General features: G+C 31.4%; 1 protein-coding gene across 1 annotated transcript; it reads right to left on the bottom strand.

Moving 5' to 3' along the window:
• Positions 1–6031: 6031 nt before the first annotated feature.
• Positions 6032–52924, bottom strand: LOC108903371 (larval cuticle protein A2B-like). Its single transcript, XM_018705522.1, has 4 exons — positions 52743–52924; positions 23771–23830; positions 16308–16497; positions 6032–6261 (listed from the first exon to the last, which is right to left on the bottom strand). The coding sequence occupies exons 1-4, from the start codon at positions 52803–52805 to the stop codon at positions 6134–6136; spliced, it is 441 nt and encodes a 146-aa protein (XP_018561038.1). The 5' UTR covers positions 52806–52924; the 3' UTR covers positions 6032–6133.
• Between the last annotated feature and the right edge of the window lie 6498 nt (positions 52925–59422).

The raw sequence follows: 59422 nt of genomic DNA, 5'->3' as shown, positions 1-59422 counted from the left end.
ATCTAAGGCAACGATGTTGATAATGCTCTTAATCTTGTTACTTGAACTGGTTTCCTTAGTCCACAGTATTCGTAAGGAGGATACGAAGCGTTTTATCGAGTTAGGTAGGAATGCTTTGACTACTACAGTAAGGAGTGTGCATTAGTTGTCACTGTTGCTGCTGCTGTTGGTGTTGTTGTTACTGTTGTTGATGTTGTAGCTATTGCTGTTGTTACCAGTAGAATCAATATCAACGACTGCAACTTTTTTTCTAACTCTTGCCCCTTTCGAGTTATCTTCAAAAACTCCTTTGTTTTATCTTTTTTCACCCTTGGCCGGGGGTTGAACAAACAATTACTGTCTCTTATTGTTACAATATACCTCAAATTAACTCATATCAAAAATTTAGGCAAGTTGACCAAAATTTCGATTTAAAGGCTTATTTAATTGGACTAATAAATCTCATTTGTTACAGTTTCATTATCCGGTGAGTTTTTTTATTACTATTTTAAGTATTTTTTTCGGGTTAATTCACCGCCACTTAGGGTCCCCCTTGAAAGCAAAATCGACCTGTTTCGGGGTTTTCCGGAAAAATCTGTTGCATTGAAAATATTTCAGGTAGACTGTTTTAATTGGGCCACCATGGTATTGGTATGTAAAAATCTCAGACATACTAGCATACACATGATTTATCAAATTATAGAAAAGTTATGTTTGTAGTCCAAGTTATTTTTTANTTTTCCGGAAAAATCTGTTGCATTGAAAATATTTCAGGTAGACTGTTTTAATTGGGCCACCATGGTATTGGTATGTAAAAATCTCAGACATACTAGCATACACACGATTTATCAAATTATAGAAAAGTTATGTTTGTAGTCCAAGTTATTTTTTAAGATAATTCCAATCTAAGTAGAAAATGCTTTTGCCTGTTCTAGTTTCTCTTCAGTCTGGCGAAGTGCTAGCCTGTATATTTTCTAATAATCTCTTTCCTAGAAAATACTGAACTATTTAATTTCACTCTTAAGCATTGTGCAACATTTCATTAAGATGCAGAAAAACAAGTTGTCATTCGCTTTTTTTCATCTAATCGTATTTGTATTCGCGAGGTTATTTGTCTAAATGTATTGTGACCACAAAAAAGAAACAACTTTGCAAACAAATATATTCAAATTTAAGCATATTACGTGATGAAATGGCTGCGACTAACGACTTATCATTATTTTTTTTAGAACAAGGAGTGCACAAAGCAGCTTTAGCCGCCCAATTTTTTAAATCGTCCCTAATAAGATAAAAAACATATTCTGCAAATGGTGCAACATGCATCTTGTTGCATAAGTCGCTTTTGGAAACAGGATATATTGCTAAATAAAATTTAATGTAATTTATAATCTACATCTAAGTAAAAAGTTGATGTGATACAGATTTCAGTTAAATAATGTTTGTATAACTGTTAGATTTCTACAAACTGATAAATTACCGAAAAGTTAAGTAATTTATATACAGGGTGTCCCACAAGGAAGGGCGCAAGCTTTAGACGGATAAATCTCAGGTACAAATAAGGAAAAAATTTGTACATAAATCTTATGTTAGAAATACACCGTTTTCTAAATAAGTATGTTTTCAAATTAAAAAGAAACCATTTTTTAATATTTCAAGAATGTATAATGGCAATTAACAAATTCAGTACTTATAAAACTATGGCTAGTACGAGTGCCTTTGATATAGGTGGAGTCTCCATTCATGAAGAGTAACTTTTACGCCTATTACTTTTTAAATATTTGTACCTACTTGTTTTCAGCATTATGTATTAATAAAACTACTTCTGTTAATTTTTCGTATTTTTTTAGAAGTCGGAGTTGCATAATTAGGATTGAACTTTCTAATAAGTCGATTAGGGAAAACACAATCCTGTATTCACTAATTTTGAAGTATAATAGGGTTACCTACAATACCGATTTCTGTGCCCACCTAGCAATACAGAGAACAGCTTTCAAACGGTAGTACATCGAAAGTGGACGTTATCGGATTGCAAACTTACCTGCATTCTTTTTCTTAGAAAAACAACAATTCTTCTTTGAAAATTATGATTTCCAGTTTAATTTGTATCTTCATTAAACATGAGTGTTGTATGTTTACACATTTTATATGGAAAACGGTCTTCCGGTGAAATTTGCTAAAAATTTGGGAAATTGTTCGTTTTGTACCCCTGATCAAAAGTGTCAAAATGCCCATCTTTAGGCTCTACGGCAATTTTTAGTGGCCAAAAACGGCAAAAATTCATTTTTTTAAATATTATGTTTAATGCTTGTACAGTCCCTTAAGTTTTCATTAAATTGTATGCGTGTGAGTATTTTATGTAGGAATATGTCCATGTCTAATTATTTGTGTGTACCTATATGTATTTGTGTGAGAGGGTTTTTGAATGCACAATTATACAAGATTTAATACACACCGTCTCAATATTATTTTGTGGTTTTAATAACCTTCAATGAACTCGGAACTCTCATGCAAATTTTCAAAGAGTTCCCAAGAGTTGCCAAAGAGTTGCCAAAGATTTTCCAAGAGTTGACAGTTCATAACTGAAGCGGATTTTTAGAGAAAGAATGTAAATAAAGCGAAAGAGAAGACACGCTGAATAAATTTTTGCCGTTTTTGGCCACTAAAAATTGCCGTAGAGCCTAAAGATGGGCATTTTGAACTTCGACCCCATTGACACTTTTGATCAGGGGTACAAAACGAACAATTTTCCAAATTTTTAGCAAATTTCATCGGAAGACCGTTTTCCATATAAAATGTGCGGGGTCCTTTTGTTTATTTGCTACTATTTTTGTATATCGACCGGGCTTAGCTTTTCTATTTACTCTTAGCTTTTTCTATTAACATTCATTTGAAAACATAATTCTTCCCGCAAAATAATCAAAAAGTTCAATCAGCATTACGCAATTTACTTCAAAATCTATGAAAATAATATATGAATATTTTACAATAATATTTTTTTCGGTATTTTTATTTTTTTTTTTCACCAAATAAAGAGTCATATGAGTAGAAGATACGTTTTACGAAAGGGCTTGACCCTCCATATCTGCGGTACTGACAATTGAATTGACAGTTACTAGCATTATTTTGTATCATTATGCGTCTTAAAAATAAAAAAAAAATTTTTTTTGTTCAAAAAATTTGAAGGCTCATATCTCGAAAACGATACTTTCTGGGCCAAGATTTATATAAACTTACTGTTACCTCTCAAAGTTTGTGCATTTCTTCGTGGAATACCCTGCATATACAGGGTGAGTCATTAATAATAGTATACAGCTTGATGACAGATTGTTAACGTCAAAATATAGGGATTGAGCCAAATATGCCTTAATCAATTGATGCTCCTTTTCGTTCTACAGGGTGTTAATGTTGAAAAAATATTTTCAATTTTTTGCTGTATTTTAAGTATGTATGGACCAATTGTTTTGAAAATTTGTAATTTTACGTTTTTTGTGGTGGCAAAACGAATATGCAAACAGTGTTGGGGTCTCGTATAGGGGGCGCTAGTTATACTGTCCTATCAATGTAAAAATATGTCTAACTTTTTGTATTTTACAATTAGGAATTTTTTAGCTAGAAATTATTGACCTACGTTCAATTATAAATGAAAAAGGTATACTTGTTACAAATCGATAAACTCATCCGTTTTCGAGATACAGACATTTTAAGTTTTTGAGATTCGACAGGAATTAAATTAAAAAATTATTTTTTCCAAAGTAGTAGGCATTGACATAATAAATTGGCAGCACATTATACCCGAGAAGTAAGAAAACATCTTAATAGAAATTTCCCGCACCGTTGTATCAGACGCGGTAGTAATGTACTTTGGCATGCACATAGCCCTGATTTAAATCCGCTGGATTTTTCTTTTGAGGCTAACTTAAATTTCTCGTTTACAAGGACATTATTAATAGTCAAGAATCAGTTCATATTATCAAACAACATAGATCTTTATTTAACATCAGACAAAATTTAAATAAGTGCATTGAAGTCGTGATGGTTACTTTGAGAATTTTTTATGATTAATAATATGTTACGATATGCATAATAAAATTTTCATTTGCTGTAATTTTTGTCTTAATTCTTAATTCAGGCTTGATATCTTACCTGCTAAGTATCTAATTTAATTCCTGCCGAACCTCAAAAACTTGAAATGTCCGTATCTCGAAAACGATTGAGTTTATCGATTTGTAACAAGTGTACCTTTTCCATTTATAATTGAACGTATTTCAATAATTTCTAATTAAAAAATTCAAAATGGTAAAATACAGAAGCGGCCCCCTAGACATGACCCAACACTGTTTGCATATTCGTATTTGCCACCTCAAAAAACCACAAATTTTCAAAGCAATCGGTTCATACATACTTAAAATATAGCAAAAAATCGAAAATATTTTTTCAACTTTAACACCCTGTAGAACGAAAAGAAGCAACAATTGACTAAGGCATGTTTGGCTCAATCGCTATATTTTGACGTTAACAGTCTGCCATTAAGCTGTGTACCATTATTAATTACCCACCCTGTATATTATTCAAAAAATGTTTACTGTTTAAGACAGAAACCGGATGTAAAACAATAATTTTCCAATGTTTAAATTTTGCAGAGCAATGCAATAAATCGCATTGTAAATACATTTTCCATATTTCAGCTTCAATATCGTAGAAGAGTGCCTTTATTAAAGGAAAAGATTGATGCACCAAAACTATTTTTCAAAATCTCCGTTCATTTTGGAATAAAAGTATGTTTTAAATATATATTTCAAATTTTAAAATAAGAAAAAAACTTATGCAAACATTAGTATTGTCAATTATGTCATACTGTAGTATAGTTTTTTATCCATGTTTAAGTAAATTTTCAAAAAATCGTCATCAGGTTATTCAGAACTGTCGTTGTAGATTCGTTTATAGACTAAAAATATACGACCACGTATGAGATAAAATAAATGAATTGGTCTGGTTTAGAATTGATAACCTATTTAAATATAATTTGGCAGTTTTTGTCGTCACCACCCTACTTTAGGGAGAAACCTTCTTTTTGATAAGATTTTCATTCTGTTGATATTATATTTTCTGAAATATTAGCTCTTCCTCGTTATCATTCAGCATTGTTTCCTTTTCGTATAACGCTGTACTTATCTACAATGCATTGTGTAGCCATTGTAAGCAGCAATTTACAGCTAACTTTCGTAAAAGTTTTAAAAAACATTTTCTATCTCTGGAAATATAAAATTTTTGTATAATTATATACAACATGCTCTTTTTATTAATTGTTAATACTAAATTTTATGAATCAGTAGTAAGATTTTAAATACAATTAATACAAAAACACCTGTTAGGTTGAAATTATTAAATAACTAATTATTAAGTAATTAGGTATGCAAAGTACCTACCTTATGTTGTTCTTTCATCACCCTTAACAAAGATAAGGGTAAAAAACAGATACTACAGAGAGAGAGAGTATTTGCGTAACTATAGATTTTTGGAATTAAATCAATGATTTAATTTGATAAGATTTTTCAGAAAAAAAAATGAGTTTATTTGAATTCGCTTAGTACCTACCTGTAAAATAAAGGAAAGAAACTTGAACACCTCTTGAATATGGTTTAAATTAAGAACTACCAGTATTTATTGAGTAATAAAAACTGAACCACTCTGTATAAGGAAATACTTTCTTTGCAAGTTAGAACTTTAAATTCGTAACTAACATGTTACTCCGGATATCTCTCTTTTAAAATATATGTACCAATTCTGATGTAATTGTTCTAAAATTTATTTTTATTTTTATTATTTTTATTTGATTAGAATTCCTGTAATATTGTCAAAGAAAAAGAAGCAAATAAACAAAATAGTCTGCGAACGTTTTCAATTAGGTGTCAATTCAAGGGCAAACCGATATTGGCAATAATCCTAGAGAGGATTGTTTTAATCAGGATTAGTACAAATGCCGGAACAGAAAAGTTGTTCCAAGAGCGAGCTCGTACAAGGCAAAAATAATTATGGCACCACGTAGGAACGATATACTTTATTCAAATGTTATTTACAGATAAATTTTGCTCCACCCATTCTGTTTAATTATGCAAATAAATATCAGTCTTTTCCTCTTGCACTTTTCCTTTGACTAGTGTGGAAAATTCGGATATTTGTCTTCAGCGTTAAATAGGTCGCTAGATATTAAACTAACTGGCACTGCTAAAACGACAGGATGAGAGAAGTCCTTTGGGAATCTTAAATGACCTTCAAGCCTGCCTGAAAATAAAAACATGATGCTCTCAGTTAATTCATAATGGCATAACGAAAAACTTATAAACAGTGAAATTCTATTATTTTTAAATAATACCGTAGATTTTAATAAATAAATGTTTTCTTCATATTTTCAGATCTATTTTTTACTCTTTCATTCATGCTATAACCCTAATAGTCCAGTTGGCAGAGGTTCGGCGTGTGTCAAACCTTGATAACCCGGAAATAACTACACAGGTCTACTTTAAATGATGAGTACAATAACAGGCTAATTTGCTGACAAAGTATTTTATCAGGAAAAAAAGTTATTAACAATTTAATCGTGAAAAAAATTTTTATAGTAGTTTTCTTTAAATAACTCAGCGGGATGACTTTGTACGAGAAAATGCTTAGGACATGATTTTGTTCGTAATAAAAATAGCTACAAAATGGCGGTGGTCCGATTACGAAATTTGCAATAACAAAGCCGTGAGATTGAAAAAACGGTATAAAACGTCAATTTTTTAAAGTTGCTGTAAAAATGTCAATTATAAACAAAAAGTGATAAAACTTTCAAAAACTATAATTCAATATATATTGTTGCGTTTGTGCACTGTATGAAAAAATTAAAGAAAAATAATTGCGAATGTGAAGCTGAACACTTACCCCTTATTTGCAGCAAGCATCCAACGACACCAGAATGACCAAGAAGGCACAAAATAAAAATCAAAAGCGTAAGCGAGCGGCGAATCGATCGTCTTGTGTGTACTTTTTCGAATGGAATACTTCACTCGCGGACAGGGTCTTCGGTCCATCCTCACACCTTTTTGCCGCGAGTTTTAATATTTAAAATAAAAGTGTTGCTAATTGTAAATATTATGTATAACTTAAAAACTAATTAATTGGCAGGACGCACCAACAATAATGACGCTAGATCCGAAAATCAGGAGAGCTAAACTCTTTGTTCTATAAGGTTTTATACATCCAATGTAAACAACAGTTTATTTTCTATACCAATAAAATATAAGTACTATTCATTCCCTTTATTTTATTCCGTTTGCATTTCTACTAATTGCAAGTTTTATATTTATACAAAATTATTCTAGATTCTAATATATCTCTACATTTATTCTATTTATGCTCACACTATGGTTTTTCTATTTATTAAGTCTTCAAATTTTGTATTTTTATTTATTTTTAAAATCAAATTAGTTCGTAATTTAATTTTTGCATCCTCGATAAATAAAATATAAAATACATAGATAGGTAGGTACAGAGGACGAAACTTTTATTGTATTTCAAAGGAAAAAAAATATTTTCCATTTTATTTGAAAAACGAACCATTTTCAAGTTAATATTTTTAAATAAAAAATAAGCTTCTTACGTACATTTGTGTAAATCGGGTAAAACTAGTGTTACGAATTTCGCAGAAAAGATATAACAATTTTTTTGTTGTAAATAAGGCTTTAAATACAATATCGTCATAAATCATTAAAAAACAATATTGGGGTAGAAATTTAAATCTTATAGAAGCAGTACCTACACCTAGGATAATTAAAAAAATCAACGCAACAGTTTTTTGGACTTTTGATATATTAATAAAAAATGCCTACTTATAACTTTTTTACGGTTGTTATAGGTTTATTCCACTTAAGGCTTATTTTACAATTTTGCCCGGAATAACTATACCCGACGAGTAAAATTATTATCGAACTCAAACAATTCAATTTTTTATTTTGTATGTTGCTTAAAGTAAAATCTTATTGAGAAGTTATGGAATTTGATGATTTGTCGCATAAAACATAAATGGACAACGGTTTTAAAAATAATATTTGGAAAGATAAAGGAAAAGAGATTAATGTTGTGGTAAGTAATTTTCTTTTTAAATTGCAAATTAGTGTTAATATATNCTTAGGCCGGTGTCCCATGCATCCGAAATCCGATGTACGATATCCGAAAATATTTTAATTCGTACGAATGATAATATTATAATTCACATGCATCCGAAATTAATCTCATAGAAATCAAGTATAGAACCATGGAATTTATTACAAGATGAAGATGAAACATTTTCAAATGACAACCATAAGTATATATTATAGAAAATATACGTTATATTATATTTTCTACATTCGACATTATAATATAACATTTATTTGACCGTAAATATATCAAACAACAATCATAGTATGTTAAAAACTTAAAAAGTGAGGATAAAAACATGCGATTTCGGAAAAAAGTTAAAATTATTTCTACTTTTTCCGACGTCGTATGAATTTTAAAATTTTCGGATGAAAATGAGCGGTAAAAATTTGAATGTATATTAACCAATAGAAACACTTTCACACCTTCGTATTGTCGGAATTCGGATGCATGGGACACCGGCCTTAAACAATTGTTATAATGGAATCAATAAGTTAGTAGCATTAATAAAATAAAGATATTGAATGTAAGTATTAAAATTTTGCATTTATAAATAGGTACATGTTTTTGTTAAAAACTTGTTTGCATTTATTTTTCTGGTCAATTTCTAAAATTTCGAGAGTAGCCATTACTGGGATATAAACTAAATACCGAGAACGATATAAAATGTAAGGGTATGTGACATTATTTTTTTGGCTTCAACTTACTTTCACTTTACTTTTAATACAGAATTTGAAAATCCCGAATTAGAAAACGAGAGGCACGTTACAAGATTGGCTGCGGTGTTATCTATTTCTGGTCATTAAACAAGTGACCTTTTAGATTGAGATGTTATTAGGCAATTTCATTCTGGGGCGTCTATTGATTTATATGAGAATTAGGCTACTATAGTGCAAATATTTGTTTCTGAACTAAAATTGGAAATAATAATTATTCTATACAGACATAATATATTGTAGACACTAAACCAAACAATTAAAGGGTCAAAAGAATTTCCGAAATTTTTCCGTGATTTTTGACAGACTGTATTTAAGTGAAAAATGATCGTATCGAGAATTAAAAATAGAAAATTTGAAGCTCTAAGATTCTAGTTTTTAGATCTTTCGGTCGAAAATTTTTAGGAGCTACGGTTATTATGCAATTCTAAGAAATAGCGCGACAAACAAATTTTGCAATTTTTTTATTTTTTTTCCGAGTTCACGGACTTGGAAAATTTTTTTTTTACCTAAGCCATTGCATGGACCAGATAGGTTGTCTATTCAGCTTTAATTTCCTTTTTTTTTTAATTTCGATACGACCATTATTCATCGAAATATCGGACTTTTAATGGAAAAGGATCCTTTTGTCTTCAATCATCGATATCTCGGCGACAAATAGTCGTACAGAGAATTGAAGGTCAGTTTCGAAAACTGGAATAAATTTCCTATAACATGCTGCCGCAACTTTTCGGAATTTTCTTTTTCGTCTTTTACACGAATTTAAAAAAACAGGAAAAGGGGGCAATTTATGTTTTTTTTTAGAAAATTGACGGCTGAATTAGAAATATTCACGAAACGACTAATGTTAAGCATGACTTTTACAGTTCGATATACCCAGGAGAACCCTGTGAAGTTTCATCTCGATCTAGCGAACCGTTTCTTTGTTTCAAACAGTCAAACTTTTCAAAAAAATTAAAGGGTCACGTTTTTTGAGATTAACAACAAATTTTTTTTGAGGTTTTCTCACATTTTTACCGCAAATAACTTTTAAATTGATTAAAAAAGTATATTATTTTTCGAAAAATTTTCAAAAAATTTTCGATTTTTTTTTTTGGAAAACCTTCCGGACATTGAAGAAAACAAAATCCAATTGTTTCCAGCATGATTCGGCTTTTCTGTGTTATGCTTCTGTTCATCAGCTTTTAATTAAATTAAGATTAAAGTTGATGCCCCAAACCAGATTTCGATCCCAATTCATACCGCATTTTGAGACTTTGTAATTAATTTTTGTGCAGCCTATAATCACTTAAAAAACAGTTTTTTTCAAAACTACCTTTTTTCTTCTGAAAATTGGGAAAATTTTTCGAAAAAAAATTTTTTTTCATCAATTTAAATGTTATGGTAAAAATATGAGAAACTCAAAAAATTTTTGTTTCCATTTTAATCATGATTATGAAGTGTTTAAGCTCAAAAATCGTGACCGTTGAATTTTCTTCAAAAGTTTGACTGAAACAAAGAGACGGTTCGTTAGATCGAGATGAAATTTCACAGGGTTCTCTGGGTATATCGAACTGTAAAAGTAATGTTTAACATTGGTCATTTCGTGAATATTAATTTAGCCGTCAATTTTCTAAAAAAACATAAATTATCCTTTTTTCCTGTTTTTTTTTACATTTGTGTAAAAGAAGAAAAAAAATTTCCGAAAAGTTGCGACAGCATGTTATAGGACATTTATTACAGTTTTCGAAACTGCTCTTCAATTCTCTGTACGACCATTTGTCGCCGAGATATCGATGATTGAAGACAAAAGGATCCTTTTCCATTAAAAGTCCGATATTTCGATGAATAATGGTCGTATCAAAATTTAAAAAAAGGGAAATTAAAGCTGAATAAACAACCTATCTAGTCCATGCAACGGCTTAGCTGAAAAAAATTTTCCAAGTCCGTGAACTCGAAAAAAATATAAAAATTTGTAAATATTTTTTGTCGCGCTATTAGAATTGCATGAGCTCCTAAAAATTTTCGACCGAAAGATCTAAAAACTAGAATCTTAGAGCTTCAAAATGCTTTTTTTTAATTCTCGATACCATCATTTTTCAATTAAATACAGTCTGCCAAAAATCACGGAAAAATTTCGGAAATTCTTTGCACCCTTTAATTGTTTGGTTTAGTGTATTCACCTAAAAAATTCAGGGTGTCCGGAAACTACCAGGATAATTTAATGGATAATTTCACTCATAAAGATAGTGTTACTAAGTAATTGTTGTGATACCTTTGTGAATTTTCAATATTAGTTGAATTATAAAACCACAGTTATTTTTATTATTTATTAAGATTTTGAGATGACTGTTCTCTAATTAACTGAATATTTTTCAAATTATTATTGGTTTATTAGAAATTGCGCTTACCAAAATAAATTATAAAAATATTAATACCCAAAAGGCTCAAATAGCCTTAATAGAATTAGACATATTTTTTTTTATTTGCAATTTTAAAAAAATAGTTTACCGACGACTTATTACTGGAATGATCTGCATAAAACTAAATAGGGAAATATAACCAATTTAAGACTTGGAAGATATTTTAACATAAATAGATCCCATATAATCTGAAAGTTAACAATTTAAGTTTTAGCGACTTTAAAGAAGATATGTCAACGAACGTAGTCGCATGATACTTCTGCCATATTTCTGCATTAACTATGAAAAGGCATATTTTTTATTATTGGAAAACAGTATATAGTTGTTTAACCAATTTTATGTCACTATCTTTTTTTGATTTTATACTGTAGCTTATAGGTCTTTTACAAAAAATCTAAAGTGTAAAAATATATTTCTTTAAACTAAAAAGTATTTGGGACACCTTAAAATTTTGAAGGGTTATTATTGTAAATATTTACATTATTTAACATTTATTGCTTATGCGGTTTTAGAAAGGTAACCTACAACGCATGAACTGAGATGTATGATTTGGTTCATACTACGTGTAGACGACCACAATCAAAGGTAATACGTCTAAATTACCTTTTAAAGGCAATATGTTGCATAACCAACAGATCATTATTAAAACTTTAATACATTTAGGTTTAGTTATTACTAAAAATGAAACCAAATAATGATAAAAAGTACGTAACTCTAACATAAGGGAGAGACAAAATGTTTTTTTCGTTTTGAGTAGAGTTCTACCAGGCTTGCTAAGGAAAAATAGTGAACGATATAAATCTTAGAATAGGTTAAAGAGGCCATACTGATACAAAGCAATTTGTGTATGTACTTCGTTATCTGTATTTTCCCAAACTGTATGTTTTTTATTTCTATTAGGTAAGTAATTGTATCTAGTTAATTAGATAGTCGTTTTAGTAGTGAGCGACTTTTGGTTCATGGTGAAGAACTCTCAAGCAATCAATGGATTGCTAGGAAAAATTCGTGAAAAATTCCGAAGGACTTTTCGCGAACTAAAAATCGTTCACAAATCAAACATATTTTAGATTCAGAGCAGCATGCTTAGTCATTGAGCAATTTGTTATTAACGTTTTTATTTACTTATTTAATTAGATACCACCACCCAAAAAAAAACAGTCGCAGAACGAGAAAAATACAGATTACAAAGTATATACAGGAACATTTTCTGTCAATGTGGTCTCTTTGATTTACTTTAAACTGCTTGAAAAATTATTTTGTCGATGACTGTCCACAATTCCGCTACCAAACCTGACCATACCTTTAGGATGAAAGATTTTCTTCTACTTATTCTGTTTTCATTAAAGAAATTTTAAAAATTATTTCAAAAAACGGAAAAATGTATCTCTATACAGAGTTGCCATTTTAAAAACATCTTCAAAAAGTCGGAATAATGTTACTAAGTAAAAGTTAAAAGCATCTTTAGCACCAAAAAAACGAGAGAATAATAATTTTTATAAAGAGAATATTTACAATTTAAAAATAGAGAAGATTTCATTTTAAATTAAATCATCATCATCATTAACACCCTGACACTTAAATAATTTTATATAATCATTACTTGACATTACATATTATCGTACACTCGGTATGTCTATTTAATTTAGATCAACATTTTAATGAGTGGGCTTTAGTGATAAATTAAGTTAAACGACTTGTGACTTCCTTCATTGTAAAGTTAACGTCAAGTTCTACTCTACTTATTTCAATCTGATGTTGCTTTCATCACCACTAAACGATGAACCTAACACATCCAACCACACATAAAAAGTCCAACAGTTAATTTGCATAAAGTTCTTATATAACCTCATCCGGAGCAATATCACAAATTAAAGCTTCTCACAAATTTGCATTTTTATTACATCAGATAGACAATTTTTGTAATTACTACCTTTACAATATCCTTGATGGAAATTAAGATTGTTTTATCTGGGCCGTTTTACAAAGTAGTTACATAACCGAATTATTTCGCGTGAAACCAGAAATTACTCATAAATATTAACACATATGTTTTATTTAAATAATCCGTGTCTTGTATCTTCATAGAGTGTTTAAAAACAATTTTTTTTAACTTGTAAAACATTTTATTGTACTTTCCTCAACCCAAAACAAGGTCATAGCTGGATTATTGAAAAAAGTTGTGAACAAAATTGTTTATAATTATGAACACATTTGTTTCTATTAAGGGACAACTCGAGAAAATATCTAAATTAATTATTACAGCATAGAAGTTTGCATTCCAAGAGAAACTTCTACGGTAACTGATTGTGGAAAATTAAAGAAGATGTTACAAACATAAACTGGTAGCCAAAGCTTGTTACATTCATTTACATTATGTAAATCTAGATATTATTATTAATAAACATGATCTTGATAAACAAAAAACTAAATAAACCAAACACGTAAAAAACTATAGGTATAAGCATATTACAGGTGAGTCAAGTTCAAAAAAATTATTATTTAGTAGTGAATTCCACACATCAAATACACCAACACATATCGAGAGAAAACACTGTACTGAACCGGTGAGAAAATGTACCTTTTTTATTTGAAATGAGCTCGTAGTCTGAATTTTAAAATGAGAAATGCAGATTTTATTATGGAGGACACTGCATCTTATTATAAGATCTTCACACATGCTCCCATCCTAATCAGGCTGCAGAATAAGAAGTGCTTAAGAATCATTTGCACAATTGTTAGTTAAATTTTAGGTTGCGCTTAAACTTCAAAGTAATTGCATAAGTGTACTAGAAAAGGTTTTCTTAAACTGCAAAAAAAGTATTTAAGACATCTGTAAAACACCTACTAAATTAATTTACTACTTAATCACGGCTTAAAAGAAGGGTGCCAAAGTCTTATGGGTCTTTAGACCCACAACGTCCAAGTTTGAAAAGTGTACGAAGTTGTAGTACTTGGTCTAGCAAAGAAAAATGCTAATAGCCATAACCCTCAAAATTGAGAGGTTTCTAAGATACTGGTTTTCAAAGCTGTTCGAGTTCAAAAGTTACACTGACCCACAAATGAAAAAAGCCGTGCGCAACGGACTAAACCATGGTATTTCCATGTATTTTGGTTCGCAAAACCTCTGACCTCAGTTTATTATGAATTTTTCAAATATTTCAAAAAGTATTTTTGCCATAAATGGTTACCACTCACGGTTAGTCTTGGGGTAGTCTTATAGTTTCTGTCATAACGAGCGCACATCATCCTAACGTTCTAAGTTCGTTATTACATTGGCAACATTAGCCACGAGTGGCTTCTGCACCTACCTTGTTTAAGTCTATAAGAATACCTATACAGAAAATATCATTCCTTCTGCAGGAGTCGCTCTTCCCCTATAATGCACACATTAAGTTTTTCCTCTCTATTTCTGATACGACTTATTTTACAGTAAAACGGAGATCACATTTGTAATTAGCATACCAAAAAACGTACGACAGTACACTTTTCTAAGACGGACGTATTGGGCCCAAACTTGGCACCCATCTTTAAGTAGTGTTAGTATAATCAGCCCCGAGACATAAATCTGATGGATATATTAGCAGCACATCTTTGGACATCTTCAGATTTCGCAAGGTCTTCCTTTAAAACTACTAAGATAGGATTCGATCCATCATAATAGCCTACTGCGTACTGCTATATATTCCAGCAACAGTTTATTTACCAAAGACAGACGAAACGTCCAAATAAATTATATCCACGGGTTCATCTGCATACGTAAAGTATGATGTCTATTCAATTAAATTCTGAAACAAATACCATGCAACATATCTAACAATTGAGAAACCATATTGAGTAGGTGATATAATGTTGTTCAATAAAAAAATGATTAAATTATTACGAATACATCGTACCATTAAGTTCCAAGCAACAAATTTTAGATTAAAATGTCTATAATTGTGGCTATAAGGTTTCCTACCCAATACAATCAGCTGTTTTGAATACCAGATCATGAAAACGACAAATGGAATAGAAAAGCATATAAGCCTATTAGAAAATCATGATCTGATGGACGGAAGTTAAGCCTTATAAATAAATAGTGACCCGAAATCAGAATAAGCTCCTTAGGGACAACTATTCCCTTATAGAGAAAAAGCAAATGATAAAAAGATTGCGGTAGGGAAAACAATATGTCTTGATTGGACACTGTAAGCGAATCTTTATGTTTGACATTTTTGTTCATTGATAAACATATTGAGACAGAAGGAAAACGTCGCTGAGCAGACAGACTACTGAACTTCATACAAAAAGCATTCATAACTTAAAAAAAATTAAAAATGTAGCTAGAAGATGTATAACAATTGAATACAATTTATATTATTAATATTAAAATTATTACTTATTTGCAGTGTTATACCCTTCTAAATTCATCACACAATCTTTATTTATTGTCTTACCTAAAAAATATACTAGTATACTATCTATCCTTCGGTGTAAATTTGTTATATTATTAAAAGCGTATAGTGTTATTTCTAATATATTTATAACACTAAGGCCCGGTATTTTGAGTCTCGGTTAAAGCTTGATTGATTCAGTGATTAGACTATACATATTTGATTTATTTTATAACTATAATCACAGTCTAATCGCCTGATTAGTTAATTAAGCCTTAACCGAGACTCAAAGTACCGGGCCTTAAAGTACATAATATAATCAGTAGTTATCATATATTCAATTGAAAATGACAAAGACATGTCAGCTTGCATTACGTTTCGTCTCCTTAGACGCATTCTAGAAATTACAATAAAAGTAAGGATTTAGCAATGCCTAATCATTTGCAGTAATGACCGTATTTCTAACAGATCAAATATTATGTAAATATGTAAATCAAATATATAAATCAAAAATATACGTAAGGACTGGCTTGTATCTACTTTATAAGATTTTTCTTTTATTAGATAGACAAGTACTTTAAAAGTATTGGATCAGAAAAATTCAATGAAAGTAGGTATATGCAGAATTAGATTACACTAAAGTTGTGGATATTACTTACTTGATATTTTTCGGTACTTAACAAAAGCTTTGAAGCCATTATCGGTGTCCACCTGGTACTCCACCACTCGTACTTGTCCATCTGGCTGCAAAAAGCTGTAGGAACCTCTGGTTACGTCGAAATGACGGTGTTCATTGTGTTGACTGATAATACCCTCAACATTTATTACGTAATTGAACGAATACGACTCCTAAACATAAAAGCAGATAACCTAAGTTCAAACACGAAAATTGTGTTGATAGTAAGAAAAACATTAAACGCACTTTTCTTAAAGGCAGCAATCAGAGCTGCTCTATGGGATTCGTTATGTATAATTATAAATTGAATTTGGTATGGTAATTTTTTAGATATATCTTGCAGTTTGGTAACAAGTGACATCTGCAGTTAATAATAGCTAACATTACCTTTGAATTAAGTTTGAGCAAATATATTTTCAAGGTTGAGTCGTTAAACTTATTTGAATATCAGTTATTACTCTCAGTTGCATATGTGCGTTCCAAAGTAATCAGGACTTTTTAAAAACAAGTATTTCTAGTGAAGCCATCCATTGACAATTACATACGCCGGAAAGGTAGATCCCTCTCTGAGGTACTTTCAAAATTTCATGACATTTGAATGAATAGAAACGGAGTTATTGCGTCTGAACTGACGGTATGTTTTTGGCATCGGTACAATAATGAGCATCGAACAAAGAGTATTAAGTTTTGTTTTAAACTTGGTAAAACTTTTACCGAAAAGTTTCTTTTAATGAACCAAGTTTATGGTGATGATTGTTTATTCCGTGGCATGAATGGTGTACGTGATTTAAAAATGGTAGTGAGGACATAAATGATGAGCAACCGAAATCCGTGATCACCCCAGATTCCATTAAAACTTTGCGTAAATTCAAGTATCAGCCAAATCTTCATTGAAATTCATAAAATTGGAATTAAGCATATCAAAAACAACAATTTATTGCAATTTGGCCGAATATTTGGGCTCCAGCAAATCAGAAACAAAACAGTTTTTTTTATGTACTTTAATGAGATTAATAAAATCTTAACAATGAATTTTATTCATAATCTCTTAAACAGTACAGTATAGTAAGTTACAGTACCACTAAAATTTTAAGTAATAGTAAAAACAAGGTAGGGCTACTGAAAAGTGTTTGCAGGGTTTATACGACCAAAAAATGTTTAAAATTCAACATTCGAAAGACATTATTAAGGATGCCAAAAGAGGACAAAAACTTCCATTACAACATTGTGACTAGTGATGAAACGTGGTGTTTTCAACATGATCGAGAAACCAAGCGCCAAAGTGCCGAGTAAACTGCCCAGACCAAAAAATCTCGTTTGCAGAAGTCAAAAGTGAGGACAATGTTGATTTGCTTTTACGATTCCAAGGGCATTGTCCTCAAAGAGTTCATTTCACCATGTCAAACCATTAATGCGTTTTGAAGTGTTTGGTGCATCGTTTTCGTCATAATCGGACAATACGTCGCGCAGAAGGAAGTTGGCGTTTGTTGCACGATAATGCGCCTCTCATCGATCGACACTTGTGACCGATTTTTTTTACTAAAAATTGCATTTTGACTGTCACCACTCCACGTATTCACCTGATGTGGCATCGTCCGTCTTTTACCTTTTCGAAAAAAAAATATTTGCGATGAAAGGAAAGCCTTTTGTGGACGTAAAAGTCATCCAAAAGGTTTGTACCTACATCCTGAAGAACATCCTGGCTGACGATCTAAAGCACTCATTCGAGATGCTTTTAGACCGTACATATCGCTGTCGGTAGAGGACTATTTGGATAAAATAAATCTTTTTGTTTTTCTTATTTTTAAAAGATCTTGTTCATTTTGGAACTTTGTATATTATTGATGAAAGTACTTTTAAGTTGTTCTTTATGATTACTATATCCTTGTAGGGTCATACTTCATACATCCTTCACAATCCTCATCGTCGACTGACAGTTATTCCACCATTATTTTTGTATTATGTTTTCAATTAAAATAAATGACAAATAAAAATACTGTATTAAGTGTTCATGTTATGTGTCCCTTAAGAATCATTCACTATCTTCACTTTTACATTTTCCAGGCTCCAATAAAGTTTTATCTTGAGTAGTTGTACTCAAAACTAACCTAACGTAAAACTATTCTTTTATTGGGATAAGAGAACTACATAAGGAATTTGTTGATGAAATAACCAGTGTCTAGTGATATTTCGTAAAAACTTAATTAGAGATAGTAGCTAAAAGTGATAACTTGCACTATTATCCAACACTTTTAAGTTGAATGACTTCAGAACTTTATGAACAATCCTGAACATCTGGATTACAGAAACAGACAATTAATTTATTATGTAGTAACTCAAACTAGTACTTATAAAATAATAATCATAATTACAGCTTCCGCTAAATAAGGTTTGCATAGTTAATGAAACGTATTCTTACTATTGAAATGCTAAATCTAAGAGTTTATAGTCACTGGATTTAAGTTGAACTAATTGTTATTATAATTCTTCTTCAAAAATTGAACTAAACGTACCTATGTTTTGAATTTTCATTTATAATTAAGTGTCTATACACAGAGTATCCAGAAAATGCGTGTACACTAAGTAACTTAACATTTTATTGAAGGAAATGGAGAGAAAAGAAAAATGAATATTGCACATTTTAAATTCAAATATTAAAAATTAACATTACACACAAAAAGGAACAAAAAGTAATTATAATAATAATGTAAACATTTAAAAATTATTAGAAAGTATTAGGTCCAATAAAACTTCTAAATGCAGTTACTCGGAAGAATATATACAGTGCGTCCCAGAAGTAACGCAAAAAATTCATATTTCATTTTGTGTTGAGTTTTCACAAAAACGCTAAAACACGTCAATTAGTAAATTAGAATTGTCGTTTTGTCACGTTGCTTAAACCTTTTTTGCGCTATGTTTCATAAACCTATGACGTCATCGACATTTTTTTTAAATAGCACCACCTAATTTTTTAAGCATAAATGGATAGTCCTTTTGAAGGGAAATACGTCGATATAGGGTTTGGCCTACTTTACTTTGACAGGAGCGAAAAAAAAGCCAATGACTGGAATGGACATGGTTTAAAATAACAACAAAAGTAGGTATCATAAACTGATGCGAGAACAGTGCCACAGTATAAAATGGAAATTTGGGGATGTTTTGTGTTTTGGTTGATTGTAGGTACGTTTTTATGTACTGATATGTTGGCGTTTGCGGCGATACGACGAATGGCAATGTGTGGATTTTCAGTGACAGCTAAACATAACATTTTGCCTATCATTTTCTGTCACTGTCGTTGGCCTTCTAGATCTAGACACATTTCTAACATGGCCAGCGTCTTCAAATTTGGGTACTAATCTGCATACTGTACACGGAGGTATTGGTTGTTCTGGATACTTGGCATTGAATAATTGACATATTTCATCATAACTACGGATCCTATATCTCCGTATTCAACCATAATTAGGATTTCAGTTCTTTGTTTCTCATTTAAACACAACACCATCGTAATGTAAAGTTATGGTATTTGTAACTGTGACAATGATATGAGGCACTATTGCATTCGCTAACTGTCGTCTTCAGAACAATGCCTACATAGCCACTGTGATCGGGTGTACCTACCCAATCTACATAAAAACATGTGCCAACAATCAACCAAAACAGATTTTTTGCTATAGCACTGTTCGCGCATAAGTTTGTGATACCTATTTTTGTTATTAATTCAAACCATGTTCATTCCAATCGTTGGCTTTTTTTTCGCTCCTGTCAAACTAAAGTAGGCCAAACCCTATATCGACGCATTTCCCTTCAAAAGGGCTATCCATTTATGCTTAAAAAATTAGGTGGTGCTATTTAAAAAAAATGTCGATGACGTCATAGGTTTATGAAACATAGCGCAAAAAAGGTTTAAGCAACGTGACAAAACGACAATTCTAATTTACTAATTGACGTGTTTTAGCGTTTTTGTGAAAACTCAACACGAAATAAAATATGAATTTTTTGCGTTACTACTGGGACGTACATATTATATTTCAAATAGTTTTAAGTTTTGAAAATCATTTATTAGGTCTTGTATTTTTATGTTATTTCAAAGCTATTTCAAATTAATTCAAAATATTTTCCTCAAAATCTTATCGAATGAAGGCAAGCAATGTTTTTTGATAGCAAATATCTAGATATCCAAAAAAATGTCTAACCTCACAGACAAAATTCTTAACATCATTTGATATTAGGAAAATTTTTTGAATTTATATAGACTAGCTTAGTATCTTTAAAATAGAGTAAAATTACAATATTTAATAGTAAAATACATAATTAAAAAAAGAAAGAAAGTTGTCCAATACTTTCTAGGTACTAAAGAAACAATTCACATCAATACGAGGTCTATTCAAAAATTAACCGAACTTTATCTTTTAAAATTTATACATTATTGTTCCCTTTCTTCTTCAAAGTACTCCCCTATCCATTGTCATGGTGCAACTACCATGTCTAGCCACAACTCTGATCTCTTTTTGTAAATTTTTTCACGTAACTGTTGTAAAACGCCTTGGTAGTACACACAGTTCACTATTTCACATTGAGGCAAGAATTCAAAATGTATAATTTCATTAAAGTCGAAAAAAATAGTGTGCTCAAAAAGTTGGATTATTTTCTGAGGAGACCTCGTATAGTCAAATTGTCAACAATTTTAACCTTGTCTTTTCAAATGTATTTTTTTTTTAAGGTTTTGTTCTATTAATATGTATTAATTCCATTTGCAATAAGGTTCTCGAATAAAAAATCCTCAAAATGCAGAAGTGGTTAAGATATTATCTGTCGTGGCTATTTTTGTGTGTTAGTCGTTGTCAAAGGAGATGTTGCTACAACAGGAATTTTTACAATGTATTTCTCTAATGATTTTGTGTAATGATGTCGGGTATGCATTTTTCAATGAATAATATTTAAATATACAGATTAGCCCATCGAAAACGTACCGCAAGGCATTACAGGGTAGTAAAGAACTTTTCGGCAAAATCCAAAAACAGGTCAAATTTGTTTCTGAGGGGGACAACTTTTGGCGCAAAATGCATAGCAAAATCTTCAACCCTCTAAGTGGGGGTGCCATCCCCCAAATTTTTTTTAATGGGAATTGGGGTCAAGTGGGGGGTCATTAGAAAGGGCTTTTAATTCTCTATACATCGATTCTTACTTTTTGAAAATCGATCCATTATTTTAGAAAATATGCAGCTTTGAAAATACGAACAATATTTTTGACGAGAAATGCGAAAATCGATTTAATTTTACTTCAAAACTTACGGTATTAGCTTGGTAAATTCCTTCAAAAGAATTCGCTTTTTTTTTTTCTGATTTGCGAATTCTTTAGCCTGATTTTGGTGAGCAAAAAATTGTCCGCTTTTTGTTTCGTATTTAGATAGGCCACAAGAAGTTGCTAGATAACTGTCTTGTGACTTGTAGTTGAAGAGTACCAATACTGCCGAGTCTTTTAAATTGATTAATTATGGTGTACTCAATTCCAGAAAGAGTAGAAATTATTGAGCTTTTTTTCAAAAACAATGAATGCGGAAATCGGGTCGCCGAACTGTTCAACCAACGGCATCCTGAGAAACATGCGTCTGGAAAAATTGTTCGCGAATTGGTGGCCAAATTTCGCGAAACTGGCTCCGTTCATAACAAAAAGAGGCAGGTTGAAAATCCGGTACTAAATGAACCTACGGAAATAGCGGTATTGGGGCAAGTGGCAATGGATAGTACGCTGAGTACAATGCAATTGGCTACTGCGACAGGAGTGAGTCGTACAAGTGTCCAACGAATATTAAAAAAATACAAATTCCATCCTTATAAGATTCGGCTAGTGCAAGAGCTAAATGAAGACGATTTTGATCGTCGTTTGCAATTTTGCGAAATAATGACTGAACGAGCGATAAACGATAATTTCCTCTTTAATGTGTGTTTTTCGGACGAGTGTACGTTCTTCTTGAATGGTTTAGTGAATCGCCATAATTGTCGTTACTGGGCTGATACCAATCCAAGGATTTTCCATGAGACACACTCCCAACACCCCCAGAAGTTGAATGTATGGGCAGGTATTTTTGGAAATTCCATTGTAGGTCCTTTTTTCCTTCCTGGAAATTTGACAGGCGATATGTACTTGGATTTACTACAAAATGTCATCGACCCAGCTCTAACAAATATCATAGAGGACGACCCTGCTTACAATGAACACGAACTGATTTTCCAGCAAGACGGAGCTCCTCCACATTACTCGCTCAATGTGCGCAATTACCTAAATGAGACGTTTCCAGGACGCTGGATAGGACGAAGAGGTGCAATTGAGTGGCCCCCTCGGTCACCCGACTTAAATCCTTTAGATTTCTTTCTCTGGGGGCACATTAAAAGCAAAGTTTACAGCACTCCACCTGATACCTTGGAAGATCTGCGAGGACGAATCATTAATGTATGTCGCGAAGTAACACCGCAAGTGCTCCAGAATGTTCGACAACGGTTTGAAGACAACCTGTATCATTGTATGCAAGTTGGCGGACAACATTTTCAGCATTTACTTGACTAATACCGTAAGTTTTGAAGTAAAATTAAATCGATTTTCGCATTTCTCGTCAAAAATATTGTTCGTATTTTCAAAGCTGCATATTTTCTAAAATAATGAATCGATTTTCAAAAAGTAAGAATCGATGTATAGAGAATTAAAAGCCCTTTCTAATGACCCTCCAATTGACCCATATTCCCATTTGAAAAAATTTAGGGGCTAGCACCCCCACTTAGGGAGTTGAAGATTTTGGTATGCTTTTTAAGCCAAAAGTTGTCCCCCTCAGAAACAAATTTGACCTGTTTTTGGATTTTGCTGAAAAGTTCTTTACTACCCTGTAATGCCTTGCGGTACGTTTTCGATGGGCTACCCTATATAATTTTTAAGTTTTACTTTAGATAATTATTAATTACTAGTTATTGCTGGTATAATCCAATGCTACTGGGGCATATATCCTAAAGTAGTTGTTTCCTGCAATATCATTAATTAAGCATCTTGCTTAAGAGGCTAGAAAACTTTTATATACCTAGATTTTTGATATCAAACAATATTGCTTGATTTCATTTGACATAATTTTTAGGAAAATTTTATTCAAATTAGTATATCACCTTTAAAATAGAGTAAAAACCAGTTGACTATCCCAAAAGTGGTCAAAACCAATTTAGAATTTAGTAAATTGACACAAACTGATTTATTTTAAGGTAAGAACTTTATAGCTTTACATTGCACACTTACTTTCTGGACACGCTGTATATGAACAAAGGAATTTCTAAAGTAATTTGTGGCAAGTACGTTCAGGGAATTTAAATGATTCTCCATACAGCTAAAGCAGACGTATCTAGAGATATGCTGAAGTACTTACGTACATAAATTGTTTCTAGTAATTGAGATTAGTCACTCACCTCGTTAACCGCATTACACCATCTTTGTTCCACTGATATGACTGCTGATAAAACAATTGCCTAGAAATCAAACAAAACTAATGAATGCCCATAAGCTACAGAATACTTAAGCAACCTAACATTAAGAAATCAAGCTGCTTTTCAAACATGTAATTCAATTGTCTTAAATTTCAGTTTGTATACTCGGTTCCCGTAATGATGGTAATTTAAGAGAAAAATAAATTGGAATTAACAATTCAGCAAGAATTTATAAGTACAAGTTATACACGATTTTGATAAAGTTAGGGATAAATTAGATACTTTTGAAACAGGTCGATTTATCTTCTTCGATGACTTTTTTAAACAGAACTCGTAATTGTTTACATGTTATCAGAAAGCCCTGTTGATTATACAGGTTCGGAAAGTCTCCATGGTACATCGGCCGTTACGTGAGAGCGATAAAGTAAGTCATAGAACTTCGTGCGATAGACAAGGATGGTTACATTGAGGACGTTTCATAATCTGAATAGTCAGTCCTACTTCTAACCCGAAACGGGCTGTGACTATTCAGATTATGAAACGTCTTCACTAAAGCCATCCTTGTCTATCGCACGGATTTCTTTACTTTACTTTGTCGCTCTCATGTAAGGGCAGATGGACCATGTGGATTTTCCAGCCCTGTATATTCAACAATCATATTTTTAACATATGAGGTGCTATTATTAGTCCTCTTCCGACAATCTACCGATTTGTATCATTTAAATATTCCCTAATATTAATGCATATTTGTCTATAGTGCCGTCAGAAAATTTACAAGAGGGGAAAGATAATATGCCCTATTTTACTGTTTTTATAAAAAAACGAACAAAGTCTGGTATATAAAGGAAAAGCAAAAATAAAGATAAAGCAATCATTTATAAAACAAAATTAATAAAAGGAATAAAAAACTTCAATCTTTTGTCTTGAGTAAAAGTACTTCTTCAATAAATTGATCAGGGTCACATTTGTTCATTCAGTAAGCATATTCCGAATAAACGCTCTCAAATTATTGAGAACTTCTTCAGATAAATCCGTTAGACCAAACTATTGAAAACGACAGTGTATATGGAATCGCAAAGCTTGGGTTTATTAGAAACTCAAACTTCAAAAGTTTCTTCACGTGTAATACTTAAACCGTCCTGAAACTAATAATATATGTAGAATTGTAGATATAAAATACGCAATGACACGTAAATATGTTATTTTTCTATTTCAAAAATTATAAAAATCCCAGGTCTGTGCTAAAAATATCCAAACTACATGAATTTGCTTTGATGTCATCAATAGTCTGAAATCGACGCCCTTTCAGCGCTAATTTTAATTTCGGAGATAAAAAAATCACAAGGAACCAGTATGGCGAGTAAGGAGGGTGGAGGAGAACAGTAATCTGTTTTTGGCACAAAACTGACAAAATGACAAAGCTAAGTGTGCGGGCGCGTTGTCGTAGTGCATTTTTGCGGATTATTTCACGTAATCCTTGAAAAATGGCTTGATGGTACACACGGTTCACTGTTTCACCTTGAGGCAAGAATTCGAAAAGCACAATCAGATTAAAGTAGAAAAAACATTGGGCATCACTTTGACTTTGGACCGAAACTGACATGCTTTCTTGGGGGCATGGATATCCATTGCCAATCCAATTTGGTGATTGAACTTTTGTCTCAATATCGTATCTGTAAACCCAACATTCGTCTCCCGTAATGATCCGTAAAACAAATGTTTCATCGTCATTGAATTGTTCAAGGAGTTACAGACAAACGTCCTCACGATTTTCTTTCTATTGTTTGGTCGTCAAGCGAGGAACAAATTTCGCTGCATGTTCAATTTTTCAGTAAACATTGCTTGGCACCACCCAATTGAGATGCTAACCTCTTCTGCAATTTCTCTGACAGTTACTAGGCGATTTGCACGCACCAGATCTTTGATTTTTTGAACATGGCGGTCATCACTTGAAGCCGACGGCCTTCCTGGTCGAGGATCATTTCCAATTGAATGATGATCCAGAGCATCGTTGTTTCCAGTAAATCGCATATTTCAAAAATTGTCACCAACACTTAAACACCGTGCACTTATATAACAATATCTCGAAAATTAAATGAGATATCAACAATCCAACAACATCTGGTTACGAAGGAGATTATACTCAACGTAATGCTACCAACCTCATAACACTAAATGTTACACAGTTATTTTCTGAACAGACCTCTCACACCCCCATTATGTTAACCCACGATAATAAAACTCAGACAAAAATATTGAATAGAAAAATTTGTTACTTAAAGGGATAAAGCCAAGTGGGATACTGATCTGGAAGTGGTTTCCAACCCTTTGCAAGATTAGTTATATTATATTTTCTGGTATATTGTCTATCATACTGCATATATTCAGGGTGTGGCGTGTATAATCTATAAAAATTGAACTATAGCTTCCTGATGTTATCTATAATATAAAACTCTTACACGAAAAAGTTCTATCTTCGCGCTTTTTTTTGTAAATTAAAGTTCATTTATTCAACGAAAATGAAGGCCGACCCTGTATTATTTATTAAAAACTTTGGAAATGATTTTATGCGACCAGAGATGCAACTTTATATTTTAAGTCGGTATAATCTAATACTAGTAATACTAAGAAAAGGTTAGGTTACATTGTCAAAAAATATGTGCAGTCAACTGATTTTCTGTTTGTATTGAATTCATTATTCACTTAATTATTAAATATTAAGCATCGTCCATCGACCCATCAGTGTTAAAAGTGAAAGATTCCAGACAAAAGCTTTTATTTTGTAATTCCACGATGGTGACGTGTAATTTTTTAGTTTGTGCACAAACTGGTTTTACAATGAACCGAGAAAACAATGCATTTACTATTTCCGAATGTGTCGATATGGTGTTAGTGTATAGTGCAGCCGAAAAAAATGCGCTCATGGCGACTAGGTTGTACCAGGAACGATGGCCACAACGTCACCCCCCCATGTGCAAATACAATCCTACAGTGCGTTCAGCGGCTGCGAGATACGGGAAATGTTATTTCTCAAAGAGAAGGACGTGGTCAGCAAGTAAACCTTAATGTTGAAGATGCAGTGTTGGAAAATCTTGACGAAGACCCCACAATTAGTACTCAACGACTCGCACAGCCAGTAGGAACCTCATCTCGTACCGTACATCGCATCTTAAGGCGCCAGCTGCTGCACCCGGATCATCTGTGATCAGTTGAACAGCTTTTACTACCGGATTGTGATTTTGCAGATGGTTCTTACGGCAATGTGCCAATCAAGTAGACTTTCCTGCTTATGTTTGTGTAACAGATGAGGTGATATTAACCCGCGATGAGGTGAATTTCCATAACATGCACATATGGGCCGATGAAAATCCTCACACGATCGATTTAGGTAAATGTTTGGGATGGCATAATAGGCGATGTACTCGTGGGTCCCTATTTCTTTGAAGGACTAACATATGCTGATCTTTTGGAGAACCGGTTCTGAATTATTGGACGATGTGGCATTACAAGTTTGGGCACGCATGTTTTATTTTCAAGATGGGGCTCCTCTACACAGTACTCGAGAAGTAACGACAGTTTTAAATTAAATGTTTCCTCAGCGATGGATTGGACGCTTTGGTCCTGTGCCGTGGCCACCTCGGTGACCCGATCTAACTCCAATGGACTTTTATCTTTGGAGTCACTTGAAGTCATTGGTTTACAATATTGCTACGGTGGAAGAATTGCGAAACTGTATACTTGAAGCTGCTAGCACAATTAGGAGAATACCTGGAATTTGGGAAAATATTTTCCAAAATTGGGTGCGTCGGTGCTATGCCTGTATCCGCGCTAATGGGGATCAATTTCAACATTTTCTCTAGAAATGGTAAGTTTTATTTCATTTTGTTTCATATTTTAATAGAGTTTGTTTAGCGCACGCAGTTGGCAACTACAGATGCTTACGGATGTGGTTTTGTTTGCGAACTCTTGCAGTAACAACAATGCATTTAAGATAGTAATTACTATTAATTATTATAATAAGAAAATATCAGTATTTTTTAACATCTGGTTTTCTTAGTTTGTACTTTTTGTACTACAAAAATTGAGAAGTATCTTTCTATCTTTCAACGACGAGTTGCTGGTATACAGCACGTAACTCATCGTACAGCACACAGACAAGACCGTTCCAGAGAAAATATTTTGATCCATAATTGAACTTTAATTTACGAAAAAAAAAACGCAAAAATAGAACTTTTTCGTATAAGGCTTTTCTATTACAAATATCGTTATAAAGGTGCAGTTTAATTTTTATAGATTATACACGCCACACCCTGTATATTTGATGATATAAAATACAAGGCTAATGTTTTTTACATTCGTTTTTTTTTATATTAGGGATGGAATTAATTCCCTCATGGATGTAAATTTAATTTGCATATATTTCTTTGTATTTCTCAAAATATTATTTGAAAATGTTTTCTCAAAGTATTTACAAATTGTTGCATTTCATTACAAAGCTCTACCTTATCCTCACTATTTCACTCTAGTTTAGCAAATGTTTTAGCTGATGACCTGTTCATCTTTTTGGGCCGCCGATTCGCATACAACATCAAAAAATTCACAAAACCTATGTACTCATATCTCTGATACAGAACTTTTTTTGTGGGGCTATGTTATTAATTTCAAAAAATAGTTATTCCCAAATAAAATGTAGGTAACTAAATATTGAAATAAAATTTTAAAACGATGAAACTACTCACATTTATAGAATTTCGATAATTGTTAATATTTTTATATAATCTGTGTCATCCCTTCACCACTTTTTTTTTAATTTTTAATACGAAATTCTCTCTAGATCATTCAAAGAACAGCAAGAGAATTTAAAAAATTGTATTTACACTGCATTCGTATTTTGCCAAATATATTCGATTAAAACTTTATCGTATTCCATCCATATCTACTTATATGCCCTTCGAATGAGCATTGACTAACAAGCTAATCAATGAATGATTTCACAGCTACTTATTGATACATAAAATGATAATATCGTGTTCGGAATTTTTACGTGGGATGTTACAGTTTTACTTTATAAGGCAGCCGAGGTTAACTTGTAATAGCAAATTCAATTCTTGATTTTCACCGTCTTTGTCATGCCATCGATTACATCGTTGGTCCAATTTCGTGACTATAGGTTGCAAAACCCAAATTGGTTCACTGTTCTCGGGGGCTATTAGAAACTGAAACACAGTGAACGTGCCGAAATCGGAAAAAAAACTATCGATGAAAAAGCTAGGTCATACTGTTCAAATACAATATGTTCAACACATTTTTTTTATCATAAATATTTAGTTGTTCATTCCACTTTTGGATGAAGAAGTACGGTAAATTAAACTCAGTCAGTGGTAAGTGACAAAAGTGCCTAACAGTTTTCTCCCACAATGTAATTTGGAACATCTAACTATTATTTCAAAATTCATAATACTTAAGAAACAAATGTTATGATAGAGATTTGTACAAAAATATTTTACTTAATCAAAATGATCAAATGGAAAAATAACCACGAGAGAAAACTCGTTTCTAAATTCAGTCTGTTTTTATATGACATTTTATGTCTTTTAATTTACTACTATTAATAAGATTAGAGAAAAATATTTTTGTCTGAAAGTTACTCTATACTCTATCGCACAATGGTTGTATATGCAACTAATGCAAAAATTAAGTTTTTTCTTGGCAGGCAACACGTAAGTACCAACAAAAGTGTTTTGCGAGTTTTGTGAATTATACAGGGTGTCCCAGAAATGATGGGCAATCTCTCGGATATGGATAGATAATGAGAAAATAATGTCACAAGATCATATAAAATTTTTTCCTCCGGGCTCACCCTGTAGAGTAATTAGCTCTTGAAGTTGAGAATTAAAAATGTTTTTTTTGCTGTAACTTTTGTATTTTTCAATAAATTTTGAAAATTTTTTGGCTGGATCTATATTTTTTTAAGCTGCTTTGGATGATAATATGAAATCCTCGGGCCCCCTTATGGGGGCCCGGGGGCAAAGCAACCCCACCAAAATTTCTAGAAAAAAAATTTTTGTTCCACTATACCTACCCCAAATTTTCCATCATTTTATGAAAATTTATGGTATTTTTCGTAAAAAAGGTATACTTGTTGAATATCCATAAAATATTATTTTGTATAATTTTTAACGTGTACGGACAGTTTCTAAAGTGTGATTTTATAACAGAGGTAAATCACATGACTTACTTTTAACAATAGTGCTAAAAATAATTCACTTTTAACACTAGTATCATAAAATGAAATTGACTGACAGCATGCGTTAAAATTATACCTTAATGACGTTTGTAGAAAAACAAGTTTAGAGACAACAGTACTGTTTAATTAGAGACATTTTATTTAACAGAAACACAGGTTTAATCGTAGTTGGCTTTTACATATCAGAATAAAGGACAAATAATTTGCAGCAATAGCAGTGTTCCAAATTATGAGAATTTGGACTTAACTAAACCAACTAAACGAAAAGTACATGACAATCAAAATTTTGTAACTAATATAATTCATAATAAATTCTCAATATTAGTTCCACCTTCTCTTATACAAATACGAGCTCGTTTAACAGAAGACTGTTGCACTCTCCAAAACATTTCAGGATTTTGTCGTATTTCATTTGCACAATAAAAAAACTTTCTTCTAATTCTTCTCTAGTGGTTACAGGTGTGGAATAAACAAGATTTTTCAAGTGCCCCCAAAAGAAAAAGTCAAGTGGGTTCATATCTGGAGTTCGGGCAGGCCAATCTAAAGGTCCACAGCGACCTATCCAGCGATTAGGATATACCTCGTTTAAATGGTCCCTTATTGCAGCACTAAAGTGAAGCGGCGCCCCATCGTGCATGAATATCAGTGCATTTCTGGTTTCAAGATCAACATCTTCTAACAGTTGTGGTAATTGATGCACAAGGAAATCTAGGTAACGTTGACCATTCAGTCTAGGGGGTAACACAAATGGACCCAATAAGTAAGGACCAATAATTCCACTCCAAACATTAACATAAAATTGTCTTTGGTGCCTAGTTTCAATAATAGCGTGTGGGTTCTCATCAGACCAATAATGTAAATTATGGGAGTTAATAACTCCATTCCTCCCAAAACTTGCTTCGTCAGTATACAGAATTAATCTCGTAAACATAGGATTTTGCTCATGTCTCTGAAGAAACCATTGAGAAAACTGTACTCTTGCACGAAAATCATCAGGATTAAGAGCATGCACTTTTTGGATATGGTAAGGGTGAAGAAGCTGTTCTCTAAGGATTCTTGCAACAGTGGTCTTTGGAACATTGGTAAAAGAAGATAATGACCTAATGCTAACTGTTGGATGAGCAGCAACTTCGTCCAGTATATTTTCCTCTACTTCAACTGTACGTGCTGTTCGCGGGGCACCCCTGTTTGCAGTAACAGGAGCAAACTGACCTAAAGACATTAAAATTTATTTAATATCCATTTTGTTTAATAATAGTAATCGTATTTTACCAGTTTCTCTTAATCTTTGATCAATACGTTCGAAAGTTTTGCGATCCGGAATCCTTCTATTAGGATAAGAATGCTGATAAAATCTTCTTGCTGCCGAAGCATTACAAAGAGCCCGCCCGTACATTAAATGCATATCAGCATATTCTTCATTGGAATACTCCATATTTTATAACAAATTATGAGTTATGAGATGAGTCTTAGATTTAAAACTACGTATTTGACAAGTTTGACAATTTAATTGCCTTTGGCATACTCTGACATGTCAAAGCCAACCACGATTAAATCTGTGTTTCAATTAAATAAAATGTCTCAAATTAAATGGTACCTTCCTCTTTAAACGGGTTTATCTCAAAAAATATCTATTTTATGGATATTCAACAAGTATACCTTTTTTACGTTAAATACCATAAATTTTTATAAAATGATGGAAAATTTGGGGTATAGTGGAACACAATTTTTTTTCTAGATATTTTGGTGGGGGGTGCTTTGCCCCCGGGCCCACATAATTATTATCGAGGATTTCATATTATCATCCAAAGCAGCTTCAAAAATTATAGATCCAGCCAAAAAATTTCAAAATATATTGAAAATACAAAAGTTACAGCAAAAAAACATTATTAATTCTCAACTTCAAGAGCTAATAACTCTACAGGGTGAGCCCGGAGGAAAAGATTTTATATGAACTTGTGACATTATTTTCTCATTATCTATCCATATCCGAGAGATTGCCCACCATTTCCGGGACACCCTGTATAATTCACAAAACTCACAAAACTGTATACATATACATACATACATATACCTCACTATCAAGTCCGTTGTTATACATACAGGGTGGCTCAAGAGTGTGTCAAAGTTCAATATCTCCCTTATTATAAAGATTTGAAAAGAAATATTTTATGGGAGTGATGTACTTAAAAAAGATCACATTTTAAAAATATTTTGAATTGTGCAGGGTGATGCATTAGGGCGGAGCATCTTTAAGGTGGCTTTTCCTAAATGAAACACTGTATATTTTTACAAATTTATATTTTACAGAAAATTCTCTTTCCAGCGATGTCTTTGTTTTTTGTATTCGTTAATTGAAAAATTAAAATATGATATTTTTCGCTGGGACAGGGTTCTACAAATCTATCCACTGTGCAGGTACTACCAGTAATAAAAAAATATATTTTGTAGGCATGCGGACCAAAGATGTGGACAAGCAACAAAATAGTAAAATCTTTATAATTTAGTACAGGGTGTAGCGGTATATTATTGTTCCTACTAGTGATAATAGATTTTTTAAATAAAGCTGTTTCAAAAATCTAGCAAATTTTGTATAAAATATTTTTTATTCTACTCGGTTATGAAGTTAGAGATCATCCATAGATTGCATGATGTATGTACAGCATAAAATTTACATTTGTTTATTTTTTTAAGCAACTTTCATAAAATATTTATATACCTAGTATACATTTGTATGTAAAGGCAACAATCCGTATAAAATATTCTCTCTGAGAAGTTATGTTGCAGCTTATGAATTAAGAAAAAATTTAATATCTTGATGGAGGATTTGATAAAAAATTTGCACTACATCTACCGATACACATCTTGAATATGTACTTTTATGGGTAGCTGCTTTCGTGAACCGTTAAGTAGAAACTAAAAAGAGATAAGTCTAGTGTAATCTAGTTGCAAATATCGAGAGTAATATGTATCTGCTGTCATTTATAATGGCGGAGGCCTTGTCTCAGTTTGTAAATCGTAATTAGGGAACTTTATATTCGGTTTCATCAAAGAAACAAAAAACTCTTGCGTTCTGCTCGAAGTTACACATACGGATGACGACATAATTTACATTCTTTCGACCTACAATCTCTCGATAAAGTTTGTTGCGAAATGAGTTTAAACATCAGGTTTTGGTTTATTCGTCGTATCGTCAGAGATAAGAGTGCAATAATAATTGTTGCAAAAATGTTAAAATATAACAAAGCTTCAACTCTGCTGTATTATTAAAATTAAAAATTAAGGAGAATAGGTATAGGTAACAAACTTAGCAGTAGAATAGTTTTCAGACAACTAATACTTTACGGACTACGTTGTCAAGCACGCCCCCCAATAAACATTATGTTGGAGAGACCTCTCGATCTGTAAAAATTAGAATAAATGAACACAAACACTACATTGAAAAAACAGAATTTGTGAAATAAAAAATTTGCTTTGTCAAAACAGCCAAAACTTTAGAACTTTTTGGAAATAAAATTTTGGAAAATTAGAAATTTTCGACAGTTAAAAAAAATTAATAAGACCCCCCAATAAAAAAAATTCAAATTAAAATTTTGTTGCTCTTAACATCTTAAGACTATACATATTAAATGTTGGAAAAAAAATAGATTATTTTTGTTTTTCTTTTTAACAAATCTAGTGTGTCATTATTGAGTTCTAAGGATAAAATCAACTACTAGGTATATTTCTACCCATTTCTTTGTGGTGGAAACATTGTTGGACCACTTAATAAAACATTTTTGTCCATTTAAAGAAAAATAGATTTTTTTGCAAGTACGACTTGTTCATAAAATGAAAAATAACAATTTCCTGTATTCTGTCTCAGTCCATTTGCCCAGAGCCTGCCTGACCACCCTCAATTCAGCTCCTTTCGTGGACACACATAGGCATACAGTAAAGTTACACATGTAAAAGATTTAACACTTTTTTAAATAAACTCATGAAGTTCATATTAATTTTAAATTTTATTATTATGGTACGAAGAGTTTTATGAAAATAGAATACTTGTATTAGGTATGCCAACATTTTTTTATTAAACTCGAGTATTATAAACAAGATCCTTCCTAGAACTTACTATAATGAAATAAAAAACTGCTAATTACTATGGAATATGTACAACTTCGTTTGTGTGTCTGTGTTGTGCCTACTTTGCAATTTTGCAGGTGATTATAAAAATTACATTGTATACTTTTATTTCATACTGTCCGGTATATTGCTATTTCCCGGATTCATTTGCGGCCGGTAAGTGAGCTATTACAGTATCAGAGCCGGTAAATGTTGCCTAGCAACGTGATATTAGACATGTCACAAACAATATTATAAAATGACAGATCAAGCGATGTCAAACAAAAATTTGATAATTTTAAGGAAAAAATAGAAATTTCTGCTCGTTAAAAATAGAAAGACAGTATGAAATAAAATATCATACGATACACGGCCGTTAGGTGTTATTACAGTACTCGTTTTTATTCCGGACTCGGATCCTACGTCACCTCGTCCGTAAAACAACTCGTAATGTAATAAGTCACCTACCGGACTTGTAACGTAAAATACTATTTGTACTGTATAATCACAAAGTAATATTACATACAATAGCAAGACATATAAAGTAATTTTACAATGCTACACGTCACTTAATCATGGAAATGACAGTAAAATGAAAGGTAAGTAAACTGCCATCTGTAATTTATTTTTTCAATGTTTGAAACCATACTTCGGTTTTCCATAATTTTTCAGAAAATTACCAGATACTTTCAAATTAATTCGTGGTGACCACTTTTCGTTGGAATATACTGTACATGGTATACAGATTTAACTAAAAAGTATTTAATTTTCTAGATTATGTGCGCATTGGCGAATACAGAAATTTGTACCACCTCATGAGTTATTACTGGAAAAGAAGCCGCCAATAAATATGCCAGTGAGCATTATACCGTAGGCAAAAAAATAATTCATAAAGTGTGCGATAGGATATGGAACTATCTGATCAGTGTGAAGGGCTCCAAGGTTTCCTCATTTTCCTTTCTCTGGTGAAGGAACCGGTTCAGGTAACTATCCGCTAAATATTCTTCTGTTCTTGTTGTACTTGTTAAGATACTTAAAGCTATATGAGATTTACTATGCTATACATATAACAAATATAATAATAATAACTTAGAACGAACTAATTTGATCTCATGGATATCGGAGCAAAAAAAGTATAATGAAATTCATGAGACTGGTAGTGTTTTGATTTAAGGAGGTTTATCTGATTTGGAATTGACGAACAAATATTCATAAAAATATTAATATAAGCTTATTAATATGAAGAAAATCCTCAAAAAAAATTATGACTAGTTTGGATGCCTAAGAGACGAGATATTAATAAAATAATTTTTCACGATTTAGTACAGAGTCTTATGAGAATGCAGATTTTTTGGTCTTTCCACTTGCGCACTTGCTTTTCCAGAATGCGCAGCAATTGACAAACAGTTTTTACAGCAACTTGTATAAATAGGAAACCGATATCTAACCGGATGACAGCTCGTAGAAATCGATTAGGTACTTATAAGATACATAATTTATAATAATTCTCCTTCAAACTGCTGTTGTTGATTAACTCAACGTCCATACGCGTGATAGCGGCAACGCTGCGGTTCTCGACGTAGCGTATTATTTGAAATTCGCAGGTGTGACATATGGTGTATATTTCAAGCTTAGGCATCCAAACAAAGCCAGCCAAGCGCAACGTTGCCAAATCTAAAGACTTACTACTTTAGTCACTAGCGAATGTACAAAAACTCTCGTTAGACTTTTAAACGTACCTCCGTACCCGATGAACCTCCTTAAAAAAATATGTAAAAAAGATCACAATGAAAATGATGCTGTGACATTAATGGCGATGGATTCGACTAGAAATTTTCCGAAATTGTCGTTAAGAAATAGATCTTCTCAAATTGGAAATGCTTGTTTATCCTAAGCCATAACATAGGACGATATAAATTCTTTGTTCTAACATAAACATTTTATAATTTCACTATGGTGCACAAGTCAAAATTATAACATAACTACCAACAATTTGATCATTTCATTTATTTAGAACAGGTTACTTGATATTGTATTATTCTAATAAAGATACAAGAATTTATAAGTAATTAGTTACGAAATTACCTACTTTGAGAAAAATGGTTATTAGACTTTTTTTGCATAATTTGTGTAATAAAGAGAAAAAATACAAGAAGTATTGGAAATGCTCCATATTTTAAAGTCTTTATTCTGATTGATTGTATATAATCTCGTGAACAGATTTTTTAAAAGTAGCCCTTTATTAATTTACTTGTAGCTTGTAACGATCAACATTAAAATAATAATTAAAAGTTGTGTTGCTCACAAAAACTCTTTTTAAAACGTTGGTTTTGTATATCGAGTTTTTTAATATCTCTTGTATTTTTATTGTAGTGTAAATTAGAGGTACATTGACATATTGCTGTTAATGTATGTGAATATAAAACTAATAAAATTAATATCACTTGAAGAGAAATGATAATGAAAGTGATTATTCAGGTTGAAAACGTCATTGAACATAACCATTTTTCGACTTAACGATGTTTTAAAAAATATTAAATTGATGGTTGCTAAAAAATGAAACGTACAAAAAATTCGATTTCATAATCATATAAGAACCAAAATGGTACTACGTTAATGTTTTCTGCTTCCATTTTCTTCAAATAAACCAGGAAGATAATGAAATCGTTATTCGAAAATGTGCAATATAAGAAATCGTCTACTACGATGATATTTATAACAATGATATAATCTCTATATCAAGTTTCATTTGAATAATACTCACCATTTTGGAGTTATTTAAAAACAATGTGTTCTTGACAATTCATCCTGTATTTTTTTATGAAACTTTTTTGAATCTCAGTTAACAGAAACCTTTTGTAAAAATCACATTATCGATATCATGTTTTACTTTAGTGTCATGATTTAGAAACATCCTGTATAGATCTATTACGATAGTATTCAATAAAATCAGTTATTACTTTAATATCAAAAACTTAAAAGAAACATGTGGGTATCATATTCATATTAAATTACTGACCTCGTGAAAATGTATTCTAATTATTACACCATAATTAATTTATGAAAAAAAATCGTTATCTATAATCACTATGTCCTACGCGCAATTAAAAAAATATTTATTTATTTGTTTACTTGAATAGACGTATGAACTAAATTATGCTAACTACGTATTATGTTTTATTTATATACCTACCTATTAATATGTCGGCAAGTATCTCAGTATGCACTTTGAAAAAAAAGAGATGAAATTCCGTGGATGGAGAAATGACGTTATATGGCGGTTTAAGAAAGGGTTGATGGTTTGCAAAATCTGTTAATTAGATCTGTATTACCCTGAAAGCATACCTGGTAAGTGCTATTTATTACCTTTTAAATTTCTGAATTGTTAGACAACTCAGTTTGATGCCAATTTGATATTTGATTTTTACATCAAAGTTCAAAATGTCATCGTGAAGAAAATTTAAAGTTAATAAATATAAATGCGAATGAGTCTTTTCTGAAGAAGAGAGCGATATCCCTCTCGAAACGTCATGGCGAGTGTTCTTATTAAAAAAAAAAATCTGACTAAATAATCCACGGGCATTTATAATTTGATCATAAATTCTTAAAGGACGTAGTTTTTAAGCAACTATTTCGTCTATTATCAATGCCCTTAGGTTATAAACTATAAACTATAAAGTAGATTAAACGACTAGGAAAACATTTCAATATAAATTATATGTATATATAGATGACCACTAATAAAATTTATTTATACTTGAGAAAGTATCTGTATTCCTAGTTGTAATATAATTTACTGAGTGATTATCAATTTGTCAAACACAAATTGCTGAATTTCTAATATACTAAAATAAAATGCTGGGTATTTCTACTGTTTATTTATTTGATGTCGCCACATTGTTTACAGAGTGTTTAAATTTTAATTATTTATGTATTTTTATTAATTATTTAAAAAAGGTGTAAAGGTACCGACTCGAAATTTGATGGTTGTATTTTATTTAGAAATATTGACAACAACCTACTAGAACTAGATAATGTATCAATAGAAATTAAAAATACACAACTTGCAATAAAATATGTTTTATTTTTTTGCTCAAAATCCAACGAAAAAAATTGAAGAGACCAATTTCATTCGCAATTGATGGCGGATTAATAAAAAATATCAAAACAGGAAAAAGTCAGAGGTATTTTTTTTATTAAAAAAAGGTTGTGGCATTCTCGCACGAACGTCACTGATACAAGTAGAAAGATTCGGATCAATCTAAAAATGCACATTTATCCCTCTAAAGCGTTTTTCAAATTTTGTGTCAATATCTTTAAAACCTTTGAAGTAATTAATAAAAATAAATAAAAAATTAAAATTTAAACACTCTGTATCTCGGAAACGAAGCATACTTCGACCTACTTTATATGAACTTTTTTTCACAAAATAGCTTCGGCAACCACCCCCTAAAATATTTCGCACTTATTTACAATCACCCTGTATAAGCAATACAATTTATTTTCTGTCAACATTTGACAACGTGTCACGAAAAAAGTAAACTAAATGTCTACATATATTGCAAAAAAGTAATTTCAATAAAAAAATGTTACAGTTTTTTCTCGTATAATTACCGCATAACCCTTATCGAAACGGGGCAAGATGGAGAATTTGGAATTTTAACAGATGTATGTATAATGTATAAAGAATTAAAGTAATAACTGAAAAGTTATTGTATCATTGCCTTTCCTTAATATACTCGTAGAAGAAAGTGCGTACAAATACTGCTATGGAATAACATACTCGAAGAAGTTGCTGAAATGATTTCTTTAATGAATCAGATTATGTAACCTTAAAATTTAAACAGTGCGTGATCGAGAGGCCACATAAAAAAAATATGTAAACCTTACGGCGTTATGTAAGATTAGCATGAATTATGGTGATGATACAAAAACTTCCGATTACCAAGTCAGATCTAAATAAGAAATATTTTTTTTTTATTACATGTTTGACACAAAAATGTTGCTTGTCTAAAACACAGTGGGATTGTTATAAAACACCGATTTTAGTATACCTAACTTTCTTTCTCTTAATTAAATATTTAAAGATATATTTAGTAAAGGTTCTAGCAGGATAAGATAAGGTCAGCGGCCCCAGAAAGGTATTTTGAAAATGACTTGTGTGGTAACATCGGCGAGATATAGATCTACCATTGACACAATTTCTGCCTCGCATCTCACTGCGTTCTGGAGATAATTGATCAAATAGATGCTAGAGCGGGTATTAAAACTATTGCAGCAGCCCTAATGAAACAAAAACTGTTCGTTAAACTATACATTAGTCTACATTATATATTTTTTATAGAATTTTTCTGTCTTATTTAGATACTATTAAAAAAATAGAAATACTTTTAATCAAGATTTTATTCTTAGTTCACATAGAGGTACAATCACAGAAAAAATATATAATGTAGCTTACTATGTCTAGTATTACTACCAAGGAGTGCATAAATATATACATACAGGGTGATTCATTAACAATGGGAAAATCGAATGCTGAAGATACTACACATGAAATGGTGACCATTAGCGCAAACATGCCTTATCCGAAAGTTGAAAGTTTCGGAAATACAGGGTGTTGAAAGTTAAAATTTTAAATCGTTTTTTTGCGATTATTCTGAAATTATGTAGGTTACTAATTTGAAAATTTGTGGAACTGTATTTTTTTGGGCGACGAATAGAGAGGCGTGTTGTAATTTCAGCATTGCTCATAGAGGGCGCCACTTACGACCAATTTCACCGAAAACTTAATTAATAACATTTTACCCTGTATATCTAACATGAAACTTGATTCAAAACCTGAAAGAGCAATCATTTTTCCATTAATTGTGAATTCTTGTTTCATTTCGGTATCTCGATTCGTTTTCGAGAAAAATCGATTTAACGAACACTATGTTTTGATAATATGAGAAATTAGCGAAATTAGCGGTGGATTCCAAGTGTTTCTTCGTGTTATTACAACAATTAACAATAAAACAAATGAAATTCGTAATAATGATTTAAAGTCAGTGTTGAATCCACCGTTGACATTTACACACTTTACACAACGTTTTCTGAGAGATCTTCGACTTTGAAACAACATATTGGGATTGCGTTTGACTTCGTTGGCAGCGATTTGTATTTTTTGCCACAACTCTTCACACGAACCAATAGATTCTTCCAAATAGAAACATGAAGAGGATTGAAGTCCGGACTTCTGGGTGGCCAAGTAAAAATGGTTCCACAGCTTGAAGAAGTTCCACTTTATTTAAGAAGAGACATGTGGTTCATGCACGACGGAGCTCCACCGCATTTTTCTTGGCCAGTGCGTGCGTATTTAGTTATTCCAAATCACTGGATTGGCCATGTAAGCATTTTTGCTTGGCCATCCAGAAGTCCAGACTTCAATCCTCTTGATTTTTCTATTTGGTCTCGAATGAAAAATATAGTTTACAAATAATCCATTGGCTCGTGTGAAGAGTTGTGGCAAAAGAATACAAATCGCTGCCAACGAAGTCAGACGCAATCCCAATATGTTGTTTCAAACTAGAAGATCTCTCAGAAAACGTGTAAAGTGTATCAGTGTCAACGGTGGATTCTTGGAACAATTACTTGAAATCATAATTACGTATTTTATTTGTTTTATTGTTAATTGTTGTAATAACACGAAGAAACACTTGGTTTGTTTCGCTTTTAATTTCTCATATTATCAATACTTACATAGTGTTGGTTAAATCGATTTTTCTCGAAAACGGATCGAGATACCGAAATGAAACAAGAGTACATAATTAAAGGAAAAATGATAGCTAATTCAGGTTTTGAATCAAGTTTCATGTTAAATATACAGGATAAAATGTTATTAACTAAATTTTCGGTAAAATTGGTCGTAAGTGGCACCCTCTATGAGCAATGCTGAAATTACAACACGCGTCTTGTTCGTCGCCTAAAAAAATATAGTTTTACAAATTTTCAAGTTCCTAACCTACATATTTTCAGAATAATCGCAAAAAAACGATTTAAAATTTTAACTTTCAACACCCTGTATTTCCGAAACTATCAACTTTCGGATAAGGCATGTTTGCGCCAATGGTCACCATTTCACGTGTAGTATCTTCAGCTTTCGACTTTCACATTGTTAATGAATGAACACTTAATAATATATTAGTTAGTAGTTAAAAATGTAAGGAAGACTTTCATTTTGACAAAAACCGATGAAACTAATGTTTTGTCTAACGAACAGTTTTTGTTTCATTAGGGCAACTGCAATAGTTTTCGAAAAAAACAATTTTGAAAAATACCAGCTCTAGCATCTATTTGATCAATTATCTCCAAAACGCAGCGAGATGCGAGGCTGAGTTTGTGTCAATAGTAGATTTATATCTCGCCGATGTTACCACACAAGTCATTTTCAAAATACCTTTCTGGGGCCGCTGACCTTATCCTGCTAGACCCTTTAATAGCGGAAAATCATATGAACAGTTCCATAGCAATCTTGATTTTATCCATTGTTGAGGGTTAGTAAATAAACCAAAAATATTGTATAAACTGTTGGAGCAAATATAAGACATTTATCACCATAACAATAAAAATGAGGGTATCCAAAAAACAACAAATACACAGAGTGATCCATTTGAAATACAAGTTAAATAAAGATAAATGTCATGCAATATTGTTGATTCACTATACACTGTGTGTTTCGCTTTTCAAGGAGTCGCCCTTATATCTCTTATTTGAAAAATTTTTACATTTTAGAACGAAATAATTAAAAGGCGATTGTTTTGACATAATTAAATTTGACTTCAGTAATAGACATCCAGGTACAAAAAAGGGTGGACTTTTCTAAAAAATATGTTAGCGGAACTTTTATGTAAAATTAAGACTATAATTTAATGTCCCAAAAACCTCTATGTACTAAAGAATGATATATTTTTAAGAGTGCTCGAGGTACCCAATCATTTCTTTTCTTTACTTTATTTCTTTTTTTCTTAACCGTCTATTTCAAGACTATTAAAGTCTTTTTATCTTTTCTTCTTTTTATAAAGCTATTTAATTCTCGAGCATTTTTTTGACAAAATAACAAAAATTGGTAATGAATTTTTTTATTTAAAGTCTTAGTGACGCCACTGAATTTAGCAGCCTTTCAGTGTGGTTTGTTCAAATTTCAAAAATAGTCTTTGCTCATTGCAAAATTATTATTAAAGTTCCAAGATTTTAAATTAAATAAATAGTGCTTTTCTTAAATTAAAAAATCAAATTCAAGATTATAGCTCAGCTTTTGTGTTCATGGATTATATCAATATCTGTACGGTCTATTGTTATTCGTAATTTTAATTAATTTATCATTAAAATTGAAAAATAATTGCATAATTTGGAACTGCAAATTTAAAAAGAACATATGGTGAACATTATATTTGTTTATTTAATTTGTTTATAATTGTATAGGTTGCTTATACCGTTAGAAAGAACGGACAAGGCAAAAACATTTGGATTCATTTTACAATGTGCAAACCAAATATGGTACAAACCATAGCTAGAGAATGCAAAATACAGTCAAATCTTAAATAAATAATTCACTAACTAATTTTTGTCAAATCTGATATAAAAATAATAATAAAAATGTATTCAAATGTTACGTGATGTGATGAATTTTTTGTGTTCCAAAAAAACAAACGAATTAATCGGTTAATAAATACCTTTTTGAAATGGGGGGTCACTTTGTATGTAAGTTTTAGTATACTGATTTTAATTTTGTTTTTTAAAATTAAATTTTAAATGTACTTATTTGTTTGAAAAAAGATTCGTTTTCAATTTTCATTGTTTAATGTGTTCTGTGATGAGGCATCAAGCCTAAATAATGTACCTCCTACGGCACTGTATTGCATGCAGTAGTGTAAATGCAGTAGTTGGTCCTCTCAAAGCAAAAAATTTTATACTATGCCACAAAATTGGGGAATCTTTTTGCATAATTTTATTATGCTTTTTGTGTTAAAATTATTCTACTCTTTTATATTTGCCACAGTTATGGAAAGACACTTTATCATCGTTATTTATTATTTTTCCTGTTTACCATACTCTAATGCATAATGATAATGTTATGAAGGAGAAGAAACCACAAACAACATATCTTAAAGAAAACAAGATCTGAACAGTTTTATAGAAATTTATATAAATTCAGTTCAGACTGATTCTAAAAAGCAGTTCCGAATCAGTCTTCAATTAAACAAGTCTATTATTGTAACTACTGAAATAAAAGTTAAGTGTTCTACGATAAGTAATTGTTGAATTGGATTGAAAGCTACGGTAAACATAATTGCACTCGTTATCACTATGTCTCATGATGGAAGCCATATAAATACCTTACACAATTTTTGACCTTCCCCAAACATGTTAAAATACAACAATCCAATAGAAATCAATTACAGATTTGGAAAAATACTATATACCTAATACAAGGAGCACAGGAATGTTCTAAACATTAAGAAACTAATTGAAAACAATGATGTTTGCGACACGTTGTAATATGTAATCTCATTTACATTTACTAACTAATTATTACGAACAACAAATTTACACCTTTATAGACAAATATAAAAGTTGAGCTCTAGACTTCTGCCGAAAAAAAACAGGGTATATTACACATATTTTGATTCAATTTTGAATTTGAAAATGATATTTATCTAATCCTTTTTTCTCAAAATAGTAAATCACTGATGATAATTTTGTGAAAGACATATTAGAGTAATAAAACCTTTATAAATAAACTTTAACCAAAAGCCTAAAATTTTGTTAAATATACATTTAGTCTCAAGATGTATGAACTTGAAGGATTATAAATTTGCTCGATTTCGTAGCGAACTTGGTATTACTTTCACGTTATAATCCAGCTATATATTTTTTTTATTTTTGAACAAGATTATCAAGACAACACAAAGTTCTTTTAAACACTTTTACACTGTCAGCAATTTGTCTGCAAGACTTTTTCAACAGATAATGTCTTATATTATTAATGTAACTTCGATATTCGCATATTATTTGTATCATTAATCTTTAGTATTAATAATGCAACTGCAGTATTTGCATATTACGTCGCTGTTAACAATCGATTAAAATCCAAAATGTGATGCTTATCAAATCACTGTCGTTAATAAATATTACAAGAAAAAAAACAGTTCCTTAGCATCGTAGTTGGTGTCACAAGGTAAATCTGCGATAATTATACTGCGATAAATTTTGCTAACACCATTAACAAGGTATTGAACACAGAGAGATAAAAATTTTATATTCATCACTTGTAAAAGGATAATTTTAAAAAATAATGTATTTTATTTAGAAAAAGTCTGGGAAAATAGAAGACACTGCGTGAAGAGAAATTAATTGTATATTATTAAACTGTTTTTGCCTAACTAAGGATGTCATAATAAAAAAATAAATTGTATCGCTCTAGTTAAGGCTTCAAAAATCTGTTCCAATTTTCCAAACTGCGTTTTTTTATATAAAAATTTGTTTTAAATTTTTCTAAAGCTTTTATATCTTAGCCCAAAATGTATAAAAACTCTATATGTATATGGTTTGATTACTTTATTATAGGAATATAATTTTCCATTTTCATGTAATATTATGACCCTGTTTGTAACACAAAAAAATATGCAATACATTGATAGGTTCCTAAAACATATTTATTTAAATAATGTCAATATTTAAAACAAAGATTTAAAAATCCACGTGTTTAAAATGTTCTAATTAATGAATTTCAGTTTATTGTTTCTTTCTGTTTCAACATATATGTTGTTAAACTACAAGGGGATATTTCCGGAAGAAAAATAAAACAGTGCATATTTTTATATTGGCCTTTATATGAAAACTATTGATTAATCACTGTTAAGTACTTTAACAGACTGTTGATTGCAGCATATTTTAATTAATTGTTGGTATTATCACCTTTAATAAATAAAATCAATCATCTACTATATACTTTGGTAGTTCAGTCATTTATTATTCACACATAATAAAATTTAAAACAGCGTTAAGTATGAATAATACGCATTTTAATTAAACATATATTTTAATTAATAATTGAGCTAAAAATTAATAGGTATATTAAAATAATTACATACTTCTTATTTAATTAAAGGTTCCACTGGGTGGGGCCAAATACTATTTGTGTAATTAATTGACGGTGTACGTCAAAACCAAAAATACTGTACTTAAAGATTTAAATATTACTTAAGTTAAATATGAAGTAATACATGTTTAATTCAACACTCAAGGTTGATATCTTTTGATATCTTCCTCATTCAGGAAATAGTTATGTTAGATACTACAACACGGAAACTCACTAATTTCCTGGAGGTAAAGTCTACGATGACTTAGAGACCTATCTGATTCTAGGAATGACAACTGAGTATAAATTTAAAAAGAATTTTTAATAACTATTAGCAGATAGACTGAAAGATGGTACGTCCTGTTTAAGCCAATCCAGGATTCTTCAAAAAACAGACACAGAAGTTGGAACTGACTGCGAGACTGACGAAGAGATGAATGTCCCCTTTAGTCTAGAAACGCATGTCACAGTTTCCCAGGCCGAAGTAATAGCCATTGAAAGTGTGGAGTGTGCAGCTAATTTTATAGTGAAGAAGTTAAAAATCAAGGAAATATTGTTTATTTTAATAATCAGGCAGATCTAAAAAAAAAATCTATTTATAGCTATGAAATTCGGACTGCTATACTATATTTTGATAGGGCGAAAAAGTTAAAACGATGTTACTTTAATTTACCAATGCATGAGGGGCAACCAGAAAGCTGACAAGTATGCCCGAACAGGTTCATCAGCCTTGTAAATTGTGATATTAAGATACTATTCAAGCAGAAGTGGATTAAAGTTAACGCTCAGAGATGATGATCAGAAACCTGAAGCTGAGAAATTCTTAAAATGACCATTGAAACAACTAACAGAGGACTTACTATACCGGATCAATAAAGATCAATAAAAAATAAAATGAAACTGCTAATCAGGCATTGCAAACTCAGGAAACGTCTTAATTAGTAATGTTGTCCAAATAACACACAGGCTGTGTGCATTATGCCCGAAGGAAGAGGAAACTGCACCTATGTTTTGTTTTAATGTGAATAGTGAGCTTACCAGAAACTGGAAGCTACATGAAAGAACCATTGTCAAAGCTGTGGAGCTTAAGTAGAAGGCTAGATGAGGATTATCATATTAATAATAAATATGCATGTCATATTAACGTTGAAGGTCCACAATAAACCTACGGTCACACATAACAATATTAACCTTAACATCTAATACCTTTAACGTACGTATTTTGAAAGAAAATTGACCATGTAATAAAGTATTTTAAAAGTTATTAGTCTCTACATTGTGCTCATCATTAATGTTATCCTTATCAGCTACACGTAACTAATAGTTATTAATTTCACGCAAGCTGTACAGGGTCACTCAGAACTTATCCAAAAAAAAATTTTGGATGTACAGGGTACTCTTACAAATATAATTTTGTATATAAAAATCGAAAAGGGCAGTTCAAAAATAATTTAAAAATACACTTCTGCATGGCACTGGAAACTGGTCCACTGTAAAACCTGACCTTATACAGGGCGAAGTATAATAAAAAACGAACAAAAACTTGAAAATATTTCTGATGGAAAGAAGTAAATAGAATTTTTTAACAGCTATTTTATATCAGCAAATTCAACTGATTTTGCTAGAGCTTCCCGATATTCGATATCGTATCGATTTTCGATACGATATCGATATCGATACATACTTTCTTTGACAATATTTGCAAGAATACGAAATTAACTTTTAAAATATTGACGATAATTATTGTATCGTCAATAATGTGTTGTTAATGATATCGAATAATATTGATCTCGACAAAAGCGCGAATCGCACAAAATGAATATATAAAACAATATCTATAAAAAAGAAAATACATATTTGTAAACAAATTCTCGTCACTAATATACTTAACAAAGAATGCCGCACTCACGGCCAACGCACCGCATCGTGAGCTTATCTTCTTTTCTCTCTCTCTCTCTCTCTCTTCTTCCTATTCGCAACAATAGTATATGTCACAGAGCACCTAGAGTGTACGTTTCNCGATTCCGAAATCATGAGTAAAAGAAAAGGTCTATATAGATGAGCGGTTCACGACTTGCGTATTTTGTAATTTAGAGCTGGAAATAAACGACGCAAGAAAATAGTAATAAAATATCTATTAATAAAATAAATACTAATTTTTCTCATTAAGTGTTGATGACCGGTGATTCGGTACGGTCCAAGAAATTCCAAATCCTAATCCTTTTAATTGTATCAATAAAATAAATGTATTCTAATATATTAATAGGGTTATAAATTGTACTTGGATAAACCCGGACCCTTCAATTATCCCTCAATTTAAAAATGTAATTATGGATTCAGGATTTTCTTGGACTAATTTCTTTACTGCTTAATTATTTAGGTAAATAAAAATACATATAGTTTATAAGTAAAAATAAATGTTACGACGTAACATGCCGCACCCCTTTGAACAATTATGTTCAAAACAAATATTTATATATTGAAAAGACATCTAAAAATTGCAATAACAGTAGTTAATACTAATCAAGAATTCCTTAAACTACAGTTAGAAGAACCCCTTTTTTTAACTCTAATCTTAACCTAAAACAATGAAAGTCCATAAGAATGTTCATGTTGTATTTAGTTACTCTTATGTATACAAACGTATAATATACGTAATAGTGCAAATTTTGAGGAAATACCAGAGTTGGAAATTAAAATTTATTATTAACTTCAAGTACAAAACCTATTACCTATCTAAAATACCTATTTTCTACTTTTAATGTCATACCACCTAATATTCTAATTCAATTTTCATATTAATAAAATTACCTGCTACGGTACTGTCAGGTAGAAACTAAATATTTTATTTCAATAATAAAAATTATTTTAATCCAGCCCCGACAATTCCGCTTAATCTGAGAGAGTTAGAACGATTCCGTCTCGCTTGGTTCTCGACCGCCACATCAAAGGCGCCGACACGGACTCTTCTAGCTGTATATTATTAACAGAGAGTGTACGTTTCCTATCTCAAAGCATGGGAACCGATGAAACCAAATTGCGGGGAAGTGGAGTGTGCGAGGTAATCTGATCTGATCTTCGGTGCCTGTATAGAGACTATTCTCAGAAGCAGGTTTAGTTATAACTAAAAATAAAAGGATGAAAGTGTTCAGGCTCTAATTTTAATCAATAGGTGGATGAAAAGTTCCTTTCATTTAACGTATATACAGGGTCGGAAAGTCCCCATAGTTCATCAGTCGTTACATGAGAGTGATAAAGTAAGTCATAGAAATCCGTGCGATAGAGAAAGATGGCTATAATGAAGGCGTCTAATAGTCACCGCCCATTTCACCCTTCCACAAATAAGAAGTAGATCTTATTTGTGGAAGGGNTTTTTTTGTATATTATATTGTAGGTATGTTTTATAATATGTATAAGTATTAGTCCAGGCTGTATCGTTGCTCCCGCTAGGAACATTCTCATTCGATTTTTTTTCATAATCCTACTAAAAAAATGACCCTTGAAACATATCCGCATGTTGCCAGACGTTACTAATGGTCAAAAATTGTTTAAACAATTTTTTTTAAACAAATTCATAATTTTCGCTTTCGTTTTTTCGCTCGAAATAAATATGCTTTTTGGGGTATCCTGAACAAAAAAGTTCATATTCAACTTTTCTCTAAAATCTACCGTTTTCGAGATATTAACGACTTTTTGTTAAAAAAAACGCGATTTTAACCATTTTCTTCTCTAAGGATTACGTCAGTAAACAGGAGCTTACAACAAGGAATTTTAATTACTCTTCAAGTTTTCTTTTAATAATCCGTATTAACTTCAAGTACAAAACCTATTACCTATCTAAAATACCTATTTTCTACTTTTAATGTCATACCACCTAATATTCTAATTCAATTTTCATATTAATAAAATTACCTGCTACGGTACTGTCAGGTAGAAACTAAATATTTTATTTCAATAATAAAAATTATTTTAATCCAGCCCCGACAATTCCGCTTAATCTGAGAGAGTTAGAACGATTCCGTCTCGCTTGGTTCTCGACCGCCACATCAAAGGCGCCGACACGGACTCTTCTAGCTGTATATTATTAACAGAGAGTGTACGTTTCCTATCTCAAAGCATGGGAACCGATGAAACCAAATTGCGGGGAAGTGGAGTGTGCGAGGTAATCTGATCTGATCTTCGGTGCCTGTATAGAGACTATTCTCAGAAGCAGGTTTAGTTATAACTAAAAATAAAAGGATGAAAGTGTTCAGGCTCTAATTTTAATCAATAGGTGGATGAAAAGTTCCTTTCATTTAACGTATATATAACAATTTTGCAGTAACAGGGCTAGTAGCTGACGCCTGATTGTTGTTTTAGTCAGAAAGAATCTGATACTATATAAATCAGTCTTTTAGAATGATACATTTAATATTAACTTAATCTATACTTATAGTTTATTTGTTGTTCAGTATGGATATCACGTTAATCTGTAATGTCCCTTATATTCAATTCTTCTTGAAAAGAAGATCGAGACAAAGACAATTACAAACGAAATATTGAAAAAAGTTCTAAATTATAAATAGAAAACTAACCAAATTCATTGTGTTACTGTTTATAAATGGATATAGTATTGTAAATTTGATAATAACATCACAAATATAAAAATCATCTCATATTTATGACATTAGAAGAAAGTGTGAAGTGTACAAGTTTATATGTAACAACTTTATATATTTAAGAAAATTATGCTTCGTACTTTAAATTTAAATATTGTATATTTACAAAAAATTAATACCGAAATAAAGGTGGAATTGTTTTTTTATCTTATGCGAGGTGTTTGAAGTTAGAGAAAAAAGTATTGTTAAAAGCTATATTAATAATTACTAGAGATCGGAAACTTTGTGGCGACAATCAAATAAATAAACAGTAGTAATCTATATTATGTTAGTAAGCTGCAATACGCGTTGTAGTGGTAGACATAGACTGAATCTGTGATTAAGCCGTGTGCCGCTCTCTGCTCATAATACACAATGCTAATGACTGCCACAAAAAACACGTGCCATACACTCGACCAAGCAATGTTTCAAACTCACCCACTCACGTAAAAACGACAATGAAATGCACGGCCAACGTATCTCAGCAAAAAGAACCGGGGTTATTCACCGGCACACTAGGTCGACAAGGCAGGAATTAGGGCGGGGCACCGCTAGGTACGCATCGAATAAATGGATTGATGCGAAGCTTTAAATCAGAGGCAGACATGTACATGTTATTGTACAACGATGCAGATGGTGGGATTACTAAAATCTATAAAAACATAGACCATTTTAGACATGCACCTGTGATCTCGGTAAATGTTGAACGGTAAATTTCATTTTCGAAACTGTAACTTGTTACAGTAGTTCCGATAACAGAATTTTATTGACTAACTAATAATAATAATAATTATTATTATTATTCGTTTCTTGAAATTCTATTTTAACAAATATATTACGGACTTTGTATATTTTATGGTAAGTTCCATGTGAAGCGTTCTGTGTAGAAAAATGGACACCGCCCCTTTTTGTTTCATACCTACTATTGTGTAAATATTTACATATATATTCTTAGAGTGTAAAGAGTGCAGTTATAAGAAGGTAACGGCAGTGTAACTTTTTATTTGAATAAAATTACATAAACTGGGATTCCGGCCTAGAGCCAATCCTCTACCACATTGCAACCGCCATAAATACTCAAATTACGTACTTAATTTTTCAGTGTTAAAAAAATATATTTGAGAAAAACTGTTTCAGAAAAAAATCTGGAAAATTGTGGAAATACACACATATTTTCTGATCTATCAGACAAATTTCAAATTTAGGTATGACTGACCAATAAAATTGTTTCTTCTTTAAAGAATGTGACTCCAAATTCAATTTGTAATGAATACAGTAAAAGTTTAATTACTTCACGAAGTTACATTCTCCCGCAGTAACCTTGCGAATATGCAATTCAAGATACTCACCTATTACAGATTGGATTATGTAAGTAATTAAACATTATTTATGTTGTGACGAGCATTCCATAAGATTGATTAAGGAGAATACTGTTATTTTGTACATATTACTTATTACCAGTGCAAGGTGGGCAAACTTCGGCACTTTAAAATCTTTTGATTCGTTTAGTAGATACAGGGTGTTTTTCATTTGTCGATTTTTTGCAACGTTAAATAATTTTCTTCGGATTCTACACAAAAAAAAGGTTGAATAAAAAAACCCTTACAAAAATACAAATATTTTACGCAATCACCACCATAAAAGAATCGACCAAGAATAAAAAATATTCTGTATTTCACAACATTATCAAGATTCTTAGATGTGGTTGAAATTGACGATGGACAAGACGATCCCTAATTCCTTTTGTTATTAAGACACTGGAATGGAGTAAAATATAGACTTGTCCAGCTTGCCCTGTGTAATCGAAATAAATATTCAGAGAAGCGATATACGTTTAATTCATCGTAGAAAATTATATATGATAATATTAGAAACGTTTCGGTGATAGTCATTTATTTGCTTAACTTCATTATTATTTATTTTTCAGTAAGCTTGTATATTTTAGTTGCATCGGAAGTAATTTTGAATTGTTATGTTCTATCATTCATATATATTAGTTTAAAAATTGTCGAAATTTCTAATAGTAAACTTTGGAAACGCGAAACAATTATTATGTTATGAAAACATGAGTGTTAATGCACCTTTCATAATATATTTAATATAACTTCTAGCATAAATATCGTCAGAAATTATATTTTACATTTTGTAAATTATTTCCTTATAAAATGTCATTAAATCAGCATATTTCCCAATTTCAAGTAAATGAAAATGAATGCCTCAAAAAGTTTGTAATGTAATAAAGTCCAAGCAATTTTTTTCTGGGTAAATCAATTTTTCAAAGAAAATGCCTACCTTTTACATCATCGAAATATCTTAACAGCAACGGAGCAAATGGCAATGAAAGGAGAATTGTAGATAACAATACAATATGTTTATTTGCGCAACTGTTTGTTAATCGAAGAGAAGAATTTTAAGGTGTAATAAAATAAATTAAGCATAAGGAACACTTATCATTACAAAATTTATGACGGAAGAACGACGAATTTAAAATACATTCTCATTCATCGCACAGCATTTAATTATCCTATAACATTTACCATCTAAGAGCATGCATTTTTATTTGTAACAATAACCTAAAATAAATTGGAAAGGCTGACTCTGAATATACCTCTTGGTAAAAATTGAATTTCATGTAATGTATAGCACGTATAAAGAAAGAACAATTTGATTAGTGAAAATGATACTATAATGACATTCTTCAATGGGAAACGACACACATTATTGCATTGATGGAAGTACAGTTCAATAATAGAAATATCTTGATATAGTTTACCGACATTAGACGTATTTAAATACAACAAGTGCATATTATCACGGACTAAATAATTGTGAAAAGGAATCACTCACCCAGCCCAATGTAAATATGGGAAAATTCTTATCAATGCGTAGATTCTCACAGTGAACATGCATAGTTACATTTGAAGTGGCGTTAGGAGGTGCATTGAATGTAGTTTGCAGGAAACCACAGAGAAGGGAGATGCATTATGCAACGGTATGCACTCTTCAGAGAGCGATGTATTACCCTGAGACAGTTTTCAACGATGTGGCTGGAAAGGAGTCGCTGGAAATGAGGTTGGTGTGACAAAGAATGAAATGTTTGGCCTTGCAGTTTTTAAATTATGGGTAAAGGTAATAAAATAGTTGGTATTATTTTATAATTATGTTACTTTATTGGAACACACCCACAATCGTAAAATTTTACATTTTCAATAAATTTTAATAAATATAAATTGTGAGAATAAATAAAAACCTTAGCATATTTCACTATTTAAATTTCAAAAAAGGCAAAACTTGATTTAAATTAGCAATTAAAATGGCAAATTGGAGAAATAATTTATAAATTTTTAAAAATTTGGGTGCGGACTCTTAATAGGCATCCAAATACAGATCAAAAGAGTTCCCACCTCTCAGGAGGGTGCCCGTTTGCTTCAGAAACCACCCCGTTACGTGACCTGGTGCCCATTTTCTGATTTTTCTTTAAAACTGTTACTCTGACGAGGAAAATGAATAGGGCCTAAATCATTCAGCATAAAATTCTACATAATTTGTGTCCTATACATTTTTTCCTATATCCAGTCCTAATATCACAAATGACGTTTGAAATAGGTTAATTCTGATAAAGATAAGACAAATTCCTTAAAATTACGATGGCTTTTGAGAAAAATTAATTTGGGTGCTTATTTTTTACAGCGGATTTTGAACTTCATAACAAAATAAAGCTTTGCCTAATAGCGTTGCGATAAATTATAAATATAATCCTTTTCGCTGTTTAGTATTTAATGTAAATTGTATCCATAAAACGTAAAACATATATTTAAACATTTATGTGTACCATACAGTTCTTTCGACTTACAGAATTCGGAAGTCCTTCATAACTGTAAAAGAAGTATATTATATGCTCACGCATTCAGTGGTTGTGATACTACAACAGCATTTTTGGCAAAGGAAAAGCACAAACTGTAAATTTAGTAAATATTAAAAGGGACTTAGACGNCAACGATGTGGCTGGAAAGGAGTCGCTGGAAATGAGGTTGGTGTGACAAAGAATGAAATGTTTGGCCTTGCAGTTTTTAAATTATGGGTAAAGGTAATAAAATAGTTGGTATTATTTTATAATTATGTTACTTTATTGGAACACACCCACAATCGTAAAATTTTACATTTTCAATAAATTTTAATAAATATAAATTGTGAGAATAAATAAAAACCTTAGCATATTTCACTATTTAGTAAATTAGCAATTAAAATGGCAAATAGGAGAAATAATTTATAAAGTTTTAAAAATTTGAGTGCGGACTCTTAATAGGCATCCAAATCAAAAGAGTTCCCACCTCTCAGGAGGGTGCCCGTTTGTTTCAGAAACCACCCCATTACGTGACCTGGTGCCCATTTTCTCATTTTTCTTAAAAACTGTTACTCTGGCGAGAAAAATGAATAGAGCCTAAAACATTCATCATAAAATTCTACATAATTTGTGTCCTATACATTTTTTCCTATATCCAGTCCTAATCTCACAAATGACGTTTGAAATAGGTTAATTCTGGTAAAGATAAGACAAATTCCTTAAAATTACGATGGCTTTTGAGGAAAATTAATATGGGTGCTTATAACTAAACAGCGGATTTTGAACTACATAATAAAATAACATAACATAACAAAATAAAGCTTTGCCTAATAGCGTTGCGATAAATTACACAGGCCAACAAGGAAAAAATTCCAGAGATCAGACACTGCGTTTCCGAAGGCATTTGGCGCGCTGAATCCGAACCTGGCCTCAGAATTGATCCATCACCCTAGGTTTCCGAGATATTCTAACCTATAAGTGCAAAAAACACGTATTTTTGCTATTTTCAAGGTTATGTAANAGTGGCGTTAGGAGGTGCATTGAATGTAGTTTGCAGGAAACCACAGAGAAGGGAGATGCATTATGCAACGGTATGCACTCTTCAGAGAGCGATGTATTACCCTGAGACAGTTTTCAACGATGTGGCTGGAAAGGAGTCGCTGGAAATGAGGTTGGTGTGACAAAGAATGAAATGTTTGGCCTTGCAGTTTTTAAATTATGGGTAAAGGTAATAAAATAGTTGGTATTATTTTATAATTATGTTACTTTATTGGAACACACCCACAATCGTAAAATTTTACATTTTCAATAAATTTTAATAAATATAAATTGTGAGAATAAATAAAAACCTTAGCATATTTCACTATTTAAATTTCAAAAAAGGCAAAACTTGATTTAAATTAGCAATTAAAATGGCAAATTGGAGAAATAATTTATAAATTTTTAAAAATTTGGGTGCGGACTCTTAATAGGCATCCAAATACAGATCAAAAGAGTTCCCACCTCTCAGGAGGGTGCCCGTTTGCTTCAGAAACCACCCCGTTACGTGACCTGGTGCCCATTTTCTGATTTTTCTTTAAAACTGTTACTCTGACGAGGAAAATGAATAGGGCCTAAATCATTCAGCATAAAATTCTACATAATTTGTGTCCTATACATTTTTTCCTATATCCAGTCCTAATATCACAAATGACGTTTGAAATAGGTTAATTCTGATAAAGATAAGACAAATTCCTTAAAATTACGATGGCTTTTGAGAAAAATTAATTTGGGTGCTTATTTTTTACAGCGGATTTTGAACTTCATAACAAAATAAAGCTTTGCCTAATAGCGTTGCGATAAATTATAAATATAATCCTTTTCGCTGTTTAGTATTTAATGTAAATTGTATCCATAAAACGTAAAACATATATTTAAACATTTATGTGTACCATACAGTTCTTTCGACTTACAGAATTCGGAAGTCCTTCATAACTGTAAAAGAAGTATATTATATGCTCACGCATTCAGTGGTTGTGATACTACAACAGCATTTTTGGCAAAGGAAAAGCACAAACTGTAAATTTAGTAAATATTAAAAGGGACTTAGACGATGCTTTGCATATATCTAACAATGCATCATCGGTCAAACCAGACATTATACGAGCTGGAGAGAAAATCACACTAGCTTTATACAAGGCACCTCGAACTGTCACATCATTAAATCAATTTAGATTCATTTCAATTAACAAATTTGTTGGTCAATCTAATCAAGCAGTGATGTTATCAAGACTACCACCTACATGTGTTGCTTTAGAACAACATTTGTATCGCGTTTTTAAAAAACAAATTCATTCGTGGCGTGGAGAAAATTTGAAGCCTAATGAATGGGGATGGAAAACAACTAACCAAATTTTGGTGCCAATTCCTACAATTGAGATACCAGCTCCTACTTCTATACTTCAGTTAATATCAAACGAAAAAGGGTTACGGAAAACGATGCGATTGTGCTAAGGTTGGATTGAAGTGTTGAACAATGTGGTCCAATTGTTATGGTCAAAGATGCCTTAATTCAGGGGTAGAGGAGGAATTAACTGAATATAATTCAATAAATGAATAAATAGCAGTTAGCTTTTAGTGTATTAGGCCTCCAGGGGAAATTACTTACAAAAAAAAAAACGCGCCGGGAGATCTACCTCAGCGGTGGTGTGGAAACGGGCTCGAATATAAAAGACGTAGCAACTAGTAATAATAAAATTTTCTGTAGTCATATTTTCTTTGTCCTTATAGCCAGGTTTGTGTAGAAAAATCTGCTTTGCTTGCAGCATTTTGCTATGGCCAATGTATTTCAAGATATTTGTCACTATTCATTTTTGCCTAACTTTAGCAGCATATCTTAATTTTTCAAATGATATTTCTGACAGTAGAGTTAACGATAGAAAAAAGTTTATAGGACATAAATGATGTAGAATTTTATGCCGAATATTTTATTCATTTTTCTCGTCAAAGCAGCAGTTTTTGAGAAAAATTAAAAAAAACTGGCGCGAGTTCACATTAGAGGGTGGTTTCTGAAGCATAAGGGGATGAAGCACTCTCCAGATAGGTGGGAACTCTGTCAATCTGTATTTGCATGTATGTAAGGAGTTCGCACCCAAATTTTAAAAACTTTATTTCTCCTAATAAAACTAATTTACTTCGACTATTAATAAATAACTACTTGACAATAGTAATAAGGAAAATGTTTATAAAACTATCATAAATTGACACAGTTATTCTTATACAGGGGGTCACGGTACTTGATACAAATAAATAAATCGATACGAAATAAATGAGGTCAAAATAATATCATCCCTCAAAGGTGAAAATTAAAAAGTTATTTTTAATTACAGTCTCTAAACTATTGTCCATTCAGACGTTTATCAAAAACGTATAGACCTATTAAATTATTACCCACTATTAATGTATGGGCAAGAATAGTAAATTTAATAGGTCCATACGTTTTTGTAAAACGTCTGAATGGACATCGATATTTGGAGTTTCTGCAAAATAACATGCAGCCACTATTAGACGATGTTCCATTAGACACCCGAAGAAACATTTGATTTAAGCACGATGGGGCCCCTCCCCATTTCAATATTGATGTACAAAATTATTTATCCATTGTACCCAATTTCCACCACGTTATCTAGACATTAAACCCGATCGACTTCTTTCTGTAGGGGTACCAGAAAAGTTTAGTGTACTCATCCCCAGTACAAACAAGGGATGAATTGCTACAAAGAATTAATTTTCATTGTGATAATATTAGACGTGTACTTTGATAGTTTTTTTTCTTTTAAACCATTTTTTAAACTTACTTTAACTTATTCTTGTTCTATTTTGTGTTATGTGTAAAGCGTGTTTGTCAAATTTTGTTAGTGAAAATTACATTAGCAGACAGTAAGATATTCTAGGTTCTTATTTTAAAAATAGGTATGGTTCTAACATAGTAATTATGTCCAATTAAAAATTTTAAAAAAATGGTGGAGACGCCGTGCGATGTGCATTGTGATATAAATTCACAAATATTTCCTAAACTGTTAATTTTACCAAGTTGAACCAAGTGGGTATTATCATTCAAATTCTTCAGAGAACTTATTTTTTATGTAGACAGATTGCAATCGTCATCTATGAAGACATTCTGGGTTCACTTACAACATCAAAAACAACCTGTTCGCATGTGTTATCGATCACCAAATTTGCATCATGCTGAAGTTCATAGTTTAGAGACTGTAAATAATAATAACATTTTAATTTTCGCCTTTGAGGGCCCGTAACTTGTTAACGAAGGCCTGTATGAAAAAAAATTATATGAAGAACTGATATTATTTTGACCTCATCTATTTCCTCGATATTTTTGTATCAAGTACCGGGACACTCTGTATATGTGTCATCAATAATATAATAAAAAAAATCAATATCAATCAATAATATAATAAAAAAAATGGATAATACCTAATAAAAATACCGACATCTCATTTATGAGGGAAAAGTTACAATTTTTGATTTATTTTATAAGTATAAAAATGCAAAGAAATTAAAAAAAAGTTCCTAAAAATCCTGTCATCAAAATGTAAGTATGTAAAAGATATTTAACCTAACATACAAGATTCTTAACTGTATATTCTCGTATTCTCTGGATTCATTATTAAAGTACAAAGATTGTACGCCACTAACATTTCCTCTTCCTTATCTAACTGAATCATTTCAAAGAGGAATCGTTCATTTTTTCAATTATACTAACATGGTTTCCATTGAACAAAATCTATGTTGAATAACTTCAATATCAATGCGATCAGCTTATCTGATGTGTCCTACTGTGCGATGTGAGGTGTTAACATGTATCGATTATAATTCTGATTTGACTATAATAAGAGAAAACAAATGCTTAAAGTGTTGCTTGTGGTTTCTAACGTAGAATGCGACATGACGTATGGAGTTTCTTCTATAACTATATATTTTCGGAAAAGTGGTATTGAATTTGTAATTGTAAATTTTATAATAGAATATCCTGTATAACTTTTGTACGCACTTCATCATTATAATAAATAAGATAAATAATAAATTTTCTTATTTTCATTTTGACACGCGTATTATACAGGATGAGCTTTTTTCGATGTTTAGTGTAGGGATTTGGGAAAGTAGCAGAGATACAAGCTTACACGAGGAAAGATGTGCACTTTTATGATCCTTATTAAATGTTAGTTTTATTTTTGAAAAAAACGTCAAGGTTGAGTAGATATTTGAAAAAATTCGAATTCGGCTAATTCTTTCAGAAACATGTAGCTTTTAAGTTACAGGTTTTTACAGTATTAATAAGACAGTGTGATCAAATTGTTCGTGAACACTTTCGTTTTCAAGTTATAACATAAACCTCAAGTTTTTTAAATGTAAACCATAGTTAGGCTATGAGCTAGGAAAAAATATATTTTTTATGTTTTCCAACGATATAATATCTGGTATTGTTATTTTGAAAAATGGGAGAACTGCAGCCGATTTTAACTTTTCAATTGCACTTGACGTAGATGGCTTCGGATGTTCATCAATTGAAATGTTTCGCTAAAAGTTTTACCAAATTTATAACAAAACTTAACATTAGCTCTTTGTTCAATGCCCATTTTTGTATCGACGACACATATTGTCACTTAAGAAGCAATAACTCCGC

The sequence above is a fragment of the Anoplophora glabripennis genome, unplaced genomic scaffold (genome assembly GCF_000390285.2).
Source record: "Anoplophora glabripennis isolate ALB-LARVAE unplaced genomic scaffold, Agla_2.0 scaffold75, whole genome shotgun sequence".
Classification (NCBI taxonomy): domain Eukaryota; kingdom Metazoa; phylum Arthropoda; class Insecta; order Coleoptera; family Cerambycidae; genus Anoplophora; species Anoplophora glabripennis.
This window is presented reverse-complemented; position numbering and strand designations above follow the sequence as displayed.

Excerpts from the sequence above, each read along its gene's own strand:
- LOC108903371 (XM_018705522.1), bottom strand. The coding sequence starts at position 52,805 with ATGCATGTTCACTGTGAGAATCTACGCATTGATAAGAATTTTCCCATA. Across the intron at positions 23,831-52,742 it reads CCATATTTACATTGGGCTGG|GCAATTGTTTTATCAGCAGT; the intron begins GTGAGTGATTCC and ends TTTGATTTCTAG. Across the intron at positions 16,498-23,770 it reads GGTGTAATGCGGTTAACGAG|GAGTCGTATTCGTTCAATTA; the intron begins GTGAGTGACTAA and ends TTTTATGTTTAG.